At 34.7% G+C, this 72089-nt stretch overlaps 2 protein-coding genes across 10 annotated transcripts; both read left to right on the forward strand.

The window, feature by feature from the left end:
• The first annotated feature begins 1702 nt into the window (after positions 1-1702).
• Positions 1703-39470, forward strand: Gfat1 (Glutamine:fructose-6-phosphate aminotransferase 1). 8 transcript variants are annotated; one of them, XM_044394706.2, is made up of 9 exons: positions 1703-1846; positions 14086-14136; positions 27222-27419; positions 32526-32981; positions 33179-33208; positions 34480-34503; positions 36139-36296; positions 38033-38872; positions 38936-39470. In XM_044394706.2, exons 2-9 carry the CDS (start codon positions 14130-14132, stop codon positions 39308-39310), a joined length of 2088 nt encoding a protein of 695 aa, XP_044250641.1. In that variant the 5' UTR covers positions 1703-1846; positions 14086-14129; the 3' UTR covers positions 39311-39470. The 8 variants fall into 8 exon arrangements, with proteins under 8 accessions (XP_044250641.1, XP_044250646.1, XP_044250642.1 ...); XM_044394711.2 differs by having other exon boundaries at positions 36175-36296; XM_044394707.2 differs by having other exon boundaries at positions 33182-33208.
• Positions 39471-46029: 6559 nt separating this feature from the next.
• On the forward strand, positions 46030-47607 carry LOC108069603 (mucin-5AC). Of its 2 annotated transcripts, XM_017159755.3 has the most exons (3): positions 46030-46613; positions 46677-46897; positions 46962-47166. In XM_017159755.3, exons 1-3 carry the CDS (start codon positions 46517-46519, stop codon positions 47022-47024), a joined length of 381 nt encoding a protein of 126 aa, XP_017015244.2. In that variant the 5' UTR covers positions 46030-46516; the 3' UTR covers positions 47025-47166. The 2 variants fall into 2 exon arrangements, with proteins under 2 accessions (XP_017015244.2, XP_017015237.2); XM_017159748.3 differs by having other exon boundaries at positions 46039-46613; positions 46677-47607.
• The last annotated feature ends 24482 nt before the right edge of the window (positions 47608-72089 follow it).

The following is a 72089-nucleotide window of genomic DNA, read 5'->3' on the forward strand; positions in this document are numbered from 1 at the left end:
ATTTTGTACTCAGAATGATTATTTCTGTTCATGCTATAATAATTCTCTCTGTGTAGGAAGTCATGAGTCATAGGGAGTCATGAGCTATAGGAATCATGAGCTATAGGAGTCATGAGCTATAGGAGTCATTTACTCACGAGGTTTTAGATCAGATCAAGTGGATCACGTTAGCCAGGCCATGAGCTGAGCCATTCAGATCCAAAAAATTTTCCGACATGAGCTACTCGAACCCTTTTTTGAAAATGTGAGGGCCCTATGACTCCTATGGCCATAGTAATTACTTTGTTTTTTATAGCAAAACCGGGAACTTTGGAATTCAATTACCAGAGAACCATGGCCGACCGCCAAGTTATTTTTGCTCGTAAATTCTTAAGAAATCGCGGTCCATTAAAGATATTTTTTTTCGAAGAGATGAGATCGATTTCGAAGGTGAGTCCGCTAATCTAGAGTATTACTGAATGTTTTTTGTCAGTTTCGTTTTGTGGACCAACAAACACCTTTTGATTGGTTTATTACTCGTACTCATCACATCAGATTTTCAATTCTGGGCATCATTTACTGCCGTCCACAGTAATACATATTCTGTAGGGTCGAAATCGCGTCCTTTTACCTGTTATAAAGTTTTCAAAGATTAAAATATATTCTTTTTTTTTTAAATACAAATGTAAATGGGGTTTTGATCAGTGCTGCCATCACTCAGCTTGAAAAACCGGACAGAAAAGCCAAAAAAAAACAGGGAAAAAGAGGACAAAAAAGTTTAAAAAAGGACAAAAAAAGGACAAAAGTAAATGCGCCTCCATTTTTCTGTTTTTACCAATGGGTGATATATTTACTTAATATAAATGGATTTTATATTAAATTCAATTATGTAATGATCTATTGCGCCCGACTCACAACCTTCTTCGTTTGATCATTTTACCATGGTCAATTTTTGTGCGTATACGTAATAATCTAAAATATTAAAAAAATAAAAGCATTTCAAGTAACTATATTGGTAATACAAAAAAATTCAATATCTGCGTCAAACCCGAATAAAAGTCGTTCAAATATGAAATTTTTTTCTGACAAAAAGGCTGAGAGTAAAAATTGAGAACTTTTTAAAGTGTTTTCCTCTTTTTTTGCTACAGAAAAAATCGTACTATAAAGAAAGTCCATCGACTGCATTACATCTCTTTGATAATTTGTAAAAAGAATTATTTTTAAAGTGCGGAACTGTAAGAATAATGGTTAAAACGGCGTTTTAGCATATAAAAGCTTTATAAAAGCAGGTTTATTATGCAAAAAGAACACTCAAAACCTTATCTTTGAAAAAAGGACAGATTTCCGGATAGGGGATGTTTGAATTTTTTTCCGGATAAAAATTAAAAAAAGGACAGATCTGTCCGGAAAGAGGACAAAATGGCAGCACTGGTTTTGATATTCTACAGAATTCTACAGAGCAGTTCCACCGCTTTTAACCGACTTTTAACAAACTTAAATGCGGTAAAGTTTTTTTTCTTAAGAGTGCAGCGTGCTACGAAAGAGCAACAGCGTTGAGAGTTATCGCATTAAGAGGCGGTAACCGACTTTGTACGCTCTCGACTGGGTGTGCTTGTTGACGGGGAGTTGGCCAGACTCTTTGACATTAACGATCGTTGCGGATCGGGCTATCGGCTGGCGCAGCAGCAAGAGGCCGCGGCCTATAAAAGAACCACATTTAGTGCGGGCTGCTTTTTGAAGTAGGTTCAGTGTTATTTTAACAGCGAAGTTGGCCAGTGCGAGAGCTGCCCGATCCAAACCAAACCCAGCCACAACCAGTTAGACAACAAAGACCGGGCACTGCAACCCAGCGATAAAAGCAAGTCAAGTGAGTCCGAGTCAAGTGAAGAAACTGAAATATATACGCAGCACTTAGGTTCCAGAAGGACCTAACAGCTGGCGTGAAAAAGTCTTGGCCATTAGCCATTCATAACGTGAATCTTCTTTGGGGAGACTAGAACGCGACGTTGTGCGCAATTTAATTAACTATTCAGTAGATGCGGTTATATCGATGCCAGCGCAGCAAACTTTAATAAAGTTGTATAATAATGTAAGAGCCAAAAGCCTGCACAGAAAACCTGCTTAAAACCCGAATTAGCAAACAAAATTCGATGGGTTCGCCTTACATAAAATACCTGTTTGGACAGCCAACAGTTTCGATAAGATGTTAGCCAACCCGACGTAGGATTTTTTAAAAATTGACCGTTAAATTAGGCTGCAAATCCGAAAATTAGTACCCACCTCTAATTAATTCCGCGGACCGCGACCTAAATTTCCCGATCAAAGGCATTGACTCTGACGCGGCGAAGTGCACACACAACTGCAAAGCAAGCTGTGTAACCAAATAAAATTTGCGGCCTATGCCAATATCTATGGCATATCTAGTTTGTTTTCCCCACGACGAAAACAACTTATTTACATTCCCATTTTTGAAGAAAACGGCGGACAATTAGGAGTGAAATAATGCCTCTCTAACTATTCTGACTATTCTTGGCGTGATGTGCCGGTTGTAACATACTGATAAGCGGTTACTTGTCATACAATTTGTAGATATTATTCCAGCGAAATACCCCTATAGCGTAATTCGTGGTTTCATGGCCAATACTAAAGATAGCATTTACGTCGATTGAAACGCTTTGATTTCATTGCTTTCTTTTGTTTTTATTTCTAAAATATAAAACAATTTCAATTACACTGAAATTACCTTATTTAGTACCGGAAATCCGAAGCGGCTCCGGAACTTAAACAAAATTTTGTGTTAATTTATTATACCGATTTGCTTGTACCGGGAAGAATTTATCCCCCATACCCCCCCGTGGATCCACTCATGATTACCCCCCTCTAAATCGCATTGTTGTCCTTTATTTTGATTTGTTCAACATATACATTTTTGCACAATTTGCAGATACATATACAGGGGTGGTCAAAAGTATTTTCACAAATTTTAATGTTACCTGTACTCATATTTTGAACTTATAATATACACTTTTGGCACCTTTACAAAGATCACTTCAATTCCGTTTAAATGACACAAATTATTAATTATTATTAATTTTGATTGGGGAACAACTTTGCATCAAAACACTTTGCATAAAAAAAATCGCATATTAATATTCCATCAGTATTCGCTAAATTCTGATGTTGAATGGACTTCCATGAAATCCACTTCTATTTTTGTCCCCAGCGAATACGGCAGATTTGTACACAAAATAAAGCTTGGGAAATGTGAAAAGAAATGCCCATTATTAAAATTCAAATCTTTTTTTTTCAACTTTCTGCACGACTGGATTCATATTCGAATCCATTCGATTTTCTTATATGACGTCATTAGGGCAAAATAGAAAATTAAATTTTTTTATATATATATATATATATATATATATATATATATATGTCTTTTTTATTTTGTTATACCAGAGTTGTGCCGTTATCATTAAAAAATGTAATGCTAGTGAAATCAGTTTTCATTATCATTAGAAATTGAGATTGTCTTAAACTACTGTGACCTGAAGATTTCGCGGATTGATTTCAATCATTTCATTTGGCTTCAGTAACGATTTTAAAGTTTTAATTTTTAATTTAAAAATTATCATAATTTTTTTTCCTTAATTTCCGTGAAAACAACAGTATACTACTACTACTTACTACTACTTAAGAAATATATAAAAACTTGCATAAAAAAAATCCTAAAATTCTTATTGCTTGCTTAAATTATCAGCTGCACAGAAGAGAAAAAAATAACTTCATTTTTCGACACAAATCCTTACATTAATTTTCTTCATAACATTAGTACTTTGTCCTAAACATATTGTTTAAATATAGAATTTCATACTGGGTTGAGCACGTAATTAAATTCCAAACCGATTATCGTGCAAATCTAAAAAAAAACTTGTTTTCTTAAAAAAAAAGTAGGAAAAAAAATTGCTAAAAGATAGATCTCTCTCGAGAAGATAGCTCTCGAACAACCAATAAGATAATTTTGGTTAAGATTTATGAAATTAGAGGGAATATTTTTTATAGGTAACGAAAAGGTAAATAAAAAGTATATACTTTTGGCGAATAAGTTAACGGGAGTTTTTGAAAAATATCCACAGTAGACAACTCTTTTAAGGGAAACCAATATTTATGCGAAGGAATGTTTTGCTTTATGTATTTGACTAATTTAAAAAACAGCATTAAGAAAAGCAATTACTGCATTTTATCATTGATATTTTGCTTCAGTATTTTTGTTTCCATTAATTTTTCACCTTAATAAGAATTATATTAATAACTAGCAATACCCGAAGCGACGTTGTCCGCTACTATTAGTAAAGCATTTATTGCTGATTTTTTCATTTTTCCAAATACAAATTAATCAAATAAAAACACCTCTAAGGGAGGTAAAAAACTAGTGACGATCGCACCTTCAACGTACAAAAGTTCTGATATCAACTTTTGTGACGAAAAATGATTTTAGATGCGACTAAATAAGTACGCTACCTAAAATTTACTCGTTCGGCCCGGCTTAGCAAATATTTAATATCTACACGAAAGTTCTCTGTTGTAGCGTGCCGAATGAATAAATTTTAGGTAGCGTACTTATTTAGTCGCATCTAAAATCATTTTTCGTCACAAAAGTTGATATCAGAACTTTTGTACGTTGAAGGTGCGATCGTTTTAAGTTTAAAGATTTCAAAAAAATTGTCCTTTGTTCATATCTTTTTAACTATTACATTTACACAAATTCCTAATAGAAGGCGTTTATAGCATTTAAAAATACCTTTCAAACGAGATGCAGCACAAGTCTGTAGCTTTAGTAGTACACACAAAAAAAAACTTGGTAAAATCAACTGTAATAATTGTCAAATAGGCCCCAACCAGCAAAATTGTCAATTCTACTAAGTAAATTGTCATTTCACAACAACAAAATACACACAATTAGCAAAGACACAAACCCAAAGCAAAAACAAAATACACGTAACTATTTTAATAGTTACGTAACTATGTTTGTTGGTCAATTTTACCAAGCAAATTTTTTTGAGTGTAGTAGTATAGAAGTTACGGTTTTCCGAATTTTAGCTATCTATAGCTGTTTTCCCGCCAAACTAGCGAGTTTTTCCAAGAGTGGTAGAACAAAAGTTTTTTATATCGATGTGATGAACGTCATATAAAATTTTAAAAACTTAAAAAACATGTTTTGGACAAACTGACAAACAGAATTAAATTTTCATTTTGGGAAGACGTAGAAAATCTTATTTTGGCTATAACTTTTGAACGGAGCGTCGGATTTTATCATATGACCCCTCAATCGTCGGGTATTTTCAATAGGAACACAAATAAAGCATTGCGAGGGGGCATTTATCCCCACCGGCCCCAACAGCTCCAAATTTCGAAATTTGCATTTTTTCACATTCACTGCTCTCTCCCAAGCCAATTGATTTTCTTAAAGTCTTGGTATGCAATCCTTTAAGTTTTTGCAATACCTTTCGATTGGTGTATTACTCATTACGATCGGACTATCACAGCAGATTTTCAATTTTGCGGCTATATAATAGTAGTCGCCTTCGCACACTCTCCTGGTGCGCTTCGTCACTACATGGACTGCCGTCCATCACTATGGACGGCAGTCCATGTAGTGACGAAGCGCACCAGGAGAGTGTGCGAAGGCGACTACTATATATACACGAAGAAATGAAAATCTAGTGTGATGGTCCGATCATAATGAATGATACACCAATCGAAAGGTATTGCAATAACTTAAAGGATTGCATACCAAGACTTTAAGAAAATCAATTGGCTTGGGAGAGAGAGCGGTGAAAGTGAAAAAATGAAAATTTCGAAATTTGGAGCTGTTGGGGCCGGTGGGGATAAATGCCCCCTCGCAATGTTTTAGTTGTATTCCTTTTGAAAATACCCGTCGAATGAGGGGTCATTTGTCAAAATCCGACGCTCCGTTCAAAAGTTATAGCCAAAATAAGATTTCCTTCTTCTTCCCAAAATGAAAATTTAATTCTGTTTGTCAGTTTGTCAGTTTGTCAGTTTGTCAGTTTGTCCAAAACATGTTTCTTAAGTTTTGAAAATTTAATATGACGTTCATCCCATCGATATAAAAAACTTTTGTTCTACCACTTTTGGAAAAACTCGCTAGTTTAGCGGGAAAACAGCTATAAATAGCTAAAATTCGGAAAACCGTAACTTCTATACTACTAAAGCTACAGACTTGTGCTGCATCTTGTTTGAAAGGTATTTTTGAATGCTATAAACGCCTTCTATATGCAATTTGTGTAAATGTAATAATTAAAAAGATATGAACAAAAGACAATTTTTTAAAACTTTTTTTTTAGCTTTTTTTTATTTTTCTCAAAAACGGCTCTAACGATTTTCTTGAAAACTTTAAACTGTATAGCCCTTGAGATTCCTTAAATTTCGGTATATAACACATTACTGTAAAAAGTCACGTTTAAAAGTTATTTTTATACGAAAATAGCCACTTTTGCCAGCTCGAACAATTAACGCTCCCTGAGTATTGAATTTTGTGGGAGGGTATCCGAACTGTATTTTAGGGTCATGGAATCTGTAAATTTGCACTTAAGAGTTCCATATAGGAATCTTTTGTTCTACGACTTTTGGAAAAAGCCGCTACTTTAGCGGGAAAAAGCTAAAAATAGCTAAATTTCGTTAGTTTGTAAGTTCTATACTACTAAAGGTACAGACATGTGCTATACCTTGTTTAAAAGGTATTTTGAAATACTTCAACGCCTTTTTAACTTAATTTGTTAAAATACAATAGTTTAAAAATTATGATTGACCAATTTAAATTTAAATGTATATATTAGCTCCTATGAGAGCAAATGTAAACAAACAAAAACTTCTGATATCAAATAAAAACACCTCTTAACGAGGTAAAAAACTAGTGACGACCGCACCTTCAACATACAAAAGTTCTGATATCAACATTTGTGACGAAAAATTATTACACTCGTCATTAAATAGACTTTCTAATCTTTTCTCATTCGTCACGCTGCAATAGAAAATGCCTGTAAAGGGAAAAAGGCTGGAATAGTTTGCTAGGGCGGGCCGAATGAGAAAATATTAGAAAGTCTATTTAATGACGAGTGTAATAATTTTTCGTCACAAATGTTGATATCAGAACTTTTGTATGTTGAAGGTGCGGTCGTCACTAGTTTTTTACCTCGTTAAGAGGTGTTTTTATTTGATAGTGATATTCGAGTAAAATCCCACCTAAACTTAGCTAAACAATAGACCCACCTAGAACGCACTAATATTCTATCCATATCCTTCTAACCATAACATACTTACTTCACCGCATTAACCCCAATATTACCTCATCTTAACCTCACCGCTCTCCTTTTTTAATCTCACCCTTGGCACACTTTTTTGGCACCTTTATACTATTTTCATTATTTTCCCGTCCTAACCAATGTAACTTTAACTTCACTTTTTCTTAATAAAACTTGTTTGTCACCTTGCACACTTTATTCAAATTATAAACGAACCTTACCTTTCTCACCTTCACCCTTCTTTTACAGCACTTTTACCCTAATCTATCTAATACCCCCCTTAGCCACAACTTAACCCCGCCTTAACCTCACCTTATTCCCACCTTAACTCCACCGTTCTGATAGCCAAATCTATCATTTTGGGTGCAATTTTTTTTACCGTAACTTTTTTTATCCACCAGATCTAGCCCCCAAAAAAACTTAAAACCTTAAAAGGCATATATAAAAACTAGCTATACCCGGAGCGACTTCGTTCGCTCAAAATTAGTTTGCAGTTAGGAAATTAGGTTGTCAGGACTTTCATATATCTTATTTGCGCGTTTGTTGAAACCCTTTGCGTAAACATCCTTTCTAGAAGATTCTTCAAGAGAGAGAATCCGAAGGCTACTGGTAGAGCTATATAATAAACAGTGTTGGGAAAGGTACTGTGTTTTTGTACCTAGGTAAGGTAAAAGGTATTGGGCAAAAATAAATACCTAGGTAAGGTAAAGGTACTTCAATTTCCCAGTACCTAGGTAAAGGTAAAGGGTAAATATATTGTTTTTTTTATTTTTTATAAAAGCTGAGCTCAAGGAACCGAAAAACGATTTTTAATTTTCCTTACAAAGTTCCATATTTGTCTAAGCTTTCTTAGCTTTCATGGCCTCGTCCGTGTATCTGCTTGGATGAACCCTCTAAAGTTGTTGAAATTAAATCCAATTATTTATAAATGTAAGCTTAAATAATTTTGTATATATTTTTAAAACACGCGGCATGAATAATTGTATGCACGTATCACTTCATTAATATATTTATGAAACCCTCATGTACATGTTTGGCGCGCACAAATTCCGTATGTAGAAACATTGACTATATGTATATTGTGCATATGTATATGCCGTTTGTTTACGTACATACGGCATTTTTGCGCGCCAAATACACTTTGGTTTCATAAATAAATTGACGTAGTGATGGGAACATACATTCGTGCACAAAATTATATAAAATAAAACCGCGATTAGTTTTCACTCTCAAATATGTACATATGTAAGTAATGTGTATATGTACATATCTCACACATAAAAAAAGGCATAGGCTGTGTGTGCAGATTTCCTGTCGATTTATCATCGAATTTTATTGTTTTATTAACACACAACACACACTTGCCGTCCGGGTTAAAAAATTTGCCATTTAATATTGTTGGCAACACTTTCTCGTTTAAATTTTCTTTTTCGGCCATGTCTGTCGCGCAAAGTCAAATTGTTTTGTGCATTTGAGAAAATTGCAATGCAAAGGTAACTTTACAAAACAAACATGAGAACGGCTAATTTCCAATGACTTTTAATGCTGCGTTCCGACTATTACAATTTCGAAACGAAATGATACAATGACGTGTAGATCTGGTGGATTTAGCTTATTTCAGTGTCGCAGTCAGATGTGGCTAGTTTAAATCAGAGCAATGTTTAATACCTATGTAAGTACCATAATAAATCCAAAGGTATATAAAGGTTGTTTGTAAATTGGAATTTGTTGTTTTTAAATTTGTTGTTTTGAATGGAACGAAAACATTTGTACACACACGAAAAGATTGACATCCCATACAAAAGTAGCGAAGTAACTTATTATTTTGCGATTCTACATTTGATTGATAATTATTAATTTTAAACTCTGCCAATTTTGCATTGTCTGAAAGGAAATAAATCATTTTATTTGTATCTAAGCACATTATCTACATACTTTCGAATAGAAAGAATGTATTGTACATACATATAATCAAATCAAAACATATCCAAATATACATATGTACATACGTACTTGGTCAAAAGTTCGAATCTTAAGATTAATATTTAACTTGGAAACATTTTGGCTTTGCTTAAAGAATTTGTAGTAATTTTCTATTTTCTTCCATGGTGGAAATTAAATAAGGTTCTTACTTCTGCTACAAAATGAAAAATAAAACCTAAGCATTTGATCCACAGGACTGACTATTGATCGAAAATCATTTTGATCGGAGTTTAAGTTTTTAAAATCCAAAACAAATTTAACTTAAATTGCCTCTTTCCCCTCCCCTTTCCCTGCAGCACTACCCCTCACAATTTCTTGACTGTTGCTCTCTCGGCCGTCGCTCTCTTGGCATCCGCTCTCTGGGTTTCGCTCTCTCGGCAGGCTCCCACAAAATGCAACGCAATAACTTAGGAAATCTAAATAAATTCGTTAAAAATCCTCTAAAAAAATGTTAAAAACTTAAAAAATTTAACTTAAGCATCTGGGCCATAGAATAACCATTTACCAATAAATCATCTCGATCGGAGCAGCGGTTTAGATTTTTTAAATCGAAAAGTTAATTTTAAATGTAGCCCCCAAATTATGGGGGATATCGAAATTTCTGTTAGATTTCTAATTAGGCCCTTTCAAGACCTAAAACTCTGCAAAATCAAAATTTCGAAATTCCAACCACTTTAGAAGTTAAGCTTAAGTAAATCTAATGATTTTTTGCTCTAAATATGGATATTGGAGCTGTTTGGGGCCACTGGGGGACATGTCGGACCTTAGTGGGCGCCTACGACCCCAATGGAATACTGTGAAAAAATTTGGCTGCTCTAGCTCTTATGGTTTAGGTTGTGGTCGTATCCCCCTAAAAATCGGTCTTTCATTTTATAATCTTTAGATATAGGGTCGGAAATGCTTCCTTCTAGCTGTTACATACTTTTGCACGAATACAATATACCCTTTTACTCTACGAGTAACGGGTATAAATATTAACTTGTTTGGTTAAAAACTGTGGGAATGGTTGATGTTTTAAACAAGCAAATTGGCATTTTTTGGGAGTCCTGGGAGTCCTTAGGAGCCGAATTTGAAAAGTTCTTTCTTAGTGCACACCTCCTCAAACACACAATTCATACCCAATTTTTTCCAGAATTTTAGGTCTCATGGTTTGGGCTGGGGGAACATGACGCAAATCGACATCTACTCTTTTATAGTAATACTCGATAAGGGAGGCAGGTTGAAGGGGATGCCATGAATCAAATTGCTTAAACATTTCCATTTGCTTAAACAATATGAGGCACGTGTAAGAAAGGGTAAGAGAATCAATTGATTTGAATATTTAGTTTTTTTTTGAATACACAAAAATCTATAAGAAAATGTCTTCGATCTATTGTAGAAATGTAAATGCAATTTTTTTTATGTAAAAGGATATCAGTATTATCATTAATTTGAATTTAAGCAAATCTAACTTCCTTAGTCAGTTGCAATGTACACACACGCACATATCTAGGGATTGTGTTTATAAAAAACTCATTTTGTGGCTTTTATATATTTCGTCCATGTGTGTGTGCAACGGAGCGAAATAATGTTTTTTACAAATCAACAATATGTCAATATCTCAACGTTTGAAAACCAATAAATAGTTTGCTGATCAGTTTTTTGCATCTTAAAAATAAAAGCAATTTTAAGGAAAATTTCGACTGTAAAAATCAGCCTAATGGGATTTCTGTAAGTCTACCGATATTTTAAATTTAACGTTTACTAAATAAAGAAAGGAAGCTAGCTTCGGCAAGCCGAAGCTTATATACCAGCGGTCGGCACACTCATACAATTTCATTTTGTTTTATATTTTTGTGAGTAAATTGCACGGGGCAGCTCATCAAGGTGTGTGTAAAGACCGCTGCACTATGGGGAATTTGACCACTTTTTTTGGCCAATATTAATAACTCCGTCAATTTTAAAGATATCAAATTAAAACTTTGGCAATCGTTATTATTTATCACAACGCATATTCTGCATGAATATCTTTTGGATCAGACAACTATATCATATAGCTGCCATAGGAATGATCAGATCAACTTTGCTATTTTTAGAGATAAATGCACAAAACTTGATAAGAACCGATTTAATACAGTATTAAAACCACATACAAAATTTTGTTAAAATCGGAAGAATATTTCTTTTAGTTTCATAGAACCGAAAATTCTCAGAGCTTACATGCCATTTCTTTCAGTTTTTTATACAGTTATAGATTTATTTTTCTTTTTACAACCTCTTAGGTCCGTTTTTAATGTCAAATGATAGCGATAAGTGTTTTTGCCTTACTTTAGAAGACATTTCCAATGTAAGTCTATTGATATCTTTCTTCCACAGTGCATACAAAGGGGCATTTGCAAAATTTGAGGTTATGATCTAAAAAACTAAGTTTCTCCAAGAATCGAAAAAAGTGAAGTTTCTGACTATACTAATTTTAAAGAGAATTCCTTACTCTTTAATTCCCAAAGGTTTGATGGATGGACTCCGCTGGACTCGCTTTATATCTCTTTTTAAAAATTGGTTTTCTTTAAAAATATTCGTGTTAGACCGGTCACAAAAATAATCGATTACAAGAAAACCACGATTAATTTAGATTGTTTAATCACACAAATACTTAGTGCACACTACCATCCTTTGAATTAATTCCAAAAACTCCACTTAAATTGCTTTAAGACTCTTATTTTTAGCATTTAAATAGTCTCAGCATTTCGTCAAATTTCTGAGGCGTAAAAATGCAACATACAGCAGCTGATCTAACAGCTGTAAGTTAGCAGAGGCGGCCTCTATTGAAATTCCTGAAACGTAACATTAAAGATTGGTCTTCTGTTAAAGTATTCTAGAATACACATTTTTAGTTTAACGACTTTAAAAAAATGGGTTTTGGCCAAAAAAAGTGGTAAAATTCCCCATAGTGCGCTGTTCTACAGTATACGTGAGAGGCAGAGAATGAGCAGAACAATTTCCTATGCTCATTTAATAGGACGCTGCCGACCGCTGTTATATACCCTTGCAGATCATTCTATTAATTTATAAATCGCCAAAATGTTAAATTTCCTATTATTTCACATTAATTTTTCGATCGTTTCTGTGGCAGCTATATGTTATAGTAGTTCGATCTTTTTAAAATTAAAATCGAAATTCGGAAATATTTAAAAATAGTCATATCCCAGAGTAGAAGAGAATGTAATAAAAATCAACAAAGATATAATTGTTTTCCAATTAATTTCCATTTAATTTTTCGGCCGTTGCTATGGCAGCTATATGATATAGTGATCCGATTTTTTAAATATTTAATTCGAAATTCAGAAATATATAAAAAATAATATTTCCAAGAGTAGAAGGTAATATTTGAGAAAACACCGAAGCTAGAATTTTTTTAACGTTTCCTTCATATGGGAGCTATAAGATATAGTTGTCCGATCCGGTCGGTTCCAACAGATTTATCCCGATAGCTCAAAAACTGAGAGACTAGTTTGCATAGAAACAGACGGACAGACAGACATGGCTAGATCGACTCGTCTAGTAATGCTGATCAAGAATATATATATATACAACCCTAGTCAAAAGTATTTTCACAAATTTGAATGTTAACTGTACTCATATTTTGAACTTATAATATAAACAGTTTGGCACCTATGGAAAGAGCACTTCAATTCCGTTTAAATGACACAAAAATTTTCTTAACCCATTAAGCACCCTTTGAAAAGTGGGCAAATTAGACAATTTTTTTCGAAAGTCAAATTTTCAACTTTTTTTCTTGGGCTTAAAACAAAAATGTTTTGATGCAAAGTTGTTCCCCAATCAAAATTAATAATAACTGCAAAAAAAAAAAATTCAAAATATTTTTCCTTGTATTTTTTATGATTTTTTGAAAATAGCTATTTTTGCCGCTTTTTCTTCCTTTTCATACAAAATTTTACTGAGAGGTCTCCATTCAAAAAAATTTCAATATTTCGGAAAAGTAAAAATGCAGTTTTATTGTATTTATCAATACCTATTGAAATGTAGAAGAAATTTTTTAAATCGGACCATTCGTTAAAAAGTTACGGCGGATCAAAGTTGTTATCCCCATCTTCTTCGCACTCCCTTTAGCTGAGTAACGGGTATCTGATAGTCGGGGCACCCGACTATAGCGTTCTCTCTTGTTTTAAATTTGAACTGTGATAATAGCTGAAATGAGTATACAAATTACAAATTATAAATATAAAACCCCAATAACTTACCATTTTGAGAAAAACATCTTGAAATGATGTATAAGAAGGGAAATTGATCAAATAAGGTTACTTTTATATTTTCTAGAAAAATATTTTATAAAAAAACACACATTTTTTTCTGGATGTTAGAAAACTCTTCAAACATTATTTCTATTAAGTAGGGATATTTATAATTTTAATGCCGATTTTTTTTATTTTTTGGAAAGTTCAGTCTTTTTTTTCTTAAAATACTGGCGATTTTTACCCTCAAATGAAGATTAGAAAAAATAAACCTTATAATTTATAACAAAAAGAATTTTTCTGTACTTGAGAAAAAATTTTCTAAAAAATATTGTTTAATAGAGAATTTTTCTGAAGATTAGAAAATTTTTTCTTTTTATAGAATATTTTTCTAAAGCAAAAAGCAAATTTTTTTTCTATATTGAAGAAAAATAATTTTTGATTGTACCATTTCATTTATAATGCGGTTCTTCACTACATGGACTGGCGTCCATAGTGATTAATTATAATTTAGGCCAATTTTATATCTTTCGAATTATACTTATTTAAACTTTTTTATTTTCTCTTTATAGATATTAAAAATATTATATTTCTTGTGAACTACAAAACAATAAAAATGTGTGGTAAGTAACAACAGTAAAATAATTCATTCAGATATATATTAGATAACTTATATAAAATAAATGTTGAATACAAAAGTTTAGTGTATTTTTAAAAAAATTTGAAGATAGAAAGAAAATAATAAAAATCCGTTTCCTTTCTTTTGCCTTTATTGTGTTCTAAAAACCTTAACTTTAAATAAAAAACACAGCAAAAAAAAAATTTTTTTTAAATTAGTGTATTAAAAAAATGTTACAATAATTTAGTTTAGTTTACTATATTATTTAAGTTACAAATCATTGCCGAACCGTTTTTTTTTTTGTCCGCACTTGAAAACTGTCAATAAGAGGCAAAACTTTTGAACCGGAAAAGTTAGCCCTGAAAAAATAAAATGCATGAATTGGTTTAAAGCAGTTGGTTACAATTTACACCAGTTTACAAAATGAAATCGTCAAAATGCTTAACGAAGGCAACCTTGTTTTTCCGGTAAAAAAGAGCTATCATTAGGAAATTGTCAGTTAAAATTTGTGGGTCAATTTTCTTGAGTGTAAAAGTTCTACTGGTATAGAATTTTTTTTCGGCTCTTAAGGAAGCAATTTATGCCCCGCTTTTAGATTTGTACCAACTTTTTAAACTTTGTACCATCACTCAGCTTGAAAAACAGGACAGATAAGCCAAAAAAAAAACAGGGAAAAAAAGGACAACTAATTTTAAAAAAAGACAAAAAAAAGGACAAAAGTAAATGCTTCTCCATTTTTCTGTTTTTACCAATGTGTTATATATTTAGGGGGGCACTAATAGGGAGAAAAGTTTGGTTAGACATAGCAGCTATAAATAAAGAGCCATTGAAATTAGAATGGTATCACCGGAAAGGCTGTCCTTTCGGCTATAACTTTTCCCTACATCATTTTAAAGTCAATTGCAAAACCTTCGAGGAACGTGGCAAAATGTCAAACTGTCGAAATTTACTTTCGCTTCATTTATTTGACTCCTTAGACACTAATCCTTTGATCTAAAATGAAGTACATATGCTGTGGTTCTTTTTTCTAACCTTTCTTTTGCTGTTAAAAATGCGATTATAGCTCTTTGACGGGGAAGTCCATATTTTTGTAAATTTATTATATTTCTTCCTTGATTTATAGAATTCTATTATTCCTTAAAAGTTTCGCGTTGTCAAATTTTTGTTTTGCCGCCCTTAGTCGCTACTTAGTTCATTTTGCTCAGTTTGACTGCAATCTGGCTCATAAAACTCTCGCTTACAAATTCGACCATGAGCGCAACCAATACTGCGACTCTGACCAATAGTTCTACCCACCTGCAGAAGTCATAAGAAATAAATTAAATTAATTGTAAAGTACCCTCAACCATTTTCAGCCCAAATGGAATTTTTGAAGTTTGGCTAAATACCACGAAGATTGAAGACCAACAAAATATTTAGTAACGCGTTGTGCATGAAAATGGCCTTCAGAAAATAATTTTTTCAAATAATCCATGTGACCTATGTCCAATAAAGTGTCCCGAACAGAATGGGACGATTTTCTGGAATTTGACATTGGCGGAAATTGTTCGTAATGGCGCTTTAAGCTCACAGTTTTAATGAAACACTCTAATGTTCTAAGGAACCTTCAGTAAACACGGCGCGCATTTTAAACGAGCCGTTTGGCCACTAGGGCCACATACTATTGATGCTCTTGTACTATTTAAGCCCCCTTCTCCCCTACTTCATTTAAATGGATTTTATATTAAATGCAATTATGTAATGATCTACTGCGCTTTACTCACAACCTTCTTTGTTTAATCATTTTACCATGGTAAATTTTTGTGCGTATACGTAATAATGTAAAATTTTTAAAATAATAAAAGCATTTCAAGTAACTACGTTTGTAATGCAAAAAAATTCAATATCTGCTTCAAATATGAAATTTTTTCTGACAAAAAAGCAGAGAATTAAAATTGATATAATTTTAAAATGTTTTCCTGTTCCTTTTGCTACAAAAAAAATCGTACTATAAAGAAAATCCATCGACTGCTTCACGTCTCTTTGATAATTTGTAAAAAGAATAAAAGTGCCGAATTGTAAAAATAATGTTTAAAAAGGCGTTTTAGCATATAAAAACAGGTTACCACTTAAAACCTTATTTTTGAAAAAAGTACAGATTTCCGTATAGGGGATGTTTGAAATTTTTTCCTAATAAAGCCGTTAAAAAAGGACAGATCTGTCCGGAAAAAGGACAAAATGGCAGCAAAGCTTTGTAGGGCGCTAGCATCTATATTCAGTAATCATATCAAGTCGATTAATCTATCTTGATCTATCTTTTCTATAAATAAATTGATCAAAAAAATAATTAGGGTGTTCAATTGCGTTGCAAACGTTGTAAAGTGTCAAAGTGTAAGGCAGTTCCAACAACAATTTCTATACAAAATAGTTTTCAAAAGTAGGCCTTTAAAACTATTTTGTATAGAAATTGTTGTTGGAATTGATATACACTTTTACACTTTACAAAGTTTGCAACGCAATTGAACACCCTAAATAGTAATACCCGTTACTCGTAGAGTAAAAGGGTATATTGTATTCGTGCAAAAGCATGTAACAGCTAGAAGGAAGCATTTCCGACCCTATAAAGTATATATATTCTTGATCAGGGTCACTAGCCGAGTCGATATAGCCATGTCCGTCTGTCCGTCTGTCTGTCTGTCCGTATGAACGCTGAGATCTCGGAAACTATAAAAGCTAGAAGATTGACATTTTGCATGCAGATTCTAGGAATTCCTACGCAATCGCTTGTATACGATTTTTAAAATTTCAATATTTCGGAAAAGTAAAAATGCAGTTTTATTGTGTTTATCAATACCTATCGAAATGTAGAAGACATTTTTTAAATCGGACCATTCGTTAAAAAGTTACGGCGGATCAAAGTTTTTAACTCCATCTCCTTCGCACTCCCTTTAGCTGAGTAACGGGTATCTGACAGTCGGGGCACCCGACTATAGCGTTCTCTCTTGTTTTATTTTAGTATTAAACCCTTGTATTACGAAAATGTATACCAACTTTGGTCGTTAAGACATCTTTTATTAAGTCACATTTTTTTTGCTTGAAATTTTTTTATTGAGGTCGTGAATTCCGCAGTGTACATAATAGCCGTTGTTTTACAAACCGTTCGGATATTGCAAAAATATTTTCCACATTTTTGATTTTGCCTAACCTTTTTTTAAATATATATGAAGCAGCGAATGAAACAAACACGTGGACTTGTAGGTTAAAGAATAAATGCTCTTTTATTGTCTAAGTATATTTAAACTGTTGGTACATAACTCGCGTGATCTGCGGCTTGAAGCTGACTGACTGCAAAAAGGGTTAGAGTCGCGCTTATCTACGCTTCTTTAGATTATAAATGATGAAAGAGAGATAAGCCGTTACTTTTAAGCTTTTACATATGATTCTAATCTCTTTATGATATTGGGCATATAGAACTGATCATATCATTTACATTTGTTGCTTTGATTAATATTACTTAGTTTCAACACGCCCTCTCAAAGTTACAAGTTAAATTTACATTTCAGTGACGCCCAAAGATCTTATGCAGGCTTTATGCTTGTTGTGGGTAAGACCCTTAGTCAATACATCTGCTGGCATAAGTTCGGTCGGCAAGTACTCGATTTGAATGTCACCACTTCGCTGCTTCTCTTGGATGTAGTGGTGGCGCACGTCGATGTGTTTGGTGCGCGGGTTGTAACCAAATCCTGTAGCTAATTTTTGGGCGCTTTGGTTGTCGTTGAATATACGGATCGAGTCGCAACCTCTCCCAATGCTGGTTAAGAGACTCCTTAAGTATATGGCCTCTTTGACTGCTTCGGACATGGCTAGATACTCCGATTCCGTGCTCGAAAGTGCCACAGTTCGCTGTTTTCGGGCTTCCCAACATATAGCTGCGCCCGACAACACAAACGCTTGTCCAGAGTAGGAGCGTCTATCGCTGAGGTTGGCTCCCCAGTCGGCGTCGGCCACACCGTACAGATCTTCCTTGCTCGGAAGGTATAACAGCCCCAGTCCTTTTGTCCCAGACAGATACCGTAGGACGCGTTTCGCTGCTTTCCAGTGTTCCCCATTGTAATTCGCGTTGAACTGGCTCAGAAAACTGACAGCAAACGTAATGTCAGGACGGGTGGAAACTGGTCTCTGTGCGTAACCTTTGGCCACCAAACGCACTTTTTTCTTGTACTCATTGCTTCCAGTATCCTTCGTGCGGAAAACCATTCTGTTGCCGATCGTCTTTCGGTCATCTGGTTGCTCCACGATGTCCCACGTTTTATTTTTCAGATGCGCCATAAATTCGTCTTCGATCGCCTTTATCCAGTTATCCGCATCGTCCGAGCTTTTCGCTTCTGCAATATTTACAGGATCGTCAAATAATGCGTTGGCTATCTCACACTCTTCGTAAGGTTCGTCGCTTTCCAATTCCCCGCTGTCCGCGTCGTCTGCATTGTTCTGTTCTGCATTCGGTTGTTGATAAATTTTTCGTGGCCTGCCACGGAATCCGCTTCGAAGTGTCTTCGGGCGCCCTCTGCCACGGCGTTGCGTCGAAATAGTGGGTTCTTGTGGAGAATCCACCAACGGATCCGCCTCAAGATCATCTTGCCTGATTTTTGTGGTCGTCATCTCGATGCTAATCTCTTCTGAGTTGGGCTCCGTATAAAATTCTTCAAAATTGGTATTGAAACCTGGAAGACTCAGAAATTTTACGTCATTAGAAATTATTACTTTTCGCCTTTCCGGTACATAAAGTCGATATGCCTTTGAGGTAGCTGCGTATCCAACCAAGATGCATTCAATTGATCTGGAATCAAATTTTCCTTTGTTGACGCCCTTTTCGAGCGCAAATGCCTTGGTGCCGAATGCTCTCAGGTGTGCCACTGTCGCAGTTTTCCTTGTCCAGTACGTATAGGGAATATCTCCTGACAAGCCTGCTGTTGGACATCGGTTACGTATGTAGCACGCTGTGTTCACGGCTTCAGCCCAAAAAATTGCAGGTGCTCCTGCTTGCCTCATCATGCATCTGGCCATCTCGACTAGCGTCCTGTTTTTCCTCTCTGCTAGGCCGTTTTGTTGGGGGGTATGTGGTGCACTTAGTCTTCGTTTAATCCCGTTCTTTGCTAGGTAAGCGTCGAATTCCTTGTTACAGTACTCCGTTCCATTGTCAGATTGTAGCATCTTTATTTTCTTTCCAGTATAGTTTTCAGCGGCGGCCTTATAATCGACGAAAGCTTTAAACACGTCAGATTTCTGTTTAATGAACGTAACTTCGCAATATCTGGAGTAATCATCAATAAATGTTACGTAGTACTTGCATCCGCCCATGGATTCTTTTCGCATGGGCCCGCACACGTCGCTGTGTACTACTTCCAGTAGTTCAGCTGTTCTGCTTCCAGGGGAGCTTTTGTACGAATTCGCCGCATGTTTTTCGCTCACACAGATTTCGCACTCCGACATTTTTTCGTTTTCTTTTATATTCATTCCGTGCACTTTACCTTCATTTGCCATGCTTTTTAGATCTCTTTCGTTCAAGTGTCCCATTCGATAATGCCATCCGTCGATGTTGCTCAAGTTGATTTTCTCGATGATATTTGATTGATGTTCTACGCTGTCCAAATAATACAGGTTTCCGCGCCTTTGTGCGCGTAACCAAATTTCTTTGTTGCCCTTCACGATTACAGCCTCGTCTTTCCTGAAGTGTACCTCGTATCCCTTATCCGTAATCTTTGATATTGACAGCAAGCTCTGCCTGAGATCGGGAACGTAATGCACGTCTGTGAGAGTAACGTTTTTCTTCTCTCCTTTGTCGTCGACTGCGATTTTAATTTCACCCACACCACTTATAGTTGTCGTCTCGTCGTTGGCCAAATGTAAAGTTTTCTTTATTTCCTTTATGTTTTCAAATAAATTCGTGTTTGAACTCATGTGCGCTGTACAACCGCTGTCTAAGCACCAAACGCCAGCTTTATTCGCGCAGAAATTTGCCTGGCATGCGAATGTCGATTCCTCTGCTCTCTTTGCTCTCTCTCTATGATCGGGCTCTTCGCCCTTTCCATTCGTTTTATTCCAGCAGTTTTTGGATATGTGCCCGACTTTGTTACAGTTAAAGCATTTTCTAGTCTCTTTGTTTCTAGTTTGCTTTCCACTCCGGTCCTTGCGACGTTTCGCGAACATTGCGTTTTGTTCATCTGGCACGTGCCTATTTTTTCTGGCTTCGGCCTCTTCTAATATTTTGACTCTTAAGAATTCTGGGCGTGGTAAGTCATCCCTTGCTTCCATCGCGCATCTAAACGTTTCGAAGGTGTCTGGCAGACTGTAGAGTAAAATAATGGACAATAAGTCGTCTCCGATTGCTACGCCGATTTCCCTTAATTTCTTAACGGCTTCAAATGTTTCGTTTATGTGCTCTCGTATATTGCCGCCTTCACACAGGCGCGACAATATCAGCTTCTTTAGAAGAGCTGCTTTTCGCACTGGTCCTCTCGTCATAAAACTTTCCTGTAGTTTTAGCCAACAGCGTTTAGCTGTGTTACATCCCTCGATCAAAGCCAATTCTGAGGGGCTGACGGATAGTAAGATATCTGCACGCGCTTTTTCGTCGTACGTTTTCCATACGGCGGAGTCAGCAGCCGATGTGCTTCCACTTCCACTAGGGCAATCCTTCGTACCGTCCACGTATTGCCACAGGTCGTTTTTCACGAGCACTGCCCGCATTTGAACTTTCCACGTGTCATAGTTATCCGCACAAAGCGGCTCAATTTTTATAAACGCGCCGGACATTTTTCGCGACCAAAACTAACTATGACGGCCTTCAGGTGAAGTGTTATTTTATTGCGCGGGTATATGGTCTGGGCCCATAACCTGAAGCAGCGAATGAAACAAACACGTGGACTTGTAGGTTAAAGAATAAATGCTCTTTTATTGTCTAAGGGCCGCTTTCTCGAGTCCCTGTCAAAGTCCCTGATAGCTATCTGTTCGAAAAACTTAAAGACCAGATAAACTGTTCGTAAAAGCAAATCCGCTTTCTCGACTGCTTTAATTTATCTGAACGAGAAACAATTACAGAGTGCTGTTAACGCACTGTAACGTGCAAAAAATGGCATGCTTCGATTATTTCATCAGCTGTTTGGGTATAATTCAAAGGAAAAGTCAACTGTGATTTCGTTTTTTCTTCAGAGTTGGCTTTGGGAAATCAGCTGTCATTCTATCGAGTCGAAAACGCTTAACAGGGACTCCGAGTCCCTGTCAAAGTTAGCTCTCACATTTATGCTCGAGAAAGCCAAAATGCCTTAGCAGGGACATTATCTGTTCGAGAAATGTTAGCCGGCACTCGAGAAACCGGCCCTAAGTATATTTAAACTGTTGGTACATAACTCGCGTGATCTGCGGCTTGAAGCTGACTGACTGCAAAAAGGGTTAGAGTCGCGCTTATCTACGCTTCTTTAGATTATAAATGATGAAAGAGAGATAAGCCGTTACTTTTAAGCTTTTACATATGATTCTAATCTCTTTATGATATTGGGCATATAGAACTGATCATATCATTTACATTTGTTGCTTTGATTAATATTACTTAGTTTCAACAATATACTATTTGGTAAATAAGTGAACATCATAACAGTATTTCGGCGAAATAATTTTATTTTTTAAGTTATGGTTTTTTATGCTTATTTATTTTATTGATTTATTATCCCGTATGATTTAAGACTATGACTTTTTGATTAACATCGGTCACTTTCGACAAATTTTAAAAAATACCCTCTGCTAAATCGAAAATAAACCAGTGTTTAAAGAACTGTCTGAATTTTCATTTAGCCTGCTTTTGCTTTTGCTGCTGCTTCTGAAAAAGTCGGCAGTCGCAGTCGAAGCAAAAGCCAAATCTGAGAACTGCCGACCTTCGAAGCAATAGCAAGTCGTTGCTTTCTGATTTTTAGCTGCTCCTGTGCTACTGCAGCATTTTAAGCACTGAAATAAGCTATACGGCGCTGTTCTATAGAACTATAAATATATAAAAGTTTAGTTTTGACATCCGAAAGTTTCACACGGATTCGAATTTCCCAGACGTATTCCCAGAATCACAACTAAATGAACGGATTTTCTTTTATTTTTTTCTCACTTGGAAAAAATTTAAAAATTATTATACCCGTTACTCGTAAAGTAAAAGGGTATATTGTATTCATGCAAAAGTATGTAACAGCTAGGAGGAAGCGTTTCCCATAAAGTATATATATTCTTGATCAGGGTCACTAGCCGAGTCGATCTAGCCATGTCCGTCTGACCGTCTGTCTGTCCGTCTGTCTGTCTGTCTGTCTGTATGAACGCTGAGATCTCGGAAACTACAAAAGCTCAAAGGCTGAGATTTCCCACAAATATTCTTGGGCTTCCTACGCTGCACAAGTTTACTTCAGCGGAGCGCCACGCCCCCTTCAACACCCACAATCGCCCACTAACGACTTTAAAATGTGTCTGGCACCCACAGCACGCCTAAAAACCGAAATTAGTTTTACAACTTCTACTTAAAGATACAACTTTAAGCAAACTAATAAGACCAACAGCTCAAAAATCAACCAAGGGTTCCATTTTATATAGATTTTTCAAGTTGGAAAAAAAGGGTATTACAGCCCTGTTAAGGCCCTGTTGTCTCAGTTAACAGCTGTAAACGGCCAAAAAATGACCGTTGTCCCAAACTTCAAATATTCATATAAAATTCATTTGCTGGTGGATTCTTATGATCATTAGCTTGTTTATTTTTTCAAAGTACCATCTACCAGAAGAGGCTGTAAAACTAATTTCGGTTTTTAGGCGTGTATTTTTATTTGATTTTTTTTTGCATTTTTGTCAACTTTTTTAACTTTGACAAGGTGCAGCTTCTAAACTAATGACTGGAACTCAATGCTGTGTATAGGAAAGTTAAAGGGATCACTAGCCGAGTCGATCTAGCCATGTCCGTCTGTCTGTCCGTCTGTCTGTCTGTATGAACGCTGAGATCTCGGAAACTATAAAAGCTAGAAGATTGACATTTTGCATGCAGATTCTAGGAGTTCCTACGCAGCGCAAGTTTGTTTCAAAAGGGTGCCACGCCCCCTCTAACGCCCACAAAGTTTTTAAATCGGACCATTCGTTAAAAAGTTACGGGGGCGTGGCGCCCTTTTGAAACAAACTAGTTTCTTCTTAAAAACTACCTACAACAAAAAAATGTAACTACAAAGATTAACCTTATGATGTTTTTTTTACATATTTAATTGCCTTTAACAATACCTCATCAAAAGATATTCCGAATTTTAGCTATTTATAGCTGTTTTACCGTTAAACTAGCGAGTTTTTCCAAAAGTGGTAGAACAAAAGTTTTTTATATCGATGTGATGAACGTCATATCAAATTTTCAAAACTTAAAAAACATGTTTTGGACAAACTGACAAACTGACAAACTGACAAACAGAATTAAATTTTCATTTTGGGAAGACGTAGAAAATCTTATTTTGGCTATAACTTTTGAACGGAGCGTCGGATTTTATCATATGACCCCTCATTCGATGGGTATTTTTAATAGGAACACAAATAAAGCATTGCGAGGGGGCATTTATCCCCACCGGCCCCAACAGCTCCAAATTTCGAAATTTGCACTTTCTCACTTTCACTGCTCTCTCTCCCAAGCCAATTGATTTTCAGTCTTGGTATGCAATCCTTTAAGTTTTTGCAATACCTTTCGATTGGTGTATTACTCATTACGATCGGACTATCACAGTAGATTTTCATTTCTTCGTGTATATATAGTAGTCGCCTTCGCACACTCTCCTGGTGCGCTTCGTCACTACATGGACTGCCGTCCATAGTGATCATCAGTGTCAGTAAAAGCAAGGTAATAGTCTAGAAGAGCGGCCTGAGCACCAAAAACCGCGAAAAAATTACCCTCGATGGACCGCGATTTCTCTTGTAATTGCATTTCAAAGTTGCGTGTTTTGCTATAAAAACAAAGTAGGATTTTGAGGTGTTTTGTGTCATTTTGCTATAAAAACAATGAGCATTTTCTAGGAATTTATGGGTTTGCTATAAAAAACAAGTAGGCTTTTTTTGCTTAATCAGAAATGGCACTTTTGATTTTTGTTTACTATGGATTCCTGCAACGGGTGCACTATTTCTTATAAAGACTTTCTTGCCATGGACGAAGAAGAAGTGTTTGCATTTCTGCAGAGACATGGAGTTGTTCTAAAGAGCAAGGACTTTCCCAACTGCAGTAAGCCCGCAACATTGTCTTTCAATGCGAAGAGACCGATTAGTACGCCATTTTGGAGGTGCCGCAGGATGATAAGTAATCATCAACAGAAACGGAAATTAAGAAAAGTTCAATGCTCCTTTAAGGTAACAATTGTTTAATTTGAAAAAAATATTGCTTTAAATTATATTTGTAAGGAATCCGCCATCAAACGGACATTCTTCAGCAAGTCCCACGTTGGCATTGAACAGGCCTGTAATTTTGTGGCTTGGGAGATGAAGGGTTCAACAATCTCATTCCTTCGGGAGGAACTAGGCTGGTCTTAACAGACGGTGGTTGACTGGAGTAATTTTCTTCGGGAAATTTATCTTAGCTGGACGAAGAAGAACGCAAAACAAATAATAGGTGGAGACGGTTTAACCGTCGAAATTGACGAAACCAAAATTGGCCGGCGCAAGTATAATTGCGGTCGCGTGGTGGATGACCAGTGGGTTTTCGGAGGAATTTGCAGAGAAACCGGTGACTTTTTTTTGGTGCCTGTGGAGGACCGTAGCCAGGAAACGCTCCTTCCAATTATAGAGGCCAACATCGCCAATGGAACCAGAATTATATCCGACTGCTGGAAGTCATACAATGGTTTAAAGGATGCGAACTACTCTCACATGACCGTTAATCACTCAGTAAACTTCGTCGACCCTGAAACGGGAGCCAATACACAGCGAATAGAGAGACTATGGCGTGATCTAAAGGAGAACATTCCCCACTATGGCCGGAAAACGGAGCACTACCAAGGGTACCTAGCGCGATTCACTTTTTTGAAAAGGCACCCAAACCACACCTCAAGATTCCATGCAATTTTCTCAGCAATGGGCGAATTGTTTAATCCTGAACGCGATGTTAGTATTTAAAAAGAGATGGGAAATGCTAAAAAAGCGCCAAAGGCAAAAAAATTTAAAAAAAAAAATCGCGCGATTTTTGTACCACTAACCAGCATTTTTTATAAATAAATATTTACTGTCCAATCATTAACCATAGTTTAATATAGCATTTTATTTACTATTACAAATGAGTTACAAGTATAAGGAGGTACTGAACTAAAAACTCTCGTAATTGGCTTTGATAAAGACTAAGGTTGATCCTCCTCGGATTGCGATTTCTTAAGATTCATCTTAAAAATGTATATGTTGGTCATCCATGGTCGCCCAAGCTCTTAAGAAATCACGGTCCATCGAGGATATTAATGCGCGGTTGTGGGGTCTGGCCTGCTATAAAAACAATTTCACATTTTTGTCGAATTTTTTCGAATGCTTATTATTTTGACAACAAACGGAAAGCCCATATGTTTTTTATAGCAAAATGACACAAAACACCTCAAAATCCTAGAAAATCCTACTTTGTTTTTATAGCAAAACACGCAACTTTGAAATGCAATTACAAGAGAACAATGCATTTCCGCAAATAATCTTCTGCACGTAAATTCCTAAGAAATCGCGGTCCATCGAGGGTAATTTTTTCGCGGTTTTTGGTGCTCAGGCCGCTCTTCTAGACTATTACCTTTTTCTTCAAGCAAGGATGGCCAAAAGGTCTTTTGTTGATGCTAAGAGAAACATACTTTAAACCAGGGACCGAAAATAATGATTATTTTGTTTGAGTAAAAAATAAAAATCACCATTTAATAATTATTTTGTGAGCAAAAAAAAAATATCGCTCAGAAATAATGATTATTTTGTGAGCGATATTATTTCGCTTAAAATATCACTCAAAGTATGATTGCAGCCGTCCTACGCGGTATTTTACAATTATTTAAATTGACACTTGTAGGTAGAACCACGAAGCACATATCCAGCTAAGTAAAAAATACATTTTCTTTGTATAAACCGCTTAAAAAGCGGTTGACTTTTGTATAAAAAAATTTTTCTGTGGGAATCGGAACTCGTGCTTACAGCACGGGGGACCAACACCCTAACACCCAGCCCACATGTCGGGCTAATATATAAATGACATAAAGTCCTAAGGTTGCTACAACTTTTTGTATTTATGCATACCTCTTGTAAACAAATAACCGCGTTTTTAAAAGTTTATACGAAGAAAATACATTATTTTATTAACTCAATATGTGCTCCGAGGCTCTAACTACAAGTACAACTTTTTATTTTTTTTCGCTTACAAATAATCATTAAATTAATTTTAATTTTTTCATTTATAATGATTACGGTTCCTGCTTTAAACAAATATTTCGAAACAGCTGCAATAGCATAAGTTCATATTTAAAAGTTACAGGCAGTCAATTCCCGTTACTCAGCTAAAGGGAGTGCGAGGAAGATGGAGATATTAAACTTTGATCGGGCATAACTTTTTTACGAATGGTCCGATTTGAAACATTTCTTCTACATTTTGGTAGGTATAAATAAACACAACCAAATAACATTTATACTTCTCCAAAATTTGGGCGTTAGAGGGGGCGTGGCACTCGGCTGAAATAATCTAGCGCTGCGTAGGAAGCCAAAGAATATGTGTGGGTAATCCCAACTTTCTAGCTTTTGTAGTTTTCGAAATCACAGCGTTCATACGGACGGACAGACAGACATGGCTATATCGACTCGGCTAGTGACCCTGATCAAACGCTCCCTTCTTTATGTTACACACTTTTGCCAGAATACAATATATACGTAACATCTACCTATTCTACCACTTTTTAAAGTTACCTTACCGTTATATATTACTTAAGTGTTACTATAATATGCTTAAATTTTAAAAAATTATGTTGGTCAATTCTTTAAATCTATTTTTTAGAATTGTAATTTATTTTGAATTAAATACAGATGGCACATAAATATTAATATCACCTAATTTTACAAAAACAGGAATCTTTGCCTATCTAAATTATCTAACGCCGAAGTCACGCTTGGAGGTGCTTGATTTGTTGGTTACCGGCTTGAAGAGATTAGAGTACCGTGGTTATGACTCTACTGGAGTGGCAATCGACTCACCGGATAATAAGAATATCGTGATGGTCAAGCGTACGGGAAAGGTCAAAGTCCTTGAAGAGGCGATTCAGGAGCGTAAGTATTGATACATTTTCAATTGCGGTAAAAAAAATAGCGCCGATGTGTAGACAGTTTTTATTTTTGCTATAAAATGGGTAATTTTTGCATTCTTTTTTTCTGTTTTTGGTAATAACTTATTAATAACTAATAAGTAGTTTTACATAGTAATACATACATATATGTACTCACTAAAATAAGTGTTACAATGCTTGGAGCTTTCGATTTTTATTGAAGCAAAGTAGAGCGGCAGCCAAAATAGCACAATTATCGGTTCTTTAATAAAAACTTTACTTGTTCGAAAATTTTTCCTGTTTTTATTTATTTTTTGGTTGGATTGAAGAATAGTGCCGTTAATTGATTCGCCAAAGAAAATAATAAATTTCACTAATAAATTTGAATTCGTTACGATTGTCTTCGTGTTTATACCCTTGCAGAGGGTTTAAAAATGCATCGTAGAAGAAAATATTTTTATTTAATTTTTAAACGCTGTTCACAAATGAAGATTTTTAAAATTTGCTATGACTTTAAAATTTTGAATGCGCCTACCTACTCTTGTGGTTGAGTTGGATTGAATTTTCCAAAACGACCGAATAAAAGAGACAATTAACTATTAAATTCCGAAAAGATTACCAAAATTGGTTGACCATGTTTGCAACGCAGTGAAGGAGACGTTTCCGACCACATAAAGTATATATATTCTTGATCAGCATCAATAGCCGAGTCCATCTAACATTGTCCGTCTGTCCGTTTCTATGCGAACTAGTCCCTCAGCTTTAAAGCTATCGCGATGAAATCTTCCTTAAAGTCTTCTTTCTATTGCAGGTAGTACATATGTCGGAACGAGCCGGATCGGACCACTATATCTTATGGCTCCCATAGGAATAATCAAAAAAAATAATAGAAAAACCATTGTAACTTTGTAGAAAGTAGGCGTTTTGATTTTTGACAATGTAAAAACAACATTTTAAGTAGGCATACCTGCAAGGGTATATAAACATCGGCTGCCCGAAGTTAACTTTCTTGTTTTTGCATTATTTCCTTAATATATATAAACATTTTTATTATATTTCAGTATATTTCAGTCAGAAGTTTGCAACGCAGTGAAGGAATTGTTTATATATTCTTGATCAGCATCACTAGACGAGTCGATCTCCCATAGGGAAAATCGGAAAATCCGATTTTCGATTTTAATTTTATCAAAATTGAACTACTACATCATATAGCTTCCATAGGAACGATCGAAAAATTAATGAGAAATAATATGCAATTTAACATTTTTGCGTTTGTAAATTAATAGAAATGATCTGCGAGGGTATATAAGCTTCAGCTCGCCGAAGCTATCTTCCTTTCTTGTTAAATATTTGTTTTTAATTTTTTTTTTAAATTGTATTTATTAAGAAAGAAATTGACAAAATGTAACACAAAATATTTTTGTTATATTTGTATTTTATTTAACATATTCAAAAAGTGTTTTAAAAATATTTTATTATTAAATGGAAATAAAAATTAAATCAGTAATTTTTTAATTGATTAAAAAACAAGAGAGAACGCTATAGTCGGGTTGTTGTCCCGACTATCTAATACCCGTCACTCAGCTAAAGGGAGTGCGAACGCTATTGCGGGTTGGTGTCCCGACTAATAATCGTAACTCAGCCAAAGGGAGTGCGAGGGAGATAGATATATAATTTTTGATTGCGTATAACTTTTTAATGAATGGTCCGATTTGAAAAATGTCTTCTACATTTCGATAGGTATAAATATACACAACAATATTGCATTTATACTTCTCGGAAATCTTTAAAGATGTGGGCGCAGGACCCATTTTAAAATCGTTAGTGGGCGATTGTGGGCGTTAGAGGGGGCGTGGCGCTCGGCTAAAATAAACTTGCGCTGCGTAGGAAGCCAAAGAATATGTGTGGGAAATCTCAACCTTCTAGCTTTTGTAGTTTCTGAGATCTCAGCGTTCATACAGACGGACAGACGGACAGACGGACAGACGGACAGACAGACAGACAGACAGACAGACAGACGGACAGACGGACATGGCTAGATCGACTCGGCTAGTGACCCTGATCAAGAATATATATACTTTATGGGGTCGGAAACGCTTCCTTCTAGCTGTTACATACTTTTGCACGAATCTAGTATACCCTTTTACTCTACGAGTAACGGGTATAACAAGAAAGGAAGATAGCTTTGGCAAGCCGAAGCTTATATACCCTTGCAGATCATTCTATTAATTTACAAATCGCAAAATGTTACATTTCCTATTATTTCACATTAATTTTTCGATCGTTTCTATTGCAGATATAGTAGTTCGATCTTATTAAAACCGAAATTCGGAAATATTTAAAATAGTCATATCCCAGAGTAGAAGGGAATGTAATAAAAATCAACAAAGATATCATTTTTATACCCGTTACTCGTAGAGTAAAAGGGTATACTAGATTCGTGCAAAAGTATGTAACAGCTAGAAGGAAGCGTTTCCGACCCCATAAAGTATATATATTCTTGATCAGGGTCACTAGCCGAGTCGATCTAGCCATGTCCGTCTGTCCGTCTGTCTGTCTGTCTGTCTGTCTGTCTGTCCGTCTGTCCGTCTGTCCGTCTGTCCGTCTGTATGAACGCTGAGATCTCAGAAACTACAAAAGCTAGAAGGTTGAGATTTCCCACACATATTCTTTGGCTTCCTACGCAGCGCAAGTTTATTTTAGCCGAGCGCCACGCCCCCTCTAACGCCCACAATCGCCCACTAACGATTTTAAAATGGGTCCTGCGCCCACATCTTTAAAGATTTCCGAGAAGTATAAATGCAATATTGTTGTGTATATTTATACCTATCGAAATGTAGAAGACATTTTTCAAATCGGACCATTCATTAAAAAGTTATACGCAATCAAAAATTATATATCTATCTCCCTCGCACTCCCTTTGGCTGAGTTACGATTATTAGTCGGGACACCAACCCGCAATAGCGTTCGCACTCCCTTTAGCTGAGTGACGGGTATTAGATAGTCGGGACAACAACCCGACTATAGCGTTCTCTCTTGTTTTCCTATTAATTTCCCGTTAATTTTTAGACCGTTCCTATGGCAGCTATATGTTATAGTGATCCGAGTTTTAAAATATTTAATTCGAAATTCAGAAAAATATAAAAAATATTATTCCCAAGAGTAGAAGGTAATATTTGAAAACACACCGAAGCTAGAATTTTTTAACGTTTTTTCCCGATCCTTCCTATGGGAGCTATATGATATGGTTGTCCTATCCGATCGGTTTCGACATATATACTACCTGCAATAGAAAGAAGACTTTTGGAAAAGTTGCATCCCGATAGCTCAAAAACTGAGAGACTAGACGGACAGTCGGACATGGCTAGATCGACTCGTCTAGTGATGCTGATCAAGAATATATAATACTTTATAGAGTCGGAAACGTCTCCTTCACTGCGTTGCAAACTTCTGACTGAAATCATAATACCCTCTGCAAGGCACTATGGGTCATTTGACCTGTTTTTTTGGCATTAATTAATAATTCCAAAACAAAGCAACTTTTTTGAGTTTGGTTTTTTGAAATATGTTTATAATAATTAAATACATCTTTTTGAGCAAAAATTAAACACTATAATAAATTTATTCAAAAAAATAACTTTTTTTCTTAAACCTACAAAAAAAATGTTTCTTTTATGGTTTCTAATAATGAAGAAACATATTAAAACAAACAAAAAAACATTTTTTTTAAAACTTTCTTCTTTGAAGAGATATTGACTTTTTCCTGTAAAATCCGACATTTTTGTATGCCAAATACTGGACATGCCGTATAAAAAAATATTTTCCATTAAAATAAGACGCGGAATTTTTTTTAAATCAAATATAATGTTATGGCGAAGACTTTTGCATTAAATTTATTTAACATTTCATCTTACAAAACAAGAAGAAGACAAATAAAGTGTTAATTTGACCATTTTTGGCAGTGCCGTAAAAATTGAATTTCTCTTAAAGTCGCAAAAAATGCACATTAAGACTGGATGTCCCAAATCGAGAATTGACCCCCCTTTAAAATAATCCAACCCAGGCTCAACAAATTTCAACATTTTTTCTAATCTCTATTCAAAGTTGAACTTTCTTTTTCCAAACCTATTAAGAGAGACTACTTGGTATATGAAGCCATTGCTACAAATACACTCACGAAATAAGCATCACAGTAGTATTAACATAAAGTAAGAGCAGTTTTAATGAATATCGATTTCAAGTTTTATGGTTCTACGTCTTGTCGTTAAAGAGATATTAATTTATATATGCACTGCAAAATCAAGCAAAGTATAAACACTTTGTGTTCGCTTGCTGCGCCTGACAGCTGTTATTTTAACATTTAAAATATGTTAACTTAACATTTGCGGAGTGTAACATTTCATTTTGATCTCTTCTTAATACGTTTCCAATAATGTTTCAAAAATTTGAATACTTGTAAAAAACATATTTATGCCAAAAAAACAGGTCGAATTCCCCATAGTGCAAGGGTATAATGACTTTTTACTTATTGTCATTCAGAAATCACTGTGGCCAGCCACGTAGTGACGAAGCGCACCAGGAGCGTGTGCGTAGACGACTACTATTATAAAGCCGCAGAATTGAAAATCTGCTGCTATGGTCCGATCATAATGAGTGATACACCAATCGAAAGAAATCGCAAAAACTAACAGGATTGCATACAAAGACTTAATCAATTTCAATTGATTTGGGAGAGAGAGTGTTAAAATTGTGAAAGTGAAAATTTTGAAAACTGGAGCTCGGCTGAAATAAACTAGCGCTGCGTAGGAAGCCAAAGAATATGTGTGGGTAATCCCAACTTTCTAGCTTTTGTAGTTTTCGAAATCACAGCGTTCATACGGACGGACAGACAGACATGGCTATATCGACTCGGCTAGTAACCCTGATCAAGAATATATATATACTTTATAGGGTCAAAAACGCCTCCTTCTCTCTGTTACATACTTTTGCACGAATACAATATACCCTTTTAATCTACAAGTAAAATAAGATAAAATAAAAATAAAAAAATACAAAACAAATTTAATATTCTACTTTGCCCTTATCCTAATTATTCGTTGTATATACATAGATTTCAGCGCAGGCGACTACAGTGAGCCCGTTATGACCCACATTGGCATTGCCCACACTCGATGGGCCACCCATGGCGTTCCTTGCGAAAGAAACTCCCACCCCCATCGTTCTGACGACGGAAACGGGTTCGTCGTAGTCCACAACGGTATTATCACAAACTACAACGATGTGAAGACCTTTTTGGCAAAGCGTGGCTACGAGTTCGAGTCGGACACGGACACAGAAGTATTCGCAAAGCTGGTACACCATCTTTGGAAAACCCATCCCACCTACTCGTTTCGCGAGCTGGTCGAGCAGGCCATCCTCCAAGTGGAAGGCGCCTTTGCCATTGCCGTGAAGTCCAAGCATTTTCCCGGAGAATGTGTGGCCTCGCGGCGTAGTTCACCACTGCTGGTCGGAATCAAGACAAAGACGCGTCTTGCCACAGACCACATTCCCATTCTGTACGGAAAAGGTAAGCTGTCGAATGAGTCTTCAACTATTGCTGCTTCCGCAAATGCAGTTTCTTTACCAACCATATCCTTTGTCTTCTATCTATATGTAAATAACTGTCTGGGTGTCGTGTGTATCGGTTTGTTACTTATAACAACCGCCACTTTGAACTATCTTCCCATCCTGCCTGCTGCAACTGTGCCGCTCGATGTCGAACAGCAGACGACAAGAAACTAGGCCCAGATCAAGGTAGTCACTTGACTAGCCCGTATGCTTTCGAAACGATAATCTGGCGCTGTGGGGCTTTCTAAACACTAACCCAAACTTGCCAAAGATTTCTAATGCATTTCTTTCTAATATATTCAAGTTGAGTCAAAATCTGCCAAGTGGGCCACCCCTGTTCCGAAGGTCCGATTTTCATCGAACTTTTTTACTTTTCCGGTTCACAACGAAAATATAAGAACTTCATTTGAACGGTTTTGCGAAATTTTGAGTTTTACCGGAGTTATAGGGGTCAAAACATGGCATTTTTGACACTTTTTCGAAAAAGTTGCACTCAGTCATTAATTCATAACTTCGGAACGGTAAGAGATATCTTTATGATGTTTTCACTAATCGCTCAAGAATTATTATGGCTTTCCATAAAAAAATGTAAAAAAAAATTAAAATTTATTTTTCTTAAAAATAAATCAACATTTTTTTTTAGTTTTTATTTTTTTCAGTGTTCTTCACCAGCTATAGAGTTTAAAACCATTTGAAAATGAAGTTTGATTCATTACGAAAAAGATCCAAAAAAAAAAAAGAGTGGCCCGGACAAAGGTTTTTCGCAATATCGATTTGAAGAAGGGCGCACAGCGGTTTTCCATACAAAAACGGCTTGCTCGTGAAAATTGGCTGGTCAACACATGCCGTTGCGCGCGTAGCGTCAGCCGACTGCAGCTGTCAATGAGGCACTTCTTGTCGTTTTGTATGGAAAACCGCTGTGCGCCCTTCTTCAAATCGATATTGCGAAAAACCTTTGTCCGGGCCACTCTTTTTTTTTTTGGATCTTTTTCGTAATGAATCAAACTTAATTTTCAAATGGTTTTAAACTCTATAGCTGGTGAAGAACACTGAAAAAAATAAAAACTAAAAAAAAATGTTGATTTATTTTTAAGAAAAATAAATTTTAATTTTTTTTTACATTTTTTTATGGAAAGCCATAATAATTCTTGAGCGATTAGTGAAAACATCATAAAGATATCTCTTACCGTTCCGAAGTTATGAATTAATGACTGAGTGCAACTTTTTCGAAAAAGTGTCAAAAATGCCATGTTTTGACCCCTATAACTCCGGTAAAACTCAAAATTTCGCAAAACCGTTCAAATGAAGTTCTTATATTTTCGTTGTGAACCGGAAAAGTAAAAAAGTTCGATGAAAATCGGACCTTCGGAACAGGGGTGGCCCACTTGGCAGATTTTGACTCAGTTTATAATTTATTAACTTAATACTTTTTATTTCATCATCTTTAATTTGTTTAGACTCTGACTCTGGCAAACCGCAAGGTAACTAAAATTTTTATTATTTTTATTAAGCAAATTTAAATATCCGTTTTTGCTTGGTTTTGGTCCTCTTATTAAGCTTTGAACCCATTTTTAAATTCTGACTGTACTCACTGGTATGATTTAATTAATGTCCGGAAGGAAACATTTTGTAGCTTTGGAATTCATTTCAAAGCAAAATATACATTAGGACAAAAAAAAGTAACAATAAAGTACGCAGGAATAAAACTCATGGTCATATCAACCAAGTTTACACAAAAAAAAATCGATTCGCAAAATTAAACAATATAATAGTATAATGGTCCTCGAGAACCACTATATAGTTACACTTAGGTAAAGCGAAAATTATAAAAAATAGTTATGCGACAAAAATAGTAGGGGAGAGTGGGGTAATTTCGTCACAGGGGCAATTTCGTCACCTGCAATATCTCGGAATCCATAAGTCTTAAAAATATATTTTTTTTTTGTTTTAGTCCCTCAAGACGGCATGACATAACCAATGCATTTTTTTTTGCACAGAAGGCCAAAATAATTAAGCTATATTATTAAATGTGTTTTAACAGTTCAAAAGCTACATTTATTTCTCGACGAAATTTTTTCTGTATGCCACAATTCAAAAGGAATAAGATACACGATTTTTTAAATAATACACAGTGCTATAATGTGCATTTCTGCGCTAGTGATTTTTAACTTCGCGCCTAATTTCGGAAGAAAAATAATTATTTCTAAAAAAGTACTGTCTGGGGAAATTTCGCCACCCTATGCTTAGGGTAAATTCGCACCTATTTTAAATACATATTTTTTTATTTGACGAGCTGGCTAACGAACAGACTACCGGCAGCAGCAACAAATATAGGACGTCAACAAAAATGGTACGCTTGATCAGTGTAGCATACTTACAGGCGTAAAGTTCCATACATTTTTCAGGTGACGAAATTTCCCCAGTTGTGTGGCGATTTTACCCCCCTATGTGGCGAGTTTGCCCCAGTATATTGGTTTTACTTTTTAATTTTTTATAAATCACCAAGGTAATTAAAAAAATAGGGGAATGTCACATTTTAAAGCTTGGTGCTAACCGCATTCAACAATAAAAATAGAAATATGATAACGTGTCTCAAGATGGACAAAAAATAGCTTTCAAAAAATGCTGACGGAATTACCCCACTCTCCCCTACATGCAAAACATGTAAATTTTTTGAAAGAACATCAGCATCAAACTATTCTAATGTAAAATAAATTGTTTAAAGCTTCCCCAAATGGTACTTGATTGATTGAATTTTCTAGATTCATTGTATCATTAAATATTCCCAAATTGACTTATTCAAAGCAATTTAAAGAAATCGGTTTTTGTTTTAAAAATGAATAATATAATTTTATTTCATCGAATTTATTTTCAATTCATTTCTTTCTTTGCTGATGGGTGGGACCTACACTCAATTCCCATTAACCACACATAAACACACGCACTTGCTCTTGCTCACAATGGGTGCAATTGAATTGTGCTTTTTGGCTTCCATTGCCATGGTGGAACTGCCGGCACGCAATGCCATTAACGTCACCGCTAAAATCAACTCAACAATGCAACTGTACATCCAACGGAACGAAACATTACCGCAATTAAATTGCAAAATTAACCAGAAATTCGTCCACATGGACAATCCCGTGAACTACCAGTGCTTCCGCGTTCGGAGAGCACTTCTGAATTTATGCCCTTGGAGGAAAAGGAAGTTGAATACTTCTTTGCATCAGACGCCTCAGCCGTCATCGAACACACAAACCGGGTGATCTATTTGGAGGTAAGATCCAAGATTATTTCCCATTATTATGTTTATGCATAAGGGTTTATTCCAATTCATCTTGTTTTAATATCCATATTTTCCTAACTAAGCATAATAAAAAATGTCTTTCCTAACCTATATGAGTGATTCTTTGTGAAACGTATCGAGATTTTCTTAATGGTCTCAAAACGATATCTCATTCTTATCACGACATTTCACCATTTAAAAAGAATTTTTAAAAAGGTAAAAAAAAATCCATTTGACAGAAGCGAAGATATGGCGACGCTTTTTTTTTGTTTAAATAATTTTTAACTTTAAATTACGTGGGGTATAAAATAAATAAAAATAACACCCATAATGGTTCCAATGCAAAGTATAGTCCAAACTTAAAAAAAAAAATTTCATTCGCGGTTTTCTGCAAATCGGCATTTTTAATCTTTATAAAAAAATAGTATAATGTTCTATACATAATTCTTGTTGGCCCCTGAAAGTTTCGTCATGGGACCTCCATTACATTCTGCATAATTTAAAAAAACAATAAAAAACAAAGCAGTCTTTCGTTATACATTAAATTATATCACTATGGACGACAGTCCATGTAGTGACGAAGCGCACCAGGAGAGTGTGCGAAGGCGACTAGTATTATATAGCCGCAAAATTGAAAATCTGCTGTGATAGTCCGATCGTAATGAGTAATACACCAATCGAAAGGTATTGCAAAAACTTAAATTTGGAATTTTGGAATATTTTTATTTATTTTATACCCCACGTAATTTAAAGTTAAAAATTATTTAAACAAAAAAAAGCGTCGCCATATCTTCGCTTCTGTCAAATGGATTTTTTTTTTACCTTTTTAAAATTTTTTTTTAAATGGTGAAATGTTGTGATAAGAATGACATATCGGTTTGAGACCATTAAGAAAATCTCGATACGTTTCACAAAGAATCACTCATATGGGAGTTATAGGTTAAATATGGGATCGATTTTAATGTCACGATTCAAGTAATTTGGTAATTGATAATTTATACTATAGAAGGGATAATAAAAATTAGATTTCTTAAACATATTGAATGAAACAAGCTTCTCCAAAGAAGATCTACCTATAACATCAATGATTAAACCAAGTTCTAAAATTCGAAAGATACAATGAAATAGTAGTAGTAGAAAACGGAACGCCTAGCCTAGGTAAAACGGTTTTTCCGAAACCAAAAATTAAAAAAAAAAAACGGAGTCTTACTATATTTTAACTACATCGGAAATGGTGGCGGGTTAAGCAATACTAGATTATTTTTAATGCTTTTATTTTCCAAAATTATAATTATAGTTCTCCCAGAATGCTGACCGCCGCAAAATCCTTTTAGGGAAAACCTTGTCCCGAGGCACACTATTAGATACTATCGAATAGTCAAGGCACTCGACCATAGCGTTGCCCTTGTTATAGCAAGATCTATAATTTTTTATATGGGGCTAGATCGATTGAAATGTTGATGCTAGTCAAGAATGCGTACCTATATATTTGTAAGCCCTTGTCCATCACGCCATGTCTGTCTTCCGTTTCTATGCGAACTAGTCTCTGAGGTTTGAAGCTTTAGCGATGAAACTCCCAAAAGTCTTCTTTCTACTGTAGGTACAATGTACCTGATATAATAATAATAATAATACTGTTATACCTAAAGGCTAGGTATGCCGAAGTTAACTCTTTTTCTTGTTTATATTCGATTTGTTTATTTACTTTAATGAAATTTTTTTTGTAGGACGACGACGTTGCCGCAGTTAGAGATGGTACACTGAGCATCCATCGCTTAAAGAAGAGTCTAGATGACCCACACGCACGCGAAATCACTACCTTAAAGATGGAAATCCAACAAATCATGAAGGGGAATTATGACTACTTCATGCAGAAAGAGATTTTTGAGCAGCCCGACTCCGTGGTCAACACGATGCGTGGGCGAGTCCGTTTCGACGGAAACGCGATTGTGCTCGGCGGTATCAAGGAATACATTCCGGAGATTAAACGCTGTCGCCGTTTAATGCTGATTGGGTGCGGTACTTCTTACCACAGCGCGGTAGCCACCAGGCAGCTGCTCGAGGAGCTTACTGAGCTGCCCGTAATGGTCGAGCTAGCCTCCGACTTCCTGGATCGCAATACACCTATATTTCGAGACGACGTTTGCTTTTTTATATCGCAGTCTGGAGAGACTGCAGATACTCTGATGGCCTTGCGGTACTGTAAGCAGCGGGGAGCCTTAATTGTGGGCATCACGAACACCGTAGGCAGCAGCATCTGCCGCGAATCCCACTGTGGAGTGCATATTAACGCCGGTCCAGAGATTGGAGTAGCTTCGACTAAAGCCTACACCTCACAATTTATTTCCTTAGTGATGTTCGCGTTGGTTATGTCCGAGGATCGTCTTTCCCTCCAGCAGCGACGGTTGGAAATTCTGCAGGCGCTATCCAAGCTGGCAGACCAGATTCGAGCCGTTCTCAAGCTGGATTCAAAAGTTCAAGAGCTGGCCAAAGACCTTTACCAACACAAGTCCCTACTGATAATGGGTCGCGGCTACAATTTCGCAACCTGCCTGGAAGGCGCTCTGGTAAGAATCAATCTTAGACTTTCAAGACTGCCTTTTAACCTCTCCAGACTCTTTTCTTTTCAGAAAGTCAAGGAGTTAACGTACATGCACAGTGAGGGCATCATGGCCGGTGAACTAAAGCATGGCCCACTGGCCCTCGTGGATGACTCAATGCCAGTCCTGATGATAGTCCTACGCGACCCGGTCTACGTCAAGTGCATGAATGCTCTGCAGCAGGTCACATCACGCAAGGGCTGCCCGATTATTATCTGTGAGGAAGGAGACGAGGAGACTCAGGCGTTCTCCTCCCGACACTTGGAGATTCCACGCACCGTTGACTGTCTGCAGGGAATTCTCACCGTAATTCCAATGCAACTCCTGTCATACCATATTGCAGTGCTCCGCGGATGCGACGTTGACTGCCCCAGAAACCTAGCCAAGTCCGTGACGGTTGAATAAGAGAAATACAGACTCGAAACACCAAACAATCGGATTTCATTTTGACTTTCTGCATGATAATCTCTACTTTTCCTCGATGAACACAATGCACCATTATTATGAAATATTACCACTAGACACGTAATCGTCAAGGAAATAAAAAATTTATTAAAAAAAACTATTAGCTGAAGAGGTTACAATTTGGTAATTGATAATTTGGTATTGGTAACTTATACTATAGAAGGGATCATGCAACTTAGATTTCTTAAACGTATCGAATGAATCAAGCTTCTCCAAAGGAGATCTACCTATAACATTAATGATTAAACCAAGTTCTAAAATTCGAAGGATACAATGAAATAGTAGTAGTAGAAGACGGAACGTCTAGCTCCTTGAATTTAAGCGAGTTTTTTTTTTAAGTGTGAATAGCTTTTAAATTAACTAGGGAGTGTAGGGTAATGTGACGAACTCGTCGAATCTCACATATGACGTCACGACAAAAATTCCAAATAAATGTAGTTGTCTCCCCTTATCGTGTCGACAATTTATGTAGAGCAGAGTGGGGCAATTTCGTAACTGGGGCAATTTCGTCACCTGCAATATCTCGGAATCCATAAGTCGTAAAAATATATAATTTTGTTGTTTTAGTCCTTCAAGACGGCATGACACAACCAATGAATTTATTATGCACAGAAGGCCAAGATAACTAAGCTATAATATTAAATGTGTTTTAATAGTTCAAACGCTACATTTAGTTCTCGACGAAATTTTTTCTGTATGCCACAATTGAAAAGGGATAAGATACAGGTTTTTTTTATATAATACACAGTGCTATAATGTGCATTTCTGCGCTAGTGATTTTTAACTTCGCGCTTAATTTCGGAAGAAAATTAATGGTTTCTAAAAAAGTACTGTGTGGGAAAATTTCGCCACCCTATGCTTAGGGTAAATTCGCACCTATTTTAAATACATTTTTTTTTTTAAAAAAAGCTGTCTAACGAACAGACTACCGGCAGCAGCAACAAATATAGGACGTCAACAAAAATGGTACGCTTAATCAGTGTAGCACATTTACAGGCGTTAAATTCCCTAAATTTTTCAGGTGACGAAATTGCCCAAGTGGTGTGGCGATTTTACCCCCCTATGTTGCGGAATTTCCCCAGTATATTGGTTTTACTTTTTATTTTTTTATAAATCACCAAGGTAATTAAAAAAAAGGGGAATGTCAAATTTTAAAGCTTGGCACTAACCGCATTCAACAATAAAAATAGAAATATGATAACGTGTCTCAAGATGGACAAAAAATAGCTTTGAAAAAATGCTGACGAAATTGCCCCACTCTCCCCTACAGTAATATTAATAAGAAGTCCCGTAATTTCTTCGTGAGGTTTTTTTTTTCTAAAAAGGTGGTGCGCAAATTAGCAAACTTATTCAATTTATTTGTGTTTCAGCAGTGCCAGAGTGAAGATGTGTTGAAAATAAAATCAATTAAATGTATTCACGTATAAATGAGATTTTTATCAACAGTTTTTGGTACTTGGCGCTTTTTATTTTGCTCCGTTTGAGAGAAACACCGTTTTTGCTCCAAGTGTACCTTGAAGGGTATTGTGACAAACATTTTATATTGTATGGTGACAAATTTTGTTTATTCAAGAATTTTAATTGTTATCGTTGATTTTGTGTAGAAAACTTAAATATTACCAGATATCATTAAGGGCCGGTTTCTCGAGTGCCGGCTAACATTTCTCGAACAGATAAAGTCCCTGCTAAGGCATTTTGGCTTTCTCGAGCATAAATGTGAGAGCTAACTTTGACAGGGATTCGGAGTCCTGTTAAGCGTTTTCGACTCGATAGAATGACAGCTGATTTCCCAAAGCCAACTATGAAGAAGAAACAAAATCACAGCTGACTTTTCCTTTAAATTATACCCAAACAGCTGATGAAATAATCGAAGCATGCCATTTTTTTGCGCTTCACAGCACAATTCTGTGCGTTAACAGCACTCTGTAATTGTTTCTCGTTCAGATAAATTAAAGCACTCGAGAAAGCGGATTTGCTTTTACGAACAGTTTATCTGGTATTTAAGTTTTTCGAACAGATAGCTATCAGGGACTTTGACAGGGACTCGAGAAACCGGCCCTAAATGCTGCAGTTTTGTTGTAGTTTTGTATTGTTTTTAGTTGTGCCGTCAGTTGGAAAGGCTGGCTCACGCCAAAAGCTGTGGGATGTAACTCCGATGGAATTTCGAATCCTAATTTTACAAAAATATGCTCAGTAGGTGTAAGCAACTTTCTGCTTTTACACTTTTAAAAAATATTAATTTCACTAGTTTACAGCTGAAATGCTCCAATTGATGGCAAATTCTGTTAATTTTGGACCCCTAGTCACGAAAATAGCACTTTTTTTTTTTCGATCGCACAGTTTTTTAAAGATTTTTTAAAGTTCGAAATGTTAAATTTCTGACTTTATTCGAATTTCTTATTATATTAATATTATAAAATATTATAAAATATTAATTTCACTAGTTTACAGCTGAAATGCTCCAATTGATGGCAAATTCTGTTAATTTTGGACCCCTAGTCACGAAAATAGCACTTTTTTTTTTTTCGATCGCACAGTTTTTTAAAGATTTTTTAAAGTTCGAAATGTTAAATTTCTGACTTTATTCGAATTTCTTATTATATCTCGGCAGATATCCACTCGATTAGGCCAGTTTTAGTTTTATTTTAAAGTCAATAGATCAATTACAAAAATTACAACAACAAACCTTTAAAAACACAGGGCGGCAATACTACTACTATTTTGACCGCAGCTGTATGCTTTTATGTTTTTTGACTATCTTTAAAAATCCAAAAAAATCACAATAATTACTTAAATAATTAGAAGTCGCGTAAGGGGTACTTTGTAGAACAAAAAAAGACCCAAAGTGCACAAAAATCCGATTTGTTTTTTTTTTTTTTTAATTCATTTTTTGTTATTTCTCTGTTATAAATGTTGTTAAAATGATTTAAAAATGTGATGTTCATAATCTTATGGCATACCCGCAAATAACTGCATTTAAATTTCTTGGAGATTCAGCATCCTTAACCAAGTCCCCAATATTTTCAAATTTTGCTAAACTAATGCGACGTCACGGCCTCCCCATATGTATGTATGTTTTGCTGGCGCACTTTGTATGTATGTATGCTGCCTGCTATCGCACTTTAAGTGTGACTGCGCAAGGGGAAAATAAAAAAATACCACAGTCAACAAATTTAAAATGAAAATACCACAGTCATAACAGTCGAAATTTTCCTTAAAATTGCTTTTATTTTTAAAATGCAAAAAACTGATCAGCAAACTATTTATTAGTTTTCAATCGTTGAACTATTGACAAATTGTTGAGTTGTAAAAAACATTATTTCGCTCCGTTGCACACACACATGGTCGAAATATATAAAAGCCACAGCCGCATTGCAGCTGACTAAGGAAGTGCGATTCGCTCAGATTCAAATTCATGATAATACTGTTATCCTTTTGCTAAATGAATATTGAATTTACACTTCCACAACAGATTTAAAACATTTTCTTACATATTTTTGTGTTTTAAAATGCAAATAGCATTGAAAGTATACAAAAAAAAACTAAATGTTCAAATCAATTGATTCTCTTACCCTTCCTTACACGTGCCTCATATTGTTAAAACAAATGGAAATGGTTAAACAATTTGATTCACGGCATCCTCTTCCACCTGCCTTCCTTATTATTAATATAAGTCTAATCAAGGCGAAAAATGAATTGAAACAAAAATACTGAAGCAAAATATCTATAATAAAATGCGTAATTGCTTTTCTAAATGCTGCTTTTTAAATTAGTCAAATACATAAATCAAAACATTGCTTCGCGTAAACATTGGTTTCTCTTATAAGTGTTGTCTACTGTGGATACCTTCCAAAAACCCCCGTTAACCAATTCGCCAAGAGTATTTGGTTTTTTTCGTTTCCTATAAAAAATATTCCCTTTGATTTCATAAATCTTACCCACAATTAACTTATTGGTTGTTGGAGAGCTATATTTTCGAGAGAGATCTATCATTTAGCATTTTTTTTTAAATTAATGTAAGGATTTTTGTCGAAAAATGAATTTCTTTGTTTCTGTTCTGTGCAGCTGATAACTTACGCAAGCAATAAGAATTTTAGGAATTTTTTATGCATTTTTTTATATTTCTTAAGTAGTTTTCTTAGGACAATATACTGTTGTTTTTACGGAAATTAAGGAAAAAAGTTTTGATAAAATCTTTTCTCGGCTTATATGCTAAAAAAAGGAATTTTTTAAATTTACAATATCAACCAAAATTTACAATATCAAGGTATGCTTAGTTTTCAATTTTAATTTCCGCAGGCGAAGCTGCGGTATACCGACCCTGCTAGTATTTATATAAAACAAGAGAGAACGCTATAGTCGGGTTGGTGTCCCGACTATCTAATACCCGTCACTCAGCTAAAGGGAGTGCGAACGCTGTACTCAGGTTGGTGTCCCGACGAATAATCGTAACTCAGCTAAAGGGAGTGCGAGGAAGATAGATATATATTAACAATTTTGAATGCGTATACCTTTTTAATGAATGGTCCGATTTGAAAAATAAATATATATAAATATAAATATACACAACAAAATTGCATTTATACTTCTCGGAAATCTTTAAAGATGTGGGCGCAGGGCCCATTTTAAAATCGTTAGTGGGCGATTGTGGGCGTTAGAGGGGGCGTGGCGCTCGGTTGAAATAAACTTTCGCTGCGTAGGAAACCAAAGAATATGTGTGGGAAATCTCAACCTTCTAGCTTTTGTAGTTTCTGAGATCTCAGCGTTCATACAGACGGACAGACGGACATGGCTAGATCGACTCGGCTATTGACCCTGATCAAGAATATATATACTTTATGGGGTCGAAAATGTTTCCTTCTAGCTGTTACATACTTTTACACGAATACAATATACCCTTTTACTCTAGGAGTAACGGGTATAACAAGACTATTAATTTTTAAATCGCCAAAATGTTAAATAATTTTTCGATTAAAAATTAAAATTAAAATTCGAAAATATTTAAAAATAGTCATATCCCAGAGTAGAAGAGAATGTAATAAAAATTAACAAAGATATTTTTTTCCTATTAATTTCCATTTAATTTTTAGACCGTTCCTATGGCAGCTATATGATATAGTGATCCGATTTTTTAAATATTTAATTCGAAATTCAGAAAAATATAAAAAATAATATTCCCAAGAATAGAAGGTAATATTTGAAAAAACACCGAAGCCAGAATTTTTTAACGTTTCCTTCCAATGGGAGCTATAAGATATAGTTGTCCGATCCGGTCGGTTCCGACATATAAGCTACCTGCAATAGAAAGAAGTCTTTTTGGAAAATTTCATCCCGATAGCTCAAAAACTGAATGACTAGTTTTGCGTAGAAACAGACGGACATCGACTCGTCTAGTGATGCTGATCAAGAATATATATACTTTATGGGGTCGAAAACGTCTCCTTCTCTGCGTTGCAAACTTCTGACTGAAATCATAATACCCTCTGCAAGGGTATAATTAGGTCTTATATGAAAAGAAAGAAAACGTTTTGCTGCTGAACCACCGCAATTGTAAAAAATATTGCTGCAGCTAAATTGTTCATTATTAAGTATAAATAATATAAAAATTCATTTCTATTAATTAATCTTTTATTTTATCTCATTATTAAGTTTTTGTTTTATTATTTTAACTTTTTTTTTTAAATATGTTTTTATATAAACAAAATAAAGTTGCATGCGTTTTTTAAATCATTATATACTTGTCAAAAATTTCATTTTTCAATTTTTTTTATAATTATATAGAAGTGTTCACTCTCCGGTAACTCTTTTGCACTTGTAAAAAATACACGAGCCACCTATTGACCCCTAAGGGACCACTCGGTGGTCGATCCCTTTTCTACCCCGAAAGGTCCACCGGCCCCCTCGAGAACTACAGGGAGTGTCTACTCAGTGCTGTTTTAGCGCTCGGGCTGAATTTGGGAACTGCAGGGATACGCCATGGCGCGCCATTTTATGTATTTTGGTGCGGAGCGAATTAATGTTTTGTTTTTTTACAAATTCACAGTTTGTCCATCGGAAACGCTACCTTCTACCTGTTACATACTTTTGCACGAGTAACTCTACTCTACGAGTAACGGGTATAAAAACTATTTTAAAGAAACTTTCGACCTTTAAACCGTTACCAAAATCTAATGCTGATCGGAGCAGCATGATTTTGCATACAGGAAAATCTAATTTAAAAGTTAACGTTTAGATAAAAAAAATGGAGCAAAAGAAATGATTTGCGATATAATCGATTTTTTAACCGCGTTATTTGACTGTTTTATGGCTGTGGTATTTTAATTTTGGACGTTCACACTTATCTTTACGCTGACCTATACATATGTGGAGGCCGTAACGTCACAATGAAGACAGCCAAATTTTTAAATATTAGGGACTTGGTGAAGGAGGATGAATTTCTAAAAAAATTTAAATGCAGTTATTTGCGGCTATGCCATAAGATTATGAAAGTCATATTTTTAAAACATTTTAACAACATTTATAGCAGAGAAATGTTAAAAGAAAGAAATTAAAAAAAAAAACAAATCGAATTTTGGGGCCCTTTGGGGTCGTTTATTGTTTTAATTTGTACCTCACACGCGGCTCTAATTTTTTTAGGAATCAAGTTAATTTTTTAGATTTTTATGTCAATATGTTCTCGGTGAATTGTACTGACCATGTTTTGTAGGTCCTATTATATTAGTGTAGACAAACGTCTTTAGTTAGGGGTCCAAGTCTACCAGAGGCTACTATTATCCGTATTTCGTGTGTTTTGACTGTTAACCAGTATAATCAACAATGTTCTTTGAATATTAACATAAAGATTTATGTTGCTAATGACACTGATGTTGTTTCGGATTAAGAACAAATAGTTTTAGCAATAAACTATGATCCCACGATCGCTTACTTACTACTGCCTTATGACACTAGTGGTCTCATCCAGGGGCACTTGTATCGTGTATATATGCTAACCACTTCGAAATCAAGCATCGAAGAGAAGTGCTAGCCTCATAAAGCTTGATCAGCGATCATAAAATGACAACAATAACAGCTGAGGCATCTGCCAACGAACGGTATAAAAGTGAGCGTTGATTCGCGGCGGCCAGTCATAACGTGGAAACCATCATCATGCTCAAAACTATTTCAATATTGGCTTTGCTTGTTTGCAGCGCAGCTATTATGATAGAGGCGAAGCCAATTCTTATCAAGGTTTTCGCTCCCAGCGGTGATAAACCTTCTGGCATTTTGGAGTGAATACCACAATTTAATGATATCTGTTCCACTTCAGGTTACTCCAGTGGCAGTTACCAAAGCGCAGTGTCTCCCTCGCCCGTCAACGCGCAGTTAATCTCCAGCCTCATATCTTCAAAAATTCAGCTGCTAAACAACTTGCTGCAGGCCAAGTCTTCCGCCGGTGGCTTTCGTGTTGGTTTGAATAAGAGTGTCACTTTTTTCAGTTCCACAACCACAACGGAAAAGCCGGTAGCACACCACAGTAGCACTACGGAGGTATACACAGACTTTACTTCGGAAGATAGTAGCACTACTCAAATCATGTACACGAAAACCACAGAAGGTGCTATCGAAACGCCGAGTCCAACAATACATCCCGAGCATCCAGTCCCTACCAGCATGACTTCAGTTTACTCAGTCGAGAGGACTACATTGGTTCCGGAAGTTACCACCAAGTCGACCGCAACATCTGGCTATTCCTATCCCAATTTCCATCCTGCCGGCTTCCCATGACTAAGCCTAAGTTTAAGTTTAGGGGTACACTATTCGGCATAAGCATTTAGACGAATAAAAATCGTGAATAATCAATTTAACTTCAAAAAACTGATCGATCTTCTGAGTTAGGAATGAACTGCTTTTTAATAGACAACATCTTTCATTTTCGCGGATGCGATTCAAAACTAGTCGCACACTAGATTTTATAACAATGAGCAGCTTTCTGCAATTCTTGCCTGACTAGTGGTTATTAGCATATAAACAGGTTTTTGAAAGAACCACACATGTGTGTTAAAAAGCAAATATTAACTATTTCAATCAATGTATGCGTATTTAAACTTACTGACAGATTCAAGCGCAAAACACAAATTAGTTTGTAGCTACAAATAAATTACTATTTCAAGGCCACCTATCGTGTCTGGGCATACGCAACAATTAACAAGATAGGCAGATGGCTACGGCAAGCAGAATTTAATATGCAAGGGTATATATTGTATAGATAGTATAGATTGTTCTTACTACATAAAAATGTTTTCTCAAAAGTATTACTAAAATGTTAGATTTAGAGTAGATTTTAAAATAAAGTTACTGCTATTTTTGTATTATTTTAATATTAATTTTTTTATCCTTCCTATGTCAACTATTCTATGTCGTATTGTCGTCCATTTTTATACCCTTGCAGAGGGTATTATGATTTCAGTCAGAAGTTTGCAACGCAATGAAGGAGATGTATTCGACCCCTTATAGTATATGATGCAAAGTTGCTAAACTAAAATCGTTGCATACCAAATATTAAAATAACTCAAACGAGTCTCATGTGATGCATAACTGAAAAATCGGAACTAGTTTACAAAAATATTTTTTAAAAATAAACGGTAAGAGATAAAAAAAGAAAAAACAAAAACCCATCCTCATATTTCAATCCTCTATTAAAAAAAAAGTTTCGATTGATTCTGAGATTTGACCCAAATTGGCCTGTCACGTTTCACGTGGAATAAGCCATATATATTCTTGATCAGCATCACTAGACGAGTCGATCTAGCCATGTCCGTCTGTCCGTTCGTCTATCCGTCCGTCTGTCCTTCTGTCTGTCCGTTTCTACGCAAACTAGTCTCTCAGTTTTGAAGCTATCGGCTTGAAACTTTCCCAAAAGTCTTCTTTCTATTGCAGGTACTATATAAGTTGGAACCGACCGGATCGGACAACTATATCTTATAGCTTCCATAGGAAAGATCGAAAAAAAAACGTTAAAAAACTCTAACTTTGGTGTTTAAAAATTACCTTTTACTCTTGGGAATATTATTTTGTAAATATTTGTGAATCGAGTATTACTACAAAAGAGTAGATGTCGATTTGCTTCATGTTCCCCCAGCCCAAACCATAAGACCTAAAATTCTGGAAAAAATTGAGTCTGAATCGTGTGCTTGAGGAGGTGTGCACTAAGAAAGGACTTTTTAAAATTCGGCTCCTAAGGACTCCCAGGACTCCCGAAAAATGCTAATTGTTGTAAAATTTCGTCTCCAAAAGGCTGAATTACACCCACAGTTTTTATCCAAAAGAGTTGGATCTGGTTATTTAACTCCAGCTGTTGACATTGGGGCACATCTTTTTTTGTTTCCCTTACCATGTTGGCCGTAGCCTTCCATAGATATTTATACCCTTGCAGAGGGTATTATGATTTCAGTCAGAAGTTTGCAACGCATTGAAGGAGACGTTTCCGACCCCATAAAGTATATATATTCTTGATCAGCGTCACTAGACGAGTCGATCTAGCCATGTCCGTCTGTCCGTCTGTCCGTCCGTCTGTCCGTCCGTTTCTACGCAAACTAGTCTCTCAGTTTTCAAGCTATCGGGATAAAACTTTTTTATTTATTTATTTATTTAGCGATTAACTGCTAACTTAGACTTGAACAATAAAACTAACAATTAGGCATTAAATGCGGTATACAATAATAAATTTACATATTTGAATTTAGGTAATTGTAAATTTTACACGGTAAAGAACTTAAAGTTACATTTGGGGAGAGGATATCAGATAAAGTATTGTAATTGTGGCAAAGAGCACGAAAAGGTTCGTGTTGAGCTTAGTTAGACCTACATAATGGCAACCGCAAAGGTCGAAACGTGCGTGTAAATCTTGAAGGAACCGTGAGATCAATATAGGAAAGGAGAGTTTGTGAATCAACTAAACCGAGAAGAAGCTTATGAACAAACATAACGCCATTACAAATAACGCCATTACAAAATCGGACGCACTAACGATACATACAGAGTCTTGGTAGTAAACGGGTCATCAAATTCCTTGGACCATCGTTTTATAAATGCTAAGACCCCCTTACCATGGCTGCAATGTGATTATTGAAACACAGTTTGTGATCAAAAAGAACACCAAGGTCATTTGTCACAGAAATTCGATCAGGGGTATGATTTCCGAGGGAATATGAGACAAGATGAGGAGAGGAACGGTGAAAAGTCATAACTTTACATTTTGTATGGTTCAAAAAAAGAAGATTATTTTGGCACCAATTCTGGAATTCGTCAAGGTCGAGCTGAAGGCGTGTATGCAGATACCAGTCAGAATAAGACAAACAGATTTTAACATCGTCAGCATACATGAGGATGGAGGAGTTTAAAATTACTTGGGGAAGGTCATTTATAAAAAGTATGAAAAGTAATGGACCCAGGTGGCTACCTTGTGGAACACCAGAAGTTACATTGACAACATTTGAAAACACATTGTTAAACAAAACACGTTGTATACGGTTTGACAAGTAAGACGCAATCCATTTTAAAAGATTTGGAGTCTTCTTTCTATTGCAGGTAGTATATAAGTCGGAACGAGCCGGATCGGACAACTATATCATATAGCTCTCATAGGAACAATCGGGAAAAAAAAAATGTAAAAAAATTATATCTTGGGTGTTTTTGAACCTATAACATCCTACTTTTGGAAATGTCATTTTTTATCTAATTCTGAATTTCGTATAAAATTTTTTCAAAATCGGACGACTATATCATATAGCTGCCATAGGAACGATCGGAAAATTAATGGGAATATAATAGGAAATAAATTATTGCTTCGTTGGTTTTTATTGTATTCTCTTCTACTCTAGGATATAACTCTTTTCAAATATTTTCGAATTTCTATTTTAATTTTATCAAAATCGAACTACTATATCATATAGCTGCCATTGAAACGAACGCAAAAGTAATGAGAAATAGTAGGAAAATTACCATTTTTGCGATTTGTAAATTAATAGGAATTATCTGCAAGGGTATATAAGCTTCGGCTGGCCGAAGATAGCTTCCTTTCTTGTTATGTGTTATTTTTATATATGCCTTTTAGGGTTTTAAGTTTGTTTGGGGGTTAGATCTGGTGGATAAAAAAAGTTACGGTAAAAAAAATCGCACCCAAAATGATAGATTTGGCTATCAGAATGGTGGAGTTAAGGTGGGAATAAGGTGAGGTTAATGCGGGGTTAAGTTGTGGCTAAGGGGGTATTAGATAGATTAGGGTAAAAGTACTGTAAAAGAAGGGTGAAGGTGAGAAAGGTAAGGTTCGTTTGGAATTTGGATAAAGTGTGCAAGGTGAGGAAACATTTTAAAGGTAGGTTAGCTAAAGAGATGAAAAACTGGTGTTAAGGTGGAGAAAGGTGGTTAAAATTATGTTAATTCGGCATGAAGGGTGAGTATGGATGGGTTACATTGGGGTTAAGACAAGGAAATAATGCCCTGACTTTTTTAAAATTTGACAACATTTAGGAGTAGATAATGAAATAAAAAAAACGGTTTTATTAGTGTAATAAATCCAATAAAATGTCCTCATGAAAACGCTTTAAACCGAAATTAAAGCATACAATGAACAATAGATACAATGAATAGTTAAAATTAGTTCCTTTCAAAATTTAATTCTTAGAATTGTTTTTCTTTCAGAAAAATCTCTACAATTTTGGGATTTTCATCTTTGGCGTCGAATTGCAAAGACATGTTCACAATGGGGACCATTTTTTAGGAATGCCGTGATGTATTGAGAGTAGATTTCAGCGAAAATAATTAAAATAAGTCCCATTATATCGGCCACATAATTCGAAATGTCGGCAAACATCGGATTTTTGTATTCTTAGTTATACCGTGGAACCTGTAGGTGATAGAACATAAGTTTAAAGGGACTTTTACTCAGGAGCACCCAATTATCATGGAAAACTAGAAATGGTTCGTGGAAATTTTTGGCTTTGTACCTGTGTTATATGAACTTCTTGAAAGTGTTTCTCTGTTACTGTGCGTTGTTGTAGAGATAATATTTTCTCAGAGGAGTATTGTAAAGAACAAATTACACAACTCCATGAACATAAAAACCTTAAATTTGATAATGTACATAAGGTAAGTTTAAAATTTCAATAATTATAATAGAAATACAAATTTAACATATTAAACTTTTAATATTTTAATAAATATGGACTACACATACATGGAATCTTCCCATAATTATGATTTGCCTGATGAGTACTTAACCCAAATTACTGGCAATGAGAAGTATGCGGATTTAAGTGAGGCTGACGAGCTAGCATTATAAGCATCCTTTAATTTAATATAAACGTATATATCAATGATAAGAATTCATGTTTCATTTTAATTTAAGTATTTTGTTTATTATTTCTTAAATAAATTAGTCTTTTTGTTAAAAATGAACAATTTAAATATTTAGCCATTTTTTGGCCATTTTAGTAACTTTTTTTTCCAAATCTAGCAATTTTTGCTTCGAAGATTCTGGCAGCACTGATGCGGTATTAAGGTAAAGTATGTTATGGTTAGAAGGATATGGATAAAATATTAGTGCGTTCTAGGTGGGTTTATTGTTTAACTAAGTTTAGGTGGGATTTTACTCAAATATTAATTTAAATTTGGAAAAATGAAAAAACCAGCAATAAATGCTTTACTTATAGTAGCGGACAACGACGCTTCGGGTATTGCTAGTTGCGAATAAAATTAAGAAAAAATCCGAACACTTTATCATATAGCTGCCATAGGATCGGTCAGAAAATGAAATGCACGTTAATAGGAAAACAAATTATTGCTTCGTTGGTTTTTATTGTATTCTCTCTTACTCTGGGATATGACTCTTTTTAAATATTTCCGAATTTCGATTTTAATTTTATCAAATTAATTATCAAATAGTTCAAACTAAATCATATAGCTTCCATAGGAACGATCGGAAATTTAATGAGAAACAAGAAAGGAAGCTAGCTTCGGCCAGCCGAAGCTTATATACCCTTGCAAATCATTATTTGTTTGATCCTTCCTTTGGGAGCTATGTAATATAGACGTCCGAGTTTTGTTAAATTTTATTCGAAATTTTGAAATGTTAAATAAAAGCTATATCCCAGTGAAGAAGAGAATGTAATAAAAATCAACAAATATATAATTATTTAATATTAATTATACCCTTGCAGAGGGTATTATGATTTCAGTCAGAAGTTTGCAACGCAGTGAAGGAGACGTTTCCGACCCCATAAAGTATCTATATTCTTGATCAGCATCACAAGACGAGTCGATCTAGCCATGTCCGTCTGTCCGTCCGTCTGTCCGTCTGTCTGTTTCTACGCAAACTAGTCTCTCAGTTTTTGAGCTATCGGGATGAAACTTTCCCAAAAGTCTTCTTTCTATTGCAGGTAGTATATATGTCGGAGCCGACCGGATCGGACAACTATATCTTATAGCTCCCATAGGAACAATCGGAAAAAAAAAATTTTAAAAAATTCTAGCTTCGGTGTTTTTTGAAATATTACCTTCTACTTTTGGGGATGTTATTTTTAAATATATCTGAATTTCGAATTAATTATTAAAAAAATCGGACTACTATATCATATAGCTGCCATAGGAACGATCGGAAAATTAATGGAAAAGTAATAGGAAATAAATTCTAGCTTCTTTGGTTTTTATTGTATTATCTTCTACTCTAGGATATGACTCTTTTTAAATATTTCCGAATTTCAATTTTAATTTAATCAAAATCGGACGACTATATCATATAGCTGCCATAGGAACGATCGGAAAATTAATGGAAAAGTAATAGGAAATAAATTCTAGCTTCTTTGGTTTTTATTGTATTATCTTCTACTCTAGGATATGACTCTTTTTAAATATTTTCGAATTTCAATTTTAATTTGATCAAAATCAGACGACTATATATAGATGCCATAGGAACGATCGGAATATTAATGAGAAATATTAGAAAATTGAACATTTTTGCGATTTGTTTATTAATAGGAATGATCTGCAAGGGTATATAAGCTTCGGCTGGCCGAAGCTAGCTTCCTTTCTTGTTTCCATTTAATTTTCCGACCGTTCCTATGGCAGCTATATAATATAGCGATAATAATTTTTATAAATTGTATTCGAAATTCAGAAATATATAAAAAACACAGGCCGACAGTGTTTTTGGTGCAGCCCTATGGGCATTAAATTGCATACTTAGTTTTCGCGTTTAATGGGTGGTATTTGTGCAATCGCGGTTTGAAAAAAATAGCAACATTAATTGTTTTGATTTAAGATATCCTCGAGGGTCTGTGCTTAGTTGTAATAAAACCTATGCCAAACAAGAAAGGAAGCTAGCTTCGGCCAGCCGAAGCTTATATACCCTCGCAGATCATTCTATTAATTTACAAATCGCAAAAATGTTAAAATTCCTATTATTTTACATTAATTTTTCAAGCGTTTCTATGGCAGCTATACGACATAGTAGTTCGATCTTTTTAAAATTAAAATCAAAATTTGGAAATATTTAAAAATAGTCATATCCCAGAGTAGAAGAGAATGTAATAAAAATCAACAAAGATATCATTTTTTCCGATTAATTTACATTTAATTTTTTCACCGTTCCTATGGCAGCTATATGATATAGCGATCCGATTTTTTAAATATTTAATTCGAAATTCAGAAACATATGAAAAATAATATTCCCAAGAGTAGGAGAGAAAACACCGAAGCTAGAATTTTTTTAACGTTTCCTTCCTATGGGAGCTATAAGATATAGTTGTCCGATCCGGTCGGTTCCGACATATATACTACCTGCAATAGAAAGAAGACTTTTGCGAAAGTTTCGTCCCGATAGCTCAAAAACTGAGAGACTAGTTTGCGTAGAAACAGACAGACGGACAGACGGACGGACAGACGACTCGTCTTGTGATGCTGATCAAGAATATATATACTTTATGGGGTCGGAAACGTCTCCTTCACTGCGTTGCAAACTTCTGACTGAAATCATAATACCCTCTGCAAGGGTATAAAAATTGCTTAGATGCCCTTCTATCAAAGCCTATAAGCCATTGAAGTAATTTGTTCACCTCCATTCCCAACCAACTTGATGCGGTGAACAGGCTTAAAAAAATACAAGGAAAACAAGAAAGGAAGCTAGCTTCGGCCAGCCGAAGCTTATATACCCTTGCAGATCATTCCTATTAATTAACAAATCGCAAAAATGTTCAATTTTCTAATATTTCTCATTAATTTTCCGATCGTTCCTATGGCAGCTATATGATATAGTCGTCCGATTTTGATCAAATTAAAATTGAAATTCGGAAATATTTAAAAAGAGTCATATCCTAGAGTAGAAGATTTTACAATAAAAACCAAAGAAGCTAGAATTTATTTATTTATTTCTAGTAAAAAATACAATAAAAATCCTATGGCAGCTATATGATATAGTAATCCGATTTTTTAAATAATTAATTCGAAATTCAGATATATTTAAAAAATAACATCCCCAAAAGTAGAAGGTAATATTTCAAAAAACACCGAAGTTAGAATTTTTTAAAGTTTTTTTTTTCCGATTGTTCCTATGGGAGCTATAAGATATAGTTGTCCGACCCGGTCGGCTCCGACATATATACTACCTGCAATAGAAAGAAGACTTTTGGGAAAGTTTCATCCCGATAGCTCAAAAACTGAGAGACTAGTTTGCGTAGAAACAGACAGACGGACAGACGGACAGACGGACAGACGGTCAGACGGGCAGACGGACAGACGGACAGACGGACAGACGGACATGGCTAGATCGACTCGTCTAGTGATGCTGATCAAGAATATATATACTTTATGGGGTCGGAAACGTCTCCTTCACTGCGTTGCAAACTTCTGACTGAAATCATAATACCCTCTGCAAGGGTATACATATGTGCCCTAAAATATTTGACAGGCATATAGAGGCGTCTTTCACCGAATTTTTAAGATAAATATGGATTTTATAGCATTTTTTTCATAAGAAGGTAAAAAGTAACAAGTATTTTTAAGTAACTATTACGTAACGAGTTGGTCGTGACTTCACACAGAAGTTTTTTTAAAGATAACAGTGGCGTAGCCTTAAAATTGTGGGGGGAGATATTTAACAGGCATACTAACCCCTTGAAAATACAAATTTTCGATGTTCGGCGCCTACTGCTAAACAAATTGAAAGGCAAATTTCTACGAATGTGTCAGATATTTATGTAAAATTGAATTTCAAAATACTTGTTACTTTTCCCGTTCTTACGGAAAAAATTCTATAAATTCCATCCTTCGAAGTACAATAGTGGGTTTTATCTCAAAAATTCGGGAAAAGTCGTCTCTAGATGCCTGTCAAATATTTTACGGCACATATTTTTTCTTGTATTTTTTAAGACTGTTCACCGCATCAAGTTGGTTGTGAATAGAGGTGAACAAATTACTTCAATGGCTCATAGGCTTTGATTGACTCAAATAATAATGGAACCTTAAATGCAATTATGTAGATGGGCATTTAAGCCATTTTTTGGCATAAGTTTTAATACAGTTGGGCAAAGACCGTCGAAGATATCTTAAATCAAAACATTAAATGTTGCTATTTTTTTAAACCGCGATTGCACAAATACCACCCGTTAAACGCGAAAACGAAGTATATTATATTATACTATATATATATATACTATATTAACATATTTTAATGCCTGCACCTTTTAATAAAGTCCATTTTGTTGACCTGTGAAATAATATTCCCAAGAGTAGAAGGTAATATTTCAAAAAACACCGAAGCTAGAATTTGTTAAAAGTTTTTTTTTTCGATCCTTCCCATGGGAGCTATAAGACATAGTCGTCCGATCCGGTCGGTTTCGACTTTTGGTAAAGTTTCAAGCCGATAGCTTAAAAACTGAGAGGCTAGTTTGCGTAGAAACGGACGAACAGACGGATAGACAGACGGGCAGACTTGAAATAAACTTGCCCTGCGTAGGAAGCCCAATAATATGTGTGGAAATCTCATCCTTTCGTTTCCGACACCATAAAGTATATATATTCTTGATCAGCATCACTAGACGAGTCGATCTAGCCATGCCCGTCTTCTCCGTCCGTCTGTCTGTCCGTTTCAACGCAAACTAGTCTCTCAGTTTTGAAGCTATCGGGATGAAACTTTCCCAAAAGTGTAAAAAAAACTGTTGCAGGCAGTATATAAGGCGGAAAAAAGTTTAAATAATTGTACCGTTGGCGTTTTTTGAAATATTACCTTCTACTCTTGGGAATAACTTAATTTTACCATTTCTGAAATTCGAAATTAATTTTATATTTATATAGCTGCTTGTAAATAAGATTAAATTTTTTGGCATGGCGATAGCAAATTCAATAAAATTTACACGGTTTTTATACCCGTTACTCGTAGAGTAAAAGGGTATATTGTATATTGTATATTTCAATATTTCGGAAAAGTAAAAATTCAGTTTTATTGTGTTTATCAATACCTATCGAAATATAGAAGAAATTTTATAAATCGAACCATTCGTTAAAAAGTTACGGCGGATCAAAGTTTTTATCTCCTTCGCTTTCCCTTTAGCTGAGTAATGGGTATCTGATAGTCGGGGTACCCGACTATAGCGTTCTCTCTTGCTTAAGGAGGATTTATGCAATTAGTTGGGGTCATTTTCATAGGTTAACCTTTAAAAAACACTAGCTTAAACCAAAAAACCCCCACTTAAAACCAAAACTGTAATACAATCAAATAAAAACACCTTTTAACGAGGTAAAAAACTAGTGACGATCGCACCTTCAACGTACAAAAGTTCTGATATCAACTTTTGTGACGAAAAATGATTTTAGATGCGACTAAATAAGTACGCTACCTAAAATTTACTCGTTCGGCCCGCAAATATTTAATATCTACACGAAAGTTTTCTGTTGTAGCGCGCCGAATGAATAAATTTTAGGTAGTGTACTTATTTAGTCGCATCTAAAATTATTTTTCGTCACAAAAGTTGATATCAGAACTTTTGTACGTTGAAGGTGCGATAACAATGAATCTGCTAATTTATATTAACATAACTTTTTACTTAAATAAATATAACTTAAATAAGAGTTTAACAAAGCAAGATTATTAGTACAGATTACTCGAAGACTCAAGAAAGTAGTAAATTTTAGCTGATAAACATTCAATGTAGCTATTTTTAGCTTTTTCCCGCTAAAGTAGCGGCTTTTTCCAAAAGTCGTAGAACAAAAGATTCCTATATGGAACTCTTAAGTGCAAATTTACTGATTCCATGACCTAAAATACAGTTCGGATCCCCTCACACAAAATTCAATACTGAGGGAGTGTTAGTAGTAGTAGTAGTGTAAAAATAACTTTTAAACTCTTATTCTCAAGGGCTATACAGTTTAAAGTTTTAAAGAAAATCGTTAGAGCCGTTTTTGAGAAAAATAAAAAAATCTAAAAAAAGTTTTAAAAATTGTCTTTTGTTCATACCTTTTTAACTATTACATTTACACAAATTGCATATAGAACGCGTTTATAGCATTTAAAAATACCTTTCAAACGAGATGCAGCACAAGCTTTAGTAGTATAGAAGTTACGACTTTCCGAATTTTAGCTATTTATAGCTGTTTTCCCGCTAAATTAGCGAGTTTTTTTCTAAAAGTGGAAGAACAAAAGTTTTTTATATCGATGTAATGAACGTCATATCAAATTTTCAAAACAGGTTTAGCCTGTTAAAAAGCTCAATTTTTTCCTGCAGCTAAACAGATTCACTTCTTATTACGTGGATTTGATTATTAAATACTACATAAGATAGATATGCCAAAAGTGGAGTTTTGGAATCGTAAATTATTTGAAATATGTAAAATATTGGAACTAATGGTAAATGGGCTAATCTTACAGATTTAGCTTTAGAAAATACACATTACGAATTTTCCCTTATCCATTTGAATTTTATTAATCAAAAAGCAATGTTAGCAAGGTATTTTTAGTAGTAAAATATTGGAACTAATGGTAAATGGGCTAATCTTACAGATTTAGCTTTAGAAAATACACATTACGAATTTTCCCTTATCCATTTGAATTTTATTAATCAAAAAGCAATGTTAGCAAGGTTTAGCCTGTTAAAAAGCTCAATTTTTTCCTGCAGCTAAACAGATTCACTTCTTATTACGTGGATTTGATTATTAAATACTACATAAGATAGATATGCCAAAAGTGGAGTTTTGGAATCGTAAATTATTTGAAATATGTAAAATATTGGAACTAATGGTAAATGGGCTAATCTTACAGATTTAGCTTTAGAAAATACACATTACGAATTTTCCCTTATCCATTTGAATTTTATTAATAAAAAAGCAATGTTACGGCTTTTGTTCCCAGCGGGAAAGTGAGAAGTTGGTTTTTGTGTTCTTGAAATCCTGTTCCGTTTTGCAGGCGGCGGTGTAGGGATAGATAATTTCTGAGCGTTAAATGGGGGTGGGTTCCCAGCGGGAATGTGAGAAGTTGGTTTTTGTGTTCTTGAAATCCTGTTCCTTTTTGCAGGCGGCGGTGTAGGGATAGATAATTTCTGAGCGCTAAATGAGGGTGGGTTTCTGAGTAGCATCAATATCAGGCCATTTATGCGCTGTGTGATTTCTGTGGCACTACGATTATAATATTTTTTAATAAAAAAATCACCAACTTATAATATTCAAAAATCCTATGATTTACACCAAAACCAAAAGACTTGTTCTCACATTTAGTTTTAATTTTTAGTAATTTAAACAGTCGTAGAAAAAATATTAATAATTGTTAATCAAAAAAATTAAACTATATAACATTATTATCATAATGTCTATAATGATAATATTAATTTATTTTACTCAACATTTTTCAAATAATAATAAGGATGAATGTGGGATTCAACCAAATTATAGAGAAAAGCCACGGTAAGACGATTAAAATATTTGATCACATTTATCAAGGAATTACATTAAATTACAAAGAAAACTATTGTTGTTTTTTACATTTTTAAACATTTTCTGTGAAATAAAATAAATTGATCGTCAAATCGTGGCCTAAGCCATTTTTAAGTGTTGTTAAAATATAAAAATTCGTGTCTGCGTTCAGCAGAACAACATGATCACTGATCACTGATGGATCAGTAATCAGTAATCAAGTTTGTTCTGCTGAACGCTTATGATACATTTTGACGACGTAAAAGTAAAATATATAACAAATATTGCGCGCGCAATTTGAAAATATATATTTTTCCCGCCCCCGCAACTGCAGCACTGCTCACAGCTATCGTGGATACATAAAAATCACAAATAGATGAACAATTATAAAGAATTCAACCGAATTTATGTTTTTTGTTAAATTATTTTGTTAATAAGTTTCGATATTTCGACTATCGATACATGCCAGTAGTCATGTATCATGTATCAAGAAAAGGTAGCGTACTTTTTTTTCGCTACCTGATCACTGATCACTGATGCAAAATTCTTGCATCATGATCAGTGATCATGTGCGTTCAGCAGAACTATCGTAAGAAATCCATCAGTGATCAGTGATCATGTTGTTCTGCTGAACGCAGCCATTGATAACACGAAAAATGTCTAATATACCTATAATATACGTAACCTTTAATGATTACGATCCCTGAAAAGTATTGTTTAAACGAAATATTTATTCGGCGCCAAAGTGTGACCCTACTTTACAACGAAATGTACACCAAATTTATCTGCATTTTGGTATTATCAAGAATATATTGCAGGGTCACATCATTTTTAAATTTGTTGGAAAAAGTGAAAAAAGTTAATTTTAATCTAAAAAACAATAAAAAGGTGAGTGATAAAATAAATTGTGTCTTTTTATAATCTTTATTTCAGCGTTACAAAAGTTAGTAGCACTGATATTTTCGCCATTAATAAATATACGCCTCCGGATGCTATCTTCAACACAAATTCTGCATTTCAGTGACACTTGAAATGTTTTTAATCTTTACCAGTGGTAAATGGTGTGAGTTGTTCATTAAATGGTTGTATAAATAGTACTTCAGTACTAACTTAGTTGTTTAACTTAATCAAAATATAACATTTATTTCAGCCAGACTGAGACTTTTTGGGACCAGAAGTGTTGCGCCTGCGTTTGTCATATTTTGTTTTTTCTTCTCATAGTTTTTGATATAGATACCCGACATAAAACAACTGAACAGATGGTAAATGATCGGCCATGGCAAACCAGGCATAATTTCTGGAGAGATCCATTAATTTTGTGCGGAGACCTAATAATGGTAATTACTCTTATTATTATTCCTGGTCTTACATTCATATCTTAATCATTTTTGATATTTTCAGAAGACAGACAAGAAATGGATATCTAAGAACTGCATTCGGGCAAGCAAAACCCGGGAATGCTTCAGGCATTAAAAATTTTTAGTTCGAATGCTTCGATTTTAAATATTATTAATAAATACACAAACAAATATTACAAAAAACATGATTTTTATTGTGGAAAATCAGATACTGCAAAGCAGTGCAAAACCAAAACGGCGAGGGTCTGGAAAAACCAAAACTGAGAGGGTGCGGAAAAGCAGACATTGCAAGTAGAGGAAAACCATAACTGGGTACGTGTGGAAAATCTATAATGCGGGAAGTCGAAAAACCAGTGGATTTTGGCCTGCATTCTTCTGCCAGAGATCCAGATAGAAACCTCATTTCCCCCTTACTTTTTGTGTACCCCCGTGTATTTTGAAACCAGAGATGGAAGAAATGTAAGGGGTGAATGAGGTTTAGTCCCTTCCGCTTGTATGGAGAAACCTCATGAAAATATGTTATTTTCCAGAGGAATTTTCCCGGTGGGGTAGCGAGGAGCAAGTTAAGTTAGCTAGTACTAGTGATTCAACACACGAACCCACCGGAACACACGAATTTTTATATTTTACCAACACTTAAAAATGGCTTAGGCCACGATCTGACGATCAAATTATTTTATTTTACAGAAAATGTTTAAAAATGTAAAAAAACAATAATAGTTTTCTTTGTAATTTAATGTAATTCCTTGATAAATGTGATCAAATATTTTAATCGTCTTATCGTGGCTTTTCTCTATAATTTTGTTGAATCCCACATTTATTCTTATTATTATTTGTAAACATTTTGAGTAAAATAAATTAAAATCATCAATAAATATTATGATTATAATTATGTAGTTTAATTTATTTGATTAAAAATTAATAATATTCTTTCTACGAATTTTAAAATTACTAAAAATTTAAGATAAATGTGAGAACAAGCTATTTGGTTTTGGTGTAAATCATAGGATTTTTAAATATTATAAGTTGGTGATTTTTTGTTAAAACAAGAAAGGAAGCTAGCTTCGGCCAGCCGAAGCTTATATACCCTTGCAGATCATTCCTATTAATTAACAAATCGCAAAAATGTTCAATTTTCTAATATTTATCATTAATTTTCCGATCGTTCCTATGACAGCTATATGATATAGTCGTCCGATTTTGATCAAATTAAAATTGAAATTCGGAATTATTTAAAAAGAGTCATATCCTAGAGTAGAAGATAATACAATAAAAACCAAAGAAGCTAGAATTTATTTCCTATTACTTTTCCATTAATTTTCCGATCGTTCCTATGGCAGCTATATGATATAGTCGTCCGATTTTGATTAAATTAAAATTGAAATTCGGAAATATTTAAAAAGAGTCATATCCTAGAGTAGAAGATAATACAATAAAAACCAAAGAAGCTAGAATTTATTTCCTATTACTTTTCCATTAATTTTCCGATCGTTCCTATGGCAGCTATATGATATAGTCGTCCGATTTCGATAAAATTAAAATTGAAATTCGGAAATATTTAAAAAGAGTCATATTCTAGAGTAGAAGATAATACAATAAAAACCAAAGAAGCTAGAATTTATTTCCTATTACTTTTCCATTAATTTTCCGATCGTTCCTATGGCAGCTATATGATATAGTAGTCCGATTTTTTAAATAATTAATTCGAAATTCAGAAATATTAAAAAAATAACATCCCCAAAAGTAGAAGGTAATATTTCAAAAAACACCGAAGTTAGAATTTTTTAAAGTTTTTTTTTTCCGATTGTTCCTATGGGAGCTATAAGATATAGTTGTCCGATCCGGTCGGCTCCGACATATATACTACCTGCAATAGAAAGAAGACTTTTGGGAAAGTTTCATCCCGATAGCTCAAAAACTGAGAGACTAGTTTGCGTAGAAACAGACAGACGGACAGACGGTCAGACGGACAGACGGACAGACGGACATGGCTAGATCGACTCGTCTAGTGATGCTGATCAAGAATATATATACTTTATGGGGTCGGAAACGTCTCCTTCACTGCGTTGCAAACTTCTGACTGAAATCATAATACCCTCTGCAAGGGTATAAAAATTATAATCGAAGTGCCAGAGAAATCACACAGCGCATAAGTGGCCTGATAAAGATGCTACTCAGAAACCCACCCCATTTAATGCTCAGAAATTATCTATCCCTACACCACCGCCTGCAAAAAGGAACAGGATTTCAAGAACACAAAAACCAACTTCTCACTTTCCCGCTGGGAAGCTGAATTTCAACAGGAGTTGAAATGCACCAATAATTACGGAAGTCTATACCAACAACAAAGAGTTGAGCGAAGAGCTAAAACTGCTTGCTGCAAAAATTGAGTGATTCAAGCAGAGCCGTTGTTCCAATTGAGAGCTTCTCTAAAGTTGTCCCCGATTTTGATGGAGTGTCAATTCCAGTTAGACAGTGCACAGTGGTCGCTGCCATAGGCCAAAAATCAAATAATTGATTTTGAGATATTCCAGCGAAAACCGGTTATACGATCAGCTAATTGTCCAAGCTTTATGACACAATAGTTTTTTTTTTGGAATTTCTAACGGAACTTTCCAACACTGGAATGCAAAGTGGAAGAACGTGCTTACTTACTTGCAATTTGTCAACAGTGCAGTGCAACGGAGTGAATTTAAAAAATTATAATAAATTATAAAGCACGGTTTAACCCCATTTGTATATAATGGATATTGTTCATAACGGTATATACTTTGTTTATACATTTACATGAATTAATAACTTGCGCTGTGTTTTGCGTAAATACGTGGTAAAGTGTGCGTCCTATTTAGTTCGTAAATTTTGTGGATTACAATGTTTTAGGTAAAGTTTTAAGTGCTTTCCCCCGCTTACCCCCCAATGATGTTTATATCTAGTTTTTTATTAATATTTCAAGATTATAAAAATTTGTTGTCCAGCTGCCGAAAGGTGACGATGCACTTGTGGCATTAAAAAATGCAACCTAACCTCATTTATTTTAGAACCTTTTTCTAGGAGGAAGATCTTTTTTGTTATGTGTGTGCTGTTGTTGTAGCTTGTTTTTGCTGTTTCTTTTGTAGCTTTTTGGTTGGTTTTTGATTGGAAAGCTTTTTAAAGGAGCCGCTGAATCAAAAATTAAGGATATTTTATAATTCGACTGCAAATATAGATTTATTTAACAGATTGCTTTTAAGTTCTGATCCTTTTATTAATGGACAAAAAAACTTAGTTATAACCAAAAGTCAACTCTTTTAGAGTCAACTATTTCGCTACTAGATCAAAAAATTTTAAAATGATATTAAATCATATTATTGTTCGTTTTGTTTTTTATAATTTTTTTTGGTGCTGAAGGAGTTCAGTAATCACTCCCACATTTTTATATTGCAGTTCTAAGTTTGTAAATATCGTCCGGTAAACAAACCAACTTGTTATTATTACAAATATTTTTGATTGCCCTCTCATATAAATGAGAAAATCGTTCCTATGGAAGATATAGGATATAGTGGTACGATCTGGTAAAAGTTTCATGGCGATAGCACATCTAGAAGTATTTATGGCCGCGGCTCCATACAAGCCCGACCACTGTGCAGTGGCTTAAATTCTTCAGCGAAAATGCCAGTGCCTACGAGCTAACTTTGAAGCGAAAGTATGTGAACGCACTTATGAAAATAAAGGGAACTGCAACGTTATTCCTGGAGTCCACCACTGTTTCGGACTATGATACTAGAGGTAGAGAAAAATCGATTTTTGGGAACATCGATGTTTTCGATGTATATGTCAAAAAACATCGACGAGAAAGAAAAAATAGTTGATTACTTTTTCCGTTTTAAATCTGAAGAGTATGGCCTCGGCAAATTCGCTGGCTTGAGATGTTCCATCATATTTGTTGTGTTCCCTGATGTTTTCAAAGATTTTCCCCAGTAACTGCAGATTGCAATGGCCAGTAATACTCTAGATTAGTGGACTCACCCCCGAAATTCGCGAAAAAATTATCCTCGATAGACCGTGATTTCTTGTTGCCAACAAAAAAAATCGACGTCACCCTAATTAAAGACGACCTTAATTTCTCCCCGATTAAGAAATGGGCACTTATAATTTTTTGTATGGTGTTTTTTTTAAGTGTAATAAACCTTTTTGGACCTTTTTTATTTTCTATCTATTGTTCTGGTAAAATTTTGGTCATTTTACACTAATTTTCAGGTAATAGAATGTCCTTTAACTTTAGTTTAGAAGCTACACCGCGTCAAAGTTAAAAAAGTTAAACAAAATTCAAAAGTTTTGGCATAAATGGCTTTCTTAAAAATACACGCCAAAAACTCGAAATTAGTCTTACAACTTATTCTAGTAGATGGTACTTTGACAACAAAACAAGCTAATAATCATTAGAATTCACAGGATACAAATGATTTTGTGTTTTCTTTTGAACGCGAATATACGGAGAAAGAGTGGAAACATTGAAAAATTAGGTATAAGGTAAAATATTGAAAGCATGGGGCTTTGCAATCAAAGTGGTACTGTCCACATACAAAAAAAAAAGGGGGGAGAGGTTTTGTCGGGTTAATATGGATCGTCCCATATCTGTCTTGCTCGCACCTAAACTGATGCATCTTGGACTTTAGCATCTTGGACTTTAAGTTCAATTTTCTCCGACTAATATATGAAAGACCCTGCAATGTGCTAACTAAATTTTTTTGCAGCTAGAAAATATTCATTTATTTTGAAGGTTAACTTTCCGAGTCCTTAAGTCTATGGAAAGGATTGGTATAGCACCTGATAAAGTAAAAAGGTTAAAAAAAGTCGATTGGAATATTAAAGTATCCCTTTTTGTATCCTAAAAGGTTATATTGGTGGCCTTTGAAACCACTTCATTTTTTTTAGCTGGAAAAAAATGTAGTTAGCACATTGCAAGGCCTTTAAAAAGGCCGTTGGTTGAATATCCTTGCAAAAGTCCTTCCTATCCACTATCCTTTTTCTTGGTCCTTTCGCTTCCCTGTCCTCTTAAACCCATGGGTCGGGCTGTGTGCCATGCTTTTTGCCATAGTGAGAGTCCTTTAAAACGCCGTAAAAGGATCCGAATGGTAAAAACAACTTCTGGGCACATATGTATTTCCTAATATTAGCATATGATTGATCTTGATCCTGCCCTTAAAATATTATCTTTCCCACAGATATGGGTATTGGCATTTAACAAACAAGCATTGCCTGTATTTTTTCTGACCGTGGCCAGCGCTATGTTTACTTCAATATCAGCGTCCTCGACCAAGCTTCGAAATTCATATGGACAGCGTACACTCTGGACATGATCAGCGACATGAGCGGTAAAACGGCAGCATTTGCCCAATTATGCATAAAATAAATAAATAACAAGAGAGGACGCTATAGTCGGGTGCCCCGACTATCAGATACCAGTTACTCAGCTAAAGGGAGTGCGAAGGAGATGGAAATAAAAACTTTGATCCGCCGTAACTTTTTAACGAATGGTCCGATTTGAAAAATTTGTTCTACATTTCGATAGGTATTGATAAACACAATAAAACTGCATTTTTACTTTTCCGAAATATTGAAATTTTTAAAATCGTATATCAGCGATTGTGGGCGTTAGAGGGGGCGTGGCACCCTTTTGAAACAAACTTGCGCTGCGTAGGAACTCCTAGAATCTGCATGCAAAATGTCAGTCTTCTAGCTTTTATAGTTTCCGAGATCTCAGCGTTCATACGGACAGACAGACAGACAGCTGTCTAGCTATTACATACTTTTGCACGAATACAATATACCCTTTTACTCTACGAGTAACGGGTATAAAAATTAAAAAAAAAAAAACAAATCGATTATTGGGGCACTTTGGGGTCGTTTTCTGTTCTACAAAGTACTAGTTATGCGGCTCCTAATTATTTTAGTAATTACTGTGATTTTTTTAGATTTTTATGTCAATCCGTTCTGGGTGGAATTTGCTACTGACCGTATTATTGGCCTACAATTATATTGATATAGATAAGTCTAAGATTACCAAAATCGGTTTACCAGAACAAAAGATAGAAAATAAAAAAGGTTTAAAAGCGTTTTTTACACTTAAAAAAAAATTGGCACCATACAAAAAATTTTAAGTTCCTATTTCTTAATCAGGGAGGTGTTCTTTACCAGAAAATAATGTTGTCTTCAATTAAGATAGCGTCGATTTTTTTTGTAAACTGGTGTAGTCGACTCCTTCAAACCGTAACCGTCTGTCCGTTTCTATGCGAACTAGTCTCTCAGTTTTAAAGCTATCGTAATGAAACTTTCCCAAAAGTCTTCTATTGCAAATAGTACATATGTCGGAACAAGCCGTATCGGACCACTAGATCTTATGGCTCCCATAGGAATAATAAAATAAAAATAAAATAATGGAAAAACATTGTAACTTTGTAGGAAGTAGGCGTATTGATTTTTGACAATTTATAAACAACATTTAAATAGGCAATAATATATTTTGGGAATCCCTCGATACTAGCCGATACTATCGTCTAATATATCGGCGGCAAAGCGATTGCTGGAACACTATTAAAAAAAGGCGTTTTGCGGTGACCACTGTAATTTCACCAAAAATTATCGGATTTCCATTCTGCTTTTACATTTTGCTTAAGAAAAAAAAACCGCCCCCTGGGAAGCACGATATTTAATTTTTTTTGTAAAGGATTTTTTTTGCCCTTCCAAAGTCAAAAATGCGTTTTTTACCTAAAAAACTCGGGTTTTGGCTTAAAAAAAAATACTTCATTTTAAAAAATAAAAAAAGCGCTTCCCAGGGGGCGGGTTTTTTATGCAGAAAAATATGCGACAAATTTGAAAACGATCGGTTGAGCCGTTTAGAAATGCCGATGACCACGGACTTTCAAAAAGTGGTTTCGAGAAAAACGCACTTAAAGATGCACTTACGTACCTAAAGTCTTAGAGGTTAGGGTACTAGTTTTAGCATAACCTAGCACTTTTAGGGACGTTTTCTCGTCCGTCCTGCAAAGTAGAATTTAGAGAATAAAAGGATAAATTTATCCAGGTGGTAAATCAGTTTTCGTTTTCTCGTCCGTCATTTAAAACTCCATAGAATCAAATAAAAACACCTCTAAACGAGGTAAAAAACTAGTGACGATCGCACCTTCAACGTACAAAAGTTCTGATATCAACTTTTGTGACGAAAAATGATTTTAGATGCGACTAAATAAGTACGCTACCTAAAATTTACTCGTTCGGCCCGCTTTAGCAAATATTTAATATCTACACGAAAGTTTTCTGTTGTAGCGTGCCGAACGAATAAATTTTAGGTAGCGTACTTATTTAGTCGCATCTAAAATCATTTTTCGTCACAAAAGTTGATATCAGAACTTTTGTACGTTGAAGGTGCGATCGTCACTAGTTTTTTACCTCGTTTAGCAGTGTTTTTATTTGATATCAGAAGTTTTTGTTTGTTTACTTTTGCTCTCATAGGTGCTAATATAAACATTTAAATTTAAATTGGTCATAAATCATAATTTTTTAATTATTGTATTTTAACGAATTCAGTTTAAAAGGCGTTGAAGTATTTCAAAATACCTTTTAAACGAGGTATAGCACATGTCTGTACCTTTAGAAGTGTAGAACTTACAAACTATCGAAATGTAGCTATTTTTAGCTTTTTCCCGCTAAAGTAGCGGCTTTTTTCAAAAGTGGTAGAACAAAAGATTCCTATATGGAACTCTTAAGTGCAAATTTTCTGATTCCATGACCCTAAAATACAGTTCGGATACCCTCACACAAAATTCAATACTCAGGGAGCGTTAGTTGTTCGAGCTGGCAAAAGTGGCTATTTTCGTATAAAAATAACTTTTAAACGTGACTTTTTACAGTAATGTGTTATATACCAAAATTTAAGGAATCTCAAGAACTATATAGTTTAAAGTTTTCAAGAAAATCGTTAGAGCCGTTTTTGAGAAAATTAAAAAAAGCTAAAAAGAAAGTTTAAAAAAAATTTCTTTTGTTCATATCTTTTTAATTATTACATTTACACAAATTGCATATAGAAGGCGTTTATAGCATTTAAAAATACCTTTCAAACAAGATGCAGCACAAGTCTGTAGCTTTAGTAGTATAGAAGTTACGGTTTTCCGAATTTTAGCTATTTATAGCTGTTTTCCCGCTAAACTAGCGAGTTTTTCCAAAAGTGGTGGAACAAAATTTGTTTATATCGATGTGATGAACGTCATATCAAATTCTCAAAACTTAAAAAACATGTTTTGGACAAACTGACAAACAGAATTAAATTTTCATTTTGGGAAGACGTAGAAAATCTTATTTTGGCTATAACTTTTGAACGGAGCGTCGGATTTTATCATATGACCCCTCATTCGACGGGTATTTTCAATAGGAACACAAAAAAATTGTTGCGATGGGGCATTTATCCCCACCGCACTGTGGGGCGCCTAGAACAAAAAGCCTGCCAAAATGGTTTTTTTTTTAAGATTTTCCAAAATGTTGCAATGCAACTTTAAAAACAATTGAATTCTCTATACAAATCAAAAGGAAAGAGTGATCTGTGATGAATGGTTCTCCCACTACAGATTTATAAAGTGGATTTTTCGATATATAATTTTAGCCAATAAGAAAAAAAGGTATTTTTACACATCTTTGAAATTTTTCTGAAAGCGTCCAATGGCCTAAGTTGTATATGTAACGATTGAAATTTTAAGAGCAACCAATTCTTAAAATATTAAAAAAAAAATAAAAATTTTAGATACATAATTACTATTTTTTTAAAATTTTTTAAAAGTGGTCCAAAAAAATTGGGATTTTTGGGATTTTTAGGATATTCTTGGACGTAAAGTAGTGTTACACCCTAGATCCCCGTTTAATTCTTTTTTTAAAAAAAAGTTTAGATATTTAACTACATATTCTGAAAAAATTAGCCTGCCCTTTTGTGCCTCTTCTGAGAAAATCGCTGTTTAAGTTAGCAAGAAATGTTCATAATTTGAAATATCGTCAGCCCTGGTTCATCTGCGCGCCCTAACATCATGAAGATATTTTACTTATGTGAAGGTATTGTTGAAGATAATGATAAATTAATAAACAAATTTGGGTTTAAAATTTTAAATTATGTTATTTTACTAAAAATACAGATATGAAATAAATACCGGTTTCTACCAGTTTTTTTTTGAAAAAATGCTATATTTCCTTGATTGATTCTATGACATCTATAAGTTATTATTGACCAATTAAAAAAAAAAGGTAAGCATAGAGCTAAAATGATAAATAATGACGTAATCCCAATTTATATGAACCAATATTGAAATAGAACCGAGACATTCCCCTTTGTAATAGGCGTTTATATGGCAGCTATAAGAAATAGTTGACCGATTTGAATAATTTTTTAAAAATCAAGTTAAATTAAAAAAAAATATTGGGAAACTTAGAACCCTATAAGTAATTTATTTATATTTTTTTTCTTAAAAAAACAATTTTTTTTTTCATAAAAATTTTCTATAACAAAAAAATTTCACTAAAAAAATCACTTTATGATGTTTTTTTACATATTTAATTGCCTTTAACAATGCCCCATCAAAAAATATTCGATATAGGGCTCCGCTGATTTAAGGCAGACTTTTGGCTTTTTCGCCCCACTGTGCACCGGCCCCAACAGCTCCAAATTTCGAAATTTGCACTTTTTCACTTTCACTGCTCTCTCTCCCAAGCCAATTGATTTTCTTAAAGTCTTGGTATGCAATCCTTTAAGTTTTTGCAATACCTTTCGATTGGTGTATTACTCATTACGATCGGACTATCACAGCAGATTTTCAATTTTGCGGCTATATAATAGTACACTCAGAAAATGAATCGCCCTGAATTTTAGAAAATCGCCTATGGATTTGCTTCACTGGCGATTTTTTTCTTTAAAATAAAAAAATTTTCTACTTGTAAAGAAAATTTTCTTCCAATTAATCAAAATTCATTAAATTCAAGAAATATTCCAGAAATATAGAAAAAAATCGCCAGTAAAGCAAATCCATAGGCGATTTTCTAAAATTTTTTTTTGAGTGTAGTCGCCTTCGCACACTCTCCTGGTGCGCTTCGTCACTATATGGACTGCCGTCCATAATGATAAGGTCAAACTAAAAATGTTAATTTTTTTTTTGCGAAATTCGTTTGGTTTATTAAACTTTAGTTGCTCAGTTGAGAAAATCGTAATCGTCCTTCTGTCTGTCCCTCTCTACGCAAACTAGTCTGTCAGTTTTGTAGCTATCGGCTTGAAACTTTCCCAAAAGTCTTCTTTCTATTGCAGGTAGTATATAAGTCGGAAACGACCGGATCGGACAACTATATCTTATAGCTTCCATAGAAAGAATCAACCAAAAAACGTTAAAAAAATTCTAGCTTTGGTGTTTTTAAAAAATTACCTTCTACTCTTGGGAAAATTATTTTTAAAATATTTCGGAGTTTCGTATTAAATATTTAAAAAATCGGACGACTATATCATATAGCTGCCATAGGAACGATCGAAAAATTAATAAGAAAGTAATAGGAAATAAATTTTAGCTTCTTTGGTTTTTATTGTATTCTCTTCTACTCTAGGATAGAGGTGGAGAAAAAATCGATGGGAAAATCGATAGATCGATGTTTTAGGATATTTTACGAACATCGATTTTCCATCGACAAAACATCGAAGTTTTTTTGAAGTAAAAATTAAATTTTGTTACGTTTTCCGAGTTGAACTGGTCAGAGATATTTGTAAAATTCAAAAACAAAATGCTTATACATATGAACACATGCATTCGGAATATAAATGGAAAACTAATTTCTAAAGCGTGCACTATACAGGCACGACCAAGGAAAACTGCAAGCCCTCATCTCCGAAACGGGAAGGCTATACTGTTTGCCAGCAATTCAAAAGATCTGAGGATAAGGCCATTGAGTAATGCTCTAGATTGGCGGACTCACCCCCAAAATTCGTGAAAAATGGATCCTCGATGTACCGCGATTTCTTAAGAAATTTTAATTTTATCAAAATCGGACGACTTTATCATAAGCTGCCATAGAAACGATCGAAAAATTAATTGGAAACAAATTATAGCTCCGTTGGTTTTTATTGTACTCTCTTCTACTCTAGGATATGATATTTTTGTAATATTTCCGAATTTGGAATTAAATTTAACAAAAATCGGACGACTATATTATATAGCTGCCATAGGGAAGGATAGAAAAAATAATGTCAAAATAATACGAAATTAAAAATGTTTGCGATTTGTATTTATTTTTTAATTAAGGTCTAAGATTGTTTAATTTTTTTGTAATGTTTATTTTTATTATAATATTATGAATGGACTAATTTAAGTATGTTTAAATTGTTTTAGTATGTACACCATATTTTTCACAATTTTTTTTGGGCATGGGTTGTG

This window comes from Drosophila takahashii, chromosome 3R, assembly GCF_030179915.1.
Source record: "Drosophila takahashii strain IR98-3 E-12201 chromosome 3R, DtakHiC1v2, whole genome shotgun sequence".
NCBI lineage: Eukaryota > Metazoa > Arthropoda > Insecta > Diptera > Drosophilidae > Drosophila > Drosophila takahashii.

Excerpts from the sequence above, each read along its gene's own strand:
- Gfat1 (XM_044394706.2), top strand. Across the intron at positions 33,209-34,479 it reads GAAACTAGGCCCAGATCAAG|ACTCTGACTCTGGCAAACCG; the intron begins GTAGTCACTTGA and ends TAATTTGTTTAG. Across the intron at positions 38,873-38,935 it reads CCTGCCTGGAAGGCGCTCTG|AAAGTCAAGGAGTTAACGTA; the intron begins GTAAGAATCAAT and ends TTTTCTTTTCAG.
- LOC108069603 (XM_017159748.3), top strand. The coding sequence starts at position 46,517 with ATGCTCAAAACTATTTCAATATTGGCTTTGCTTGTTTGCAGCGCAGCT. Across the intron at positions 46,614-46,676 it reads CAAGGTTTTCGCTCCCAGCG|GTTACTCCAGTGGCAGTTAC; the intron begins GTGATAAACCTT and ends GTTCCACTTCAG.